General features: G+C 34.9%; 1 long non-coding RNA gene across 1 annotated transcript; it reads right to left on the bottom strand.

The window, feature by feature from the left end:
• Positions 1–37,790: 37,790 nt before the first annotated feature.
• On the bottom strand, positions 37,791–56,168 carry LOC124520163 (uncharacterized). Its single transcript, XR_006964265.1, has 3 exons — positions 56,107–56,168; positions 54,243–54,306; positions 37,791–37,817 (listed from the first exon to the last, which is right to left on the bottom strand). It is a non-coding gene; the product is annotated as an uncharacterized LOC124520163 (long non-coding RNA).
• Between the last annotated feature and the right edge of the window lie 15,921 nt (positions 56,169–72,089).

The following is a 72,089-nucleotide window of genomic DNA, read 5'->3' as shown; positions in this document are numbered from 1 at the left end:
ATCAACAGCGGATAAAATACTGAAGACGTGTGAAAACTACGTATAGACAAAATCTTTTGAAATATTAAGCTTCCCAATGTACAAAAAAAGCTGATAAACCCGCTCAACTTAAAAAATAAATAAATAAATAAATGTAAGGCCAAAATGTCGTAAGAGGTAATTAGTCATTTGTTCTTAATGTGTGCTAGCGTATATAGGTTAAAGCCACAGTTATTTGAAGAAATTTCATAACACGTATTATCTGTGGATTTCCTCTAAGGTCACAATCTATGTTCGGATCTTGCCATTCCAAGAAATAAAGAGCCTATGTGAAAAGAAAAAGCAAGTGAAAGAGCATGAAAGAGAAAACAAGTCAGAGAGGATGGTCCTCCAGTGCTCACTTTCCTCCCACCGCATTTTTAGAGCCCTAACTTTTCTCAGCACTTAGCCAAACACATTCTGGAAGTTTGCAGATTATCAAAAATCATGAAGTAACTAAATTGCTTTATTCAAGGTAAACTAAAACACATACCCTGGTAATGTGCAAAGATACACTATTTCCTATTATAAAATTTATTTCTGTAACATAAAAAAGATATAGAGTATCTTTGTGTTTGTTTACAATGTAAATGGAATTTTTGTTGCTTAAAAACTGAACAAAGGATTTGGCTGCTTAATTTTCATTCTCTTATTTGTTTCCTTTGAGGTTTTTCCCTTTGAAGATTTAAAATAAACTTTCCCCCCTGTATTTTATCTTATAGATTGGAATTCTATTATATATTCATATTTTTTCAATTTTTCTTGTCAATACGAGGGTCCAATGAAATAAGTCTTCTTCACCATCATTTTATGCTTGTTCCTTCACTTTACTTTCTAGGAGAAGGATTGCTCCTTACATCTCAAGTTCAAGAACATAGGTTAGGGTCCAGAACCTACAGGATAATAGTACCTGTTTGTCCAGACTCTGAGATCTGGAGACATAACAGAGGACTATTACTACTTAATGAAAGCACAAGCATCTTCCTGAATTCGTGGTACTATTCCCTCCCTCTGCTCATTTTCCCTCCCATGTACTGGGACAGCCAGTTGGAATGCTGGACCGCACTTCTGCTCAGCAGATGCCTAGGAAAGAATCTTTGGGCAAGAACTCTGAACATGGAGAGGCTCTATCATGTTTCCTGGGTCTCTTGTGCTTTGTTTGACTTTTCTTGGTAATTTTTTAGGGTTTTTGTTTCCTACTAGAGCCACATGACCCATACTGTTTTAGCTTGTAAACATAGAGAAATAGCTAACATAAATCAAACCATTCAGGCTGATTTTGTTCTAGGTTATACCTCATTTCTCACTTAGATTAAAAGAGTTCTCCATGTGGTCCAATGACCTCACTATATAGCTGTGCAGTGTTTGTTGGCCTGGCATACTGTACTTCCTGAAAATATCTTTCAGACCCCCAGAAATAAGTGCTTTCTAAAGGACAGGATTGTAGGCTCCTGATTTCTCTCTCCTCCACTTCTCTTTCTATCCCCCTTTATAAATATATATGACATGTTTATATATATATATATATACATATACATATATAATATATTTTTATAAATATATATGTGTATATTTAATGGGTATCTATTATGTATACATAAATATAAATATAGGATACAGACATATAAATTTTTTTATGTTTATATATATATACATATACATATATAATATATTTTTATAAATATATATGTGTATATTTAATGGGTATCTATTATGTATACATAAATATAAATATAGGATACAGACATATAAATTAGAAACATAGTCCTTTAAACAAAATCTTGTAAAAATTCTCAAGAAATCTAGAAGCTTGAGTAATAATAGGGAAGATTCACATTTGTAAGCATCACAATATTAAAACCTCCATGATCTATGGGTAAAATGTTATGTCTGTTTTAATAAATGAAAAAGTGAACTAAAAGGCAATTTTAAAATGATAATTGTTCTTGTACACCAGCCAGACAAAAATAGACCGAGGAGAAGATCATGATCATCAAGAAGAGGACTCCGGACGCTGAGGATTAGTAAACCTCCTGCAGAAACTGCTGGTGAAGGACGCTCTACGAGCCTGACAATTGTGCCTTTACATCTGGACTGGACTTGGGTGCCTCACCATAAACCTTGTCCTGACACTCTGTCAGAAGAAATTGAAACTCTCTTGACTTTCTTCTTGAACCATACCATAACTATTTATGGTTTCCATTTAGCGTTGATCTTAGTAAACTCTTAGAATCAAGGCATCTGTAATTCTCATTCCTTCCTCAGAAATAGTGTACAGATATCCACATAGTTATTGCTTAATAAATGATTTTCTTTAGAAGATTATTTACATAATTTATTATTTACACTTGTATGAATGAACAGATTCATCTGTTTAATAGTACTCACTGAGTGCTTTCTACTGTTCTAAGCATTTGGGATAAATGACTGAATTAAATGTGCAAGGGTTCCTGCTTTCATGGAGTTTAAACTTCACTGGGAGAGATAAAAAGTAAATAATAATCATAAAGAGTAAGTCAAATTAGGTTCAAGTGTGGCAAATTAAATGAAGAAAACAAAATCCAGGACAATTCAAGGGGCATTGGGAACAGTGAGAAAAAGGAGAGATCTCTCATGTACTGTTAATCAATGTGCTAACCTACAATGGGCAAGGAGGAAGTTCTGCCAGGTGTTAATTGTTCTCCAAATGTGGCATATATAAAAATTCAGAGATTTTGGTTACCTTAGAATCCACAGAAATGATAGTTGAAGCAATAGCTTCAAACTAATGTGAATAATTTTAAATTAAAAAACTAAGGCATGCTTCCAGAATATAAAGGGTTTTTTTCCTGTAAGAAAATTGTAGCAAGTGACTATTCTAAACTGTCCCCAAAATAGGAACCCAAGAACAGACTGCTGTGCTATTTCTCTACGAAAGCTGACTACTATTATATCCACCAAATTCACATGCCAGCTGAGAAAATTTGTTAGTAGAAAAAAATATTTGTTAGTGAATTTAATGCTTAGCAAGCACCCATGGCAAAACCCTTTTTTTTATCTTCTTTAAAAATCTTTTAACTAAATGAGAAGGCAAAATGCAATAAATAGAGGAAACCTTAGAATTAAATTTAAGGTTATTACTCAAGACATCTTTTGAAGATGTCATTTAGCACAGGCTTAACCAATTGCTTTTTACTGAAAGCCCTTTGATGCAATTGAATGACTTTCCTCTCCAATGCAACCATCAACTGCTTAAATCAATACTGGCGAAATCATTCTGTACAATACCACCTGGGTCACAGAGAATAATTTTCCAATTGTAGAACCATACGTATTAGACACCATACAGACAGTATATGCTGAGTGCCAAGCGAATGTCAAGAAAATCTGTCCCTGATGGGAGGACTAAATAGAGCAAGCAATGAACTTTAATTACATAGCACATTCTTTTTTTTCAATAATTTTTTTTAATGTTTATTTTTATTTTTGAGAGAGAGAGAGAGAGTACGCATGGGGGAGGGGCAGAGAGAGAGAGGGAGACACAGAATCGGAAACAGGCTCCAGGTCCTGAGCTGTCAGCACAGAGCCCGATGTGGGGCCTGAACTCAGGAATGGCGAGATCATGACCTAGGCCGAGGTCGGACGTCTAACCCACTGAGGTACCCAGGAGTCCCTCTGTATCACATTCTGAAAAGACTCCTCAAAACACAGCAAATGGCAAACCATTAAAAACAAATTGGTAGTGGTGGAGGGGGATGGCATCTTTGTAGCTCTAATGAGCAATAAAAAATGAACAAATATTGAGCTAATGATGAGGTTATAATTGTTGCATGATTTTGTGTGTAAATATGCCAAAAGATCGCTCAGCTTCCAGAAAGCTGAATGTCACCATGATAAAAGTATGTTAAAAGTTCATCATATATGCAATTTCATAGAAAAGAGTTCTGGACAAAAGCCAAAATATGCGAGATGACCCTATCAGTAAACTTCTATCAACAAATAATACAGTCTTAGATTGTACCTATCTTTGATAAGGAAACTCTTAACTTCTATTAGATGATCTCTAGGATGTCTTTGTCTTGTGAAATCTGTGAGTGTATAATATAACTTGTATTTATGCATCTGTAGAACAAAGTACATGTGGTACATACAGTCATTCTAGGTGATCAGCATAAAAGACTTGTTAAGATGTGGATAGATTCTATTTTTAAAAGAGCTCAAAGTCAAGTAAAGAAATTCATATCTTTCCTATTGTCATAATGGGGTGCATTTTAAACATTGATTCTAAGATAAAAGGTGGATGATAATACTTCTATTTGAAGTGTGCTCTGAGGAGCCTTGCATTACTAGGGGATCAGGAAGAAGGAAAAAGACAGACGGCTGAATTCTAGAATTTTAAATTTTCTTTTTTAAAAAAAAATTTTTAACGTTTATTTATTTTTGAGACAGAGAGAGACAGAGCATGAACAGGGAGGGACAGAGAGAGAGGGAGACACAGAATTTGAACCAGGCTCCAGGCTCTGAGCAGTCAGCACAGAGCCCGACGCGGGGCTCGAACTCACAGACCATGAGATCATGACCTGAGCCGAAGTCGGACGCTTAACCGACTGAGCCACCCAGGTGCCCCTAGAATTTTAAATTTTCTATTTGCTTAAAATTTCAAATATATAAACAGTTCTTAAATTGATGAATAAATTCCAATTAATTATACCAGATCCATTTTTAAGCTTGTTGTATTTTTTTATAACTTAACAGATGATACGCTATGCTATCTATACTACTATAAGAACTGTCCAAGCATTTGAATGCTTGCTAATAATATTTATGCTTTGCTGATCATAACACTGATTACGATACATAATGTTTTTTTAAGTGGGTAAAATTGATTATTATATTTGCAGTGAATGAAAGAAAATGATTGTGACAAAATAAGATCTTGTTTTTGTTTTTGTTTTTGTTTTTGTTTTTGTTTTTGTAAATAGTTTAGCAAAGAAAAGTAGAACAGATATAAAGTCTACCTTTATTTCATGCCACAAAAGCATTAGGCAAATCTCCAGGGATCCAGAGGAATAGAAAATTAGAGTATCTTTGCACTAGTGTTTCAAAGCTTTGGTTTTATTTTCATGTGTGTAAGGTTAAGTAGGTAAAAGTGATTTTACATGTAGATATAATTACACCTCTAGAAAGAATAAATAAGAATAAAATGCAGTTTATGAATTTTTATTGAAGTTGGTTTAAGCCAAATTATTTTTGGAAAGTTATGTGACATTCCTAAAACCATTCATTGGTGCAATAAAAGAAAATGAGAATTAGAAATTAAGATGGGGGGCACCAGAATGGCTCAGACAGTTAAGTGTCAGACTTTGGCTCAGGTCATGATCTCCTGGTATGTGAGTTCAAGCTCCACATTGGGCTCACTGCTGTCATAGCAGAGCCTGGTTCAGATCATTCATCCCCATCTCTCTGCCCCCCCCCACTGCCCCTGCTGTCTCTCTCTCAAAAATAAATAAACATTAAAAAAATTAAAAAAAAATTAAGTTGGCAGTGCATTACACTTAATTATTTTCTTTATTACTAAATGTTCTCCACATTCATATGTATATTTAAAATATTTATATTAATATTTACTTTTAACATAAGTAATGTAAGAATTTCAAATATGCTAATGCAAAAATTCAAAAGGACTACTTTTAAATATGTATATATGGACTCTCAGAATCACAATCCAACATATGCTCTAATAATAATATACAATATTCAAAATATGAGTTATTTTTTTAAAAAAGAGAAAAACAGATTAACTAAAAAAATTATCTTGCTAGTACAATCACTCATGTTCATGGACCTGAGAATGATATATCATCACTGAATTTTGCAGACTCATTACAAAGATTTAATTTATGTTCTGCAAAATACTGCCATTCTCAAAGTTCAGTGGAAGTGTTATTTACTGTATTTGGAGCATTAAAAATCAACCAAGTACTGAAATTCACTAATAACTGACCTTTCATTTAACCTTTTTAGCTAAAATAGCATATAGAGTTTATTTCCTTGACTTGATCATACCAGGTGAAGCTAATCTTTACTTGATTCAACAACCCAGAGATGAAAATGTGACATATCAGATCTTTCATTAATGAAAATATTGGTTTATTCTTTGGGGAATATGAGGCTTGAACTCTTTCAAATGGTGTCCGACAATCAACTAAATATTACTAAAAATAACTAAAAAATAATAACACGGTCTTTTATTTAGCAAAAAAAAGGTTCTTATAAATTATTCTTAGTTCTGAGAAAAATTAAAGTTTTAAAAAATATTCAGCTTTATCATTAGCGTCCCATTGCGATTATCTGTAAAAGAAAGAATTCCATTACTAAGACTATATTCAGAACATGACTAAAATTAATGTTTTTATATTAATCATGAGATTTGAAATTAGGTACATTTTCTTTCAGATGATTTTACTTTGTCAAAGGAATAAAGGATTCAAGATTCTTTTTTTTTCTCACGTACTTACTTTCTGCATTTGGGGGGTGCTTGCTAAACCCAAATATCATGACCGGCAAGAGTATCTTGAGTGAAAACCACAAAAAGGGAGAGGTTAATCAATCTGAGCACCTTTTGGCTGCAGCAGAAAATCTCTGGGCACACAATCTCCAATGTCCTTGGCATAGTACTGATGCCCATGGCAGACTAAGGACAGTGTTTGGCAGGGCAGATATGACAGAGGGGGAAGAGGCCTGCATATCTCCTGCTTTGAGGGGAACACGCTTGGCATGGCAATAGGCATCACCAGAGGTCCAGAGTAGAGGAGAAAGGGCAACTGCTGTACAATAACCAAGTTCAGATCAATGGGCAAAATGCCAGATTGCCTCAGAATTTACAGAATGACTTGGAGGACTTTGTGGAGTGCTAGAATTCCAATGAAGCGAATATGGATGAATGTAGGCGAAGATTCCTGTTAGTGATTTTGAAAGGCAGTTAGTTCGTCATTCACTAGCTGTGTAATCTTGGAAAATGTCACTCTCTTGGCTTCAGTTTATTCATCTCTAAAATATGAGTTATAATTACAACTATCTGGCAGGATTGTTGAGGTTATTAAATCATACATATGTACATATGTATATGTGTATGTATGTGTGTATATATACATATGTAAATCATAAACACTATATAAATGTTAGTTGTTGTTATTAGTAACATGTTATCTAATTTTACCCCCAGAATGCTGTGTCCTGGGAAGTATGAGTTATATTATCAATAAAAAAATTTTGTATCATGGCAGGTGGGGAAACCCAGAGCAGAGAAAGCTAAAATAGTAGAAAGGGGACAAAAAAGTTGAGAAGACTAGTAATGGATGTTCATATTTAAATTCCAAGCAAATAATCAAAATGGACAAGTAAGTGCACTGACTGACTGCTTATTTAAGAAATACTTTAAAGCCAGTTCAGGTAGGCAGGTTTTGGAATGTGATAAATGAATTAAACTGTGTCGGTTTCAAACTGTCACCATTAGAATCTAATACAAATTTAAATAGCAATTTAAACAGTATAAAAGATTGCCCTCATCGGTCCTCCATAATCTTAACCTTTGGAGCTTTCCACAGAATAGATAGTAAATTGAATTAATTATTAGCCTTTCACCTTGGGGACCTCGGTAGAATTCGGCAGCTCAGAAGACAGCTAATGAGATTGGTAGCTCCATTTCAGTCCCCAGTGTACTCTAATCCTCAACACATATCCACCTGTCGTATTTTCCCACTGCTTCTTTTTAGTGAATAAAATTCTAAGAAGTCAGAGTTGGCTGACATTTAAAATCTTCTTGCAAAGTGACATAATTGTGTATACCAGTAAGGTTGAAACAATGTCATGTGTAGGAGATTACGGGGAAAAAAAAGAAAGAAAGAAAGAAATTAAAAGTAATATCCAACAATAGCATTGATTCTAATAGGTTCCCATCATTCCTGGAGTACATTTCTAATACTTCCCATAATATTAAGCGTCTCATTATATATTCATTCATTAATTTATTCATTCTTTCATTCATTTATATATTCAATAAACACTTATGAATGAATACCATATGCCAGTCTGTGTGGGTCCTGGGTTTCTATCATCACAGAATTTTTTGCCTGGTGAAACATTAAAAACAAGTTTAATAGGCAATTTATATTGTGTGATAAGAGATGTTAAAGGTGAAGTATACAGTTGCATAATGTGAATTGGGAAGTATCAAATAGGTTTTGGAAGGGAAGAACGTCTAAGTTGAGTTTTGAAATAAAAGTAGACATTAATCAGCCTTGCAATAGGAAAGAAGGTCTAGGTGGTATATACCAAGAAGAAAAAAATGGGATGTGCATCGTTCTGGAATGTTAAGTACCTCGCAGAGCTGCAACATTGACTGTGAGAGGAGATGTTCAGAGAAAACTTTGAAAAGAAAAATAAACTCAGTACATTGCAAGACATTTAAAACAATACGGATTGTTTCTAGAAGGCAAAGGCAGCTTCCAAGTGTTTTTTGCAAGAGAGTGACCTCATCAAGTTTGCATCTTAGAAAGATCATACTGGCTGCATTAGTGCTGAACAGGACTTGGATCCGGCAAATCTATCAAAGTGACTCTTGCAAGAGACCAAATTACTGATCATGGTGAACTAAATTCGAATAATAACAACAAAAATAGACAAAAGTAAACAGCATTGTAAAATATGTGATATATAGAGTAAACAGGACTGACGAGTTAGGTGAGTGAGGAGAAAAATATGTGGAAGTCAAATTAAAGCCCCTACTTTCTTGTTTGATCCAACAAGTAGAGAGAGTTTTGGCATTAGAAAAAATAATAAAATCCAGATATATATGTCTACCACACTATTGGAAGCTAACTGTCCATGGGGCTTTCATATTTCTGCATGTCTTCCATTCCAGACTCCCTTTGCATGGATGTTTGTATAGGAACAAGGGTTCAGAACACATAGTGCTGGCCACCTGGGCAGAGTACAAACTTTTCAATAAAGGCAGTCTTCCTCCAGGCAAACATTGGGTGAGTTTGCTAGTAGTCATATTTAAAAGAATAAGGCTTCCTTAGCCTGGGGTTTCTCAGCTATGACACAACCCCACTGTGAATACAATGTCGAACTGGATTGTCCTATGGAATTCGTAAGGCAAAAGGAACTGATGTGAACGTACAGTTCCTGCTTTCTGCTGTGTGGTGAATAAAAATGTCCAAAGTCTGACCCACTGGTCTCTTGTCTTCTGATCACCTTGAAACTACAGCAGACTAGGTTGTTGTCATGTAAGTCTCATAATTTCACAATTCTTAAACACCACTATCCTCAACAACCTCTTCATTATCTACAGGTTAAAAACCATTTAAGTTTGTGGGTTTGGACCTTCTGTGGGGATGTTATAATATTATGTTGAAAGTAGAAATTTAAATTTGGAAAATTTGTGTTAAAGGAGTTTTAAAATTTTTCAGATTTTTATATTCCTATAAATACCTTAGTTTCTATGTTTTGTATCTCTGCTTGTTTTTATGCATTTAATTTTTAATAGGTTGGTACTAGCATTTGTATCAAAAAAAGAAAGAAAATTACGTAATTAGCTTTTGTAGAGCTTCATTTTTCATATTCTGGACACAATTTTTTTTAAATGTGCATAAAGGAAATTTAGATTTTAACATTAGTGAATGGAAACAGGTAAATTTGTAGGAATTTTTGTTGGTTCAATTAGTTTCTTGCAATTGCTACTGGATTGCAACCAACAATTTAACAAATAAGGACATTCTGACTTTTAAATTGTGAAGGCATGGTGCATTTAGTAGCTGAAATAAAAATGCTATCAATAAACATTTCTTAGTATATTGTAGAGGCTAGAGATATGGCAATGAATAAGAAATCATCCCTGTCCTGAAAAAATGAATACTGTAAATAGAATACTGGTACAGAAATATTCTGAGTTAAAAATAGTTTATTTATTCTTCTTAAGTACATATTTTAAAATTGAACCCCACACTCTGCCATTGACTCTTTATTATTTAAACAATGCTTTGGTTAAAATTTGATCCCCTTGATTGTGTTAACAACACACTAGCTTTGGAATAAGCCACACAGTCATCGTTGTTGTCATGGGTATGTTCTTTATATAATGAGGAAATTTATGGGGAAGGATTTTTGATTAACACTGAAACAAAATCCATTCCCTTTGTGAGTGAAATTTGAAATACTAATCTTGTTTCCCCGATTAAAGAAATTTGAGGAACGTAGACATCTTATCTTTTCTTCCAAATTCTCAAACTTTTTGTACTGAGTGTAATAGTTCAAAAGATTGTTTTACTTATGACCAATTAATAATAATTGATAACAGCTCTCCTAATTCTCTCCTTTCTGATGTCAATACCTTGACTCTCAAAGATTTGCCATGAAGGAAAGCTGGTTCTCTGACACGTGTCTACTTATTTCTATTAAAAAGTCAAAAAGATAATGTGAGCTGAAAATACAGTCTTACAGTCAGCTATAAGGACCAGTAAAACCTATATCTACTTACTAAATTTTGTCATGTAAATGTTCTTCTAACATGAGGGTATGCTCAGTTCTGCTCATCTACCATAGTGTCAAGTATGCATAAACCATAAATAAGCACACAAGATCTTTCCAGAAAATAAATTATCCTTGACAATTTGGAAAACAAACGTGTTGAATTGTGACACTCTTAAAAGTGCTAAAGCAAAATCCATAGTTTACTGTTTTTCCTTTGCCATCCCATTCTCATGGTTTTGTACAACAATAAATTTTGTATTAGAAAATATGACAGTATTAGTTTGCTTACATCTGAAAGACCATGTTTTTGCCAAGAGAAAATTTTATGTTAATATCACAGGTCTTCAGCAAGGTCTAGCACTAATCAACCGGTGAGGGCGAGCTGGAATGTAGCATTCCCTAGTGAGTCCAAAGCACCTGCACAACCATTAGTTTTCTTAAAATTTAGTTTGGCACCTTATGAATTAAAATTCCTCTGGTAATTGCACCTGATCAAATGGTTTATGTTGTTTTGTTTCATTCCTCTCTATGTACTCCTAACTTATTCATTAATGTATTCTGGAAAACTGTTTCAGGAATTTTGCTTAGTAAGTATTGCTATCAGTGGATTTGGGCTATTCTGAAAATTTTTGTTAAACTCAGGATTCTTGACTTTATCTCTTATTTTATTACTACCATAGCTCTTCATTTCATAGTTTTGCACATGGACCCAAAATTTGTCTTCACGTTGTGGACTGATTCTACAGTTCAGCTCTCCAGAGCAAATAAAAATCAACTGGTATTTTCTTCTACAGAATTCTGATGGTATCTTGAAAATGTTAGTAATTGTTAGTCTGACAAATCTGGTATTAAGTTCTGATCTTGCCATTTATTAATACATGTGAAATCATCTGAGTATCATTTTTATCAGCTTTTTAAAATTCCTTTTCTCATTCAGTTGATCATTCTCGGGGTATGTGGATGGCTCAGTTGTTTAAGTGTCCGGCTTTAGCTCAGGTCATGACGTCACAGTTCATGAGTTTGAGCCCCACATCGGGCTCTGTTTTGACAGCTCAGAGCCTGGAGCCTGCTTTGGATTCTGTTTCCCCCTCTCTCTCTGCTCCTCCCAGCTGGTGCTCTGTCTCTGTCTCTCAAAAATAAATAAACATTTTAAAAAAATGATCATTCTGAACATTGAGAGAGGTAAAGTAAAAACAGTTGTTTTTTGTCTCAGAGAAAAATAGATGCAGAAAACCTTTTTATTAATATAATTTTGTTTTTAGAGCCTCACCATCTTTGCCATGGTAATTTGAAACACTTTGAAATTTATCAGTGACCCTCTTAAAATGTTGAACACAGCAATGAAAAGCATATATCAACTATTTTCTGTGATCTGTATAGATATTTATAAGTTACATTACATTTAAGGTCAACTAAAGGAAGAAAGATATATGAAATACGTATTTTAATCTTCAAAAGAAGCCTTTCATAATTGAATTGAATACCTCAGCCTGTATTAAAGCAATCTGTTAATCCATCATATTTTAGTTTTCTTAGTTGTATTAGCAATGAGACTCCTAGCTGCAGTGACATTACTTTGTGTTTATGGTATGTTTTAAGGAAGGCAAACTTGTTTTAATAAATGTGGAAATACTTTCCTGAGTCTGCAGTGGAAGTTAGAGACAGATTGTAGAAGAGAGAGAGGAGGCAGTGCTAGAGGAAAGGAGAAACACAAGTGAAGAATTGAACACTTGTCTGCATCAGTCACTTCAGAGCCAGTGTAATAATAAGGAGAAATTGAAACAAACTGCCTTATACTTCCCATAATTCCCTGGAGGAGTCTATAGTCAACACACATTTGTTTGTACTGCAGGGCTTGAGTAAAATTTATATGAGTCTCTTTAATGTTTGGGGGCATTAGTGACTTATAGGAAAGTGGAAGCATTTCATAATTCATGTAAATCTTTTTTCAGGAGGAGATATCTGGGTAAGTAGAAGAATTTCACTTAGTTAAAGGATATCAAGGCATAAAAATAAAATGTGAAAAACTCTGCAAATTGACTAGAAATTGGAGCCAAGCATACGTGGAAACATCTGAATGACCGACTAATAAAATAACAAATCATCTTCTGAGGGAGAAAAGTTATGAAGAGTTAGCATTATCATGATGTCGTCACTGGGTGGATTATTGAAAAAATAATAATGTTCACCATCTGTTCAAGACTCTTTTAGGTAAGATGTAGCTTCTATTTAAGGCTTAAACTCAGACATGTATGTAAAAATGAAGATTCCATGTTCGGGAATCTGTATGCACCAACCGTTTGGATGAAACAGAACCATTTTATCTGCGCTAAAGTAATTGTCCAAATACGAAGAATGACCTACTCATGTACCTAATTTCATGAGTGACACTGTAATCTTGGCACAAACATGGAGGCATTAGATAAGCAATTAACTTCTGTGTGGTTTTAGAGTGCACAAATGAAGGCATACTTCTAAAAAACAGGCTGCCAGCCTCAGTGTAGGGTGGCTATCTTGGCATGAACAGGCCCATTAACTGAATAATTAAAAGAGCACTTGGCCCTGGTATCCTGAACAAATTCCAGCTTGGTTAATTATATGCACTTATTGCCATTTCAATCCTCTCTGCAATTTCAACTGGACTCAAAGTTTTCCTAAATCTTCTGTCCTAAAATAGGATTCTGCTGAATATAGGGTGTTTTTCTCCTACTTCTGTTTGTGCCCAATTGTTTGGCATTATTCCCATGAAGTTCAATTTGTGGTTTCTAGTAAGAATATAAACACAGAACCTAATCTGAGGAAAATTTGTTGGCAAAATGTGTTCAGTTTCCGTAAGTCCCAAAGACTTCTGGGACAATTTAAAAAAATAATAATATCGTAAACTACAGTTAACAGCGTACATTAACTATGAACATGGATGTTCATATGAACATTTGAAAATATGTTGGATGTCTGTATCATTTAATAAGTAAGTTGCTGGACAAAAGAAGTGCTAACGTAGAATTACTTTCACAGGCAATATCATATCATTTATTACTTTTTCCTGATTGCTTTTCTTTCTAGGTAGGAATGCTTGCACTCCATAATTGTTTTTATTTTTTTTTCTCAATTCTCATAGAGTGAAATAGCAAAAAACCAGATATACGTGTGTGTGCATAAAACATTAAATGGATGCCTATTTCAAATATAGTATTTCCATATCACCATTTTTGCATTTTTATAGTTTGTACAGCTGGCCATCTGCTAAAAAAAAAAGCATTATTAATTTTTCAGGTCTCCTTTAAAAAGTGAAAACACAAAAGCTAACTGAAATTCTATCAGTGAGCTAGCCTATAGTTGTTGTATTTTGACCTTGAGTAACTATACTCTACCTTATCAATAACCACCTGATAGACAATGCACTTTACAGTAAGGATCTATATTAAAGAATCAGACAAACCTTATGTTTTTTCCAACATTGGCATTGAATCTTGAATACAATTTATATGATAATTCTTTTTTTAGGAATATTATTGAAGATATAGATAAAGATAGATACAGATATAAACAAACATATAAATGTTGAGTAAGTACACTTAAAATATTAAAGTTTTAATGCTAATATTCTATATATTATGTAATGCCACATAATGTCAGAGTATGAAATAAAATATCAAATGTACAGAGATCTTATTAAAATTTGATATCTTAGGGGTGCTTGGGTGGCTCAGTTGGTTAGGTGACCAACTTCGGCTCAGGTCATGATCTCACAGTTCATGAGTTCGAGCCCCGTGTCGAGCTCTGTGCTGACAACTTAGAGCCTGGAGCCCACTTCAGATTCTGTGTCTCCCCCCTCTCTCTACCCCTCCCATGATCACTCTCTGTGTCTCTCTGTCTCTCAATAATAAATAAACATTAAAAAAATTAAAATTTGATATCTTAAAAGTCTGGAGAAGTATTAGGATAAATATATTGGTTCATAATAAAAGAAGATTTACAACTGAATTAAGTTTCTGGATGCTTATTACTATATTTACTATATCATATGAAAACTATATCACATTTGAAGAGCATGTTTAAAATAATCAGTCAAAAATAGGCCAACTAAAATATATGAAATTCACTTGGTATCTAGGGATGAAGCAAAGTTCAAAGAGCAAACTATATATAGCTTGATTTACATGAAATTTCTGCTACCACCCACAGGCATAACATTATGATGAACGCTCAGGATGGACGCAAAAGGAAGTTGTATATTTAATTATGGGTAATTACTTTCCCAAGAACACATAGGAACCCATTAATTTTCATATCAAATAAGAACCTATGATTTTGGCAAGATTTTAGAACATTTTGATGACGCTTACCAATTGTGAGCCAGTACACTGTGGGCGGGATTGATTTTGGCTTGCAGTGTGCATTGTAGGTACTCAGTACATATTGGATAATTGAGCACAGCTATTATTAAATAATACCCAAGGATGCACTACTAACCCAGGAATTAATATTGTTGGGGCTTCAAATGGTACTTTTAAAATATGCTTCTTTTAGATCCTCATTTGATGGCACTGTCTGAAAGAACCAAGGGATTAGAAATCTGAATTGAGAACCTAAATGTTTTTCTTAAAATGACTTTTGACCACAAGCATATAAATGTGTTTAGTTAAGATGAAATAAAATGTTCACATTTGGCATTGTATTCCAGCTAGAATGCTAAATTCTGTTTGAATTTGCTTCCATAATCATACCCAATTTATTTAATATGTTTTCTGCAATTACTACTTTTTAAAATTTCCACTATTTGCTGAATGGTGATAAAACTAAAGTTCAAGAACGAAATTCCTATATTAACCTTTTTTTATTTTATTTATTTTATTTTATTTTATTTTATTTTATTTTATCTTATTTATTTATTTTTAAATATTTATTTATTTTTGAGACAGAGAGAGAGAGTGCAAAAGTGGGGAAGGATACAAAGAGAGGGAGACACAGAATATGAAGTAGGTTTCAGGCTCCACAGTGTCATTGCAGAGCTGGATATGGGGTTCGAACTTATGAGTCAAGCCCTGAGATCCTGACCTGAGCTGAAGTCGGACTGAGACACCCAGGCATCCCTTAAGCTTATTTTAAAGTACAATTTTTTTTATTTTTATATGTCAAAAATTTGAATACCTATAATAGTAAAATTAATTATTAGAAATCACCCTGGGGGCATCTGGGTGGCTCAGTTGGTTAAGTGTCTGGCTCTTGATTTTAGCTCAGGTCATGACCTCACAGATCATGAAATCAAGCCCCACATCAGGCTCTGCCTTGACAGCAAGGAGGCTGTTTGGGATTCTCTCCCTCTCTCTGACCCTCCCCTGCTTGCCCTCTCTCTCTCTCAAAAGAAAATACATAAATAAACTTAAAACAAACAAACAAACCAACAAAAGAAATGGGGGCACCTGGGTGACACAATTAAGCGTCTGACTTTGGCTCAGGTCATGATCTCAGGGTTCTTGAGTTGGAGCCCCCCATCAGGCTCTCTGCTGACAGCTCAGAGCCTGGAGCCTGATTCAGATTCTTTGTCTCCCTCTCTCTCTGCCCCACCCCCTGCTCATGCTCTCTCTCTCTCTCTCTCTCTCAAAAATAAATAAACAGTTAAAAAAATTAAAGAAAGAAATCACCTTGAATGCATTATATAAAAAAAAACATGAAGGCAATTTTTAAAAATATAGTATAAATTCTGGAAACATTGACCCTATTTTTAAAAACTTAAATGTCAAGCATTATAAGCATAGATATATTAGGTACATTGAAGATAAATTTTAAACTATGTATTTGTATGTATGTGCATGTGTATTTTTTTATTTAATATATTTAAATAAGGGATTATAATGATATTTTATATTTTTGTTTTCTCTGGTGTAACTTTTTTTTCTTCTATTTATGACCAAGGCTCAGTTTTAAAAAAAAAATAGAATTCCTGGGAATAAGAGTCTACAACTATAGAATACCAATAAATTGCAAATCAAGCATAAATTTATTATGCTTGTTACATTTTCTTTTAAGGTTTTAAACTGAATAGACAAAGTGAAAAAAATCAGTGTTACATAAATTATTTTTCAATATTTTAACAAATGGCAGGAAAACCGGTAATCACTATAAAATAACTTTGCTATATAAATAGTTTACTATCAGTAAAGCAATGGCAATAATTAATAAAGGTAGTTGTTCTTTTCGTGCCATATTTTCTGTTCCTGATTTTGGTCAATTTCTCACATAAAATCGGTATATTTCTAGAGAAAACTTGTTCTATGTTGTTCTAAGTAATGCAGAAAAAAATGGAAATGTTCCATGCAGGGATGAAGCCTTGTCTTACACATCTTACAGTTGAGGTGGAAAGCCCCAAGGTGGTGTCTACAGGAGGTTAAAGCAACCAGTAAAGGCAATAAGCTGGCATATTTATTTGTGTGTGAGGGTAAAAGCAAATTGTTTTTCAGTTAATCTCCCTAGCAAGTTACTTTTGTTTTGTTTTGTTTTGTTTTGTTTCGTTTTCTTTAATATGTAAGTTTAATACCCTGGGTGGGTGTATCTTGCATTTGAGTTCCCTTTCTTCTTAGGTTAATCCATTAAAGATGTCATGAAAAGTCTTTCAGATTGTATTAAACTTCCATCACTCCAAATCTCTATTAAATTATTGTCAAAGTTATGAAGCTCAGTCTCAGAGGAATTTGCAGAGGACTGTGGTCTACATCAGGGATGAAATAGGAAAAGGAAAGGCCAGGACAGGAACTTCAGGGCCAGTCCCCCTCAAGAAAAGGTAATTAATGTCCAGAAGTCCAAAGTCAGAGAGAAAAAAAAAAAAAAAAAGACAGAAATCAACATGCAGGAAAGATTTGGGACAAGGAAATATGCCCCAAAGATTCCAGAAATACCTTTTTTTTTGACAAATGTTTATTCTCAAAATTTCAAAAATGACTGGTTCGTTTTATGGCCACTATCATATTGTTACCTTTTTTTTGTTTTCCATTGAAGGTAACAAAAAGCTTGAATTTCCCATGAAGATATATATGATAGATCTTTACTATTATCAGTAGATATAAAATACTTTTAGTCATTAATTACTGTTCAGAGTGTTACATATTTATTTGATATAATTAAAGAAAGTTATTTCATGGCAAAGACTTGGTGATCTTTTAAACCTACCTTTCAATTGGTTTCATTTTGCAAGAATTATGAGTATGTGGTCACAAAGGAATATCTATTTACAGGAAGCTTGTCTCTGGAGTTACCTGCACATATAAAACCTAGAGAAAACATCTGTGAAAGGCAAAACTCATTTGGTTCCTAATAAAAGTTACCCTTGGGAAGGTCATTCAGTCTATGAGATCTTTCACTGCCACTGCACACTTCAGAAGGAAGAAAATAAGAACATCAAAGTCTTACTATTTTATAAATAACTTTGTCAGTTACCAGTTTAAGACCTTTTTAAAAATGCACAGTCAGCAATATAGTTGTAAAAGGCAAAAGGAACTGAAAGTCAACGCCCCCACTGTGCATTCTACCTTCACGCTAACTGGGGGCTGTGAGTTGTTTAAAGAGAAATATTGGAAACTAAGAGCAGAGACTGAAAGGAGCACATACCTCATAGATGGTTTTCACTTGTTCTCAGTTGCAATCATTGAATCAAGTGGGAGGCACAGTGCTTCCGGAAGAGTTTAGTTGTCATTTGACAACAGAAATATACCAAGTGCATACACTCCTACCAGTGCACTTAAAGCAACCTGGTTCAGAAGTGATTTCAAACTTGGCAAAATTTTAATATTTATTTGTTTTCTTTTGTGTTTGAAGAAATTAATGTGTATTTACATAGGACCATCTTAACAAATAGAACAATTTTCAGTGAAACACAGTGTTCCTAAGTACATCCCTTAATTACAGAAAAATCTTTTTCTTTAATACAGCTTCTTTTCAGGGGGGCCTTGGTTGCTCAGTCAGACTTTGGCTCAGGTCACGATCTCATGGTCAATGAGTTCGAGCCCTGTGTGGGGCTCTGTGCTGACAGCTCGGAGCCTGGTGCCTGCTTTGGATCTGTGTCTCCTTCTCTCTCTACTCTCCCCCCCCCTTCTCTCTCTCTCTCTCTCAAAAATAAACATTAAAAAATTAATTAAAAAATAAAGTTTCTTTTCAGATAACACAGCTTCCAGGGAGACATGCATGCATTTCTGAGAAAAATAAATATCTTCAATAGTCACACAGACCAATTGACTCCAACCTGGCAGTCAGTGTGGTGACACATGTCACACAGCTAGAACATGCTCACACCCAGAGCCCACATCTGCAGGCTTACAATGGAAGATGATTTCTCTAAATATAGGCAATATTATATTAATTGATAATCTGATTTGCTTGCATTGTCACATATAAGAATTAATAAATGTTTAGAAAACAGAAAAAAAGGCATCAAAAAACAAAATTTAGAATAACAGAGGATCTTTTTAATCTTAATACAAGAAAAAAATCCATTTAAGTTTTCGTGGCAAACTAAGAATTAATTCCAAAATCTCCCATTAAGGATTTATATTAAAGCAATTAGTTACACAACTTTCAAATTTGCTTTTCCTGCTCTCCAAGAACTGACATTCTGTTGCTCCATTACTTTCTATTCTCCAACAACTTTTGAACAAAGTAGTTGAAGAGGCAGTCTAGTTATTTTGAGTTTCTCAATTCAGTCCAACAAATATTTATCAAATATCTGCTATATGGCAGATACTGTGTCAGGCACTATAATAATGGAATGAAGGACAAACGATTCCAACTCTACTCTACTAGCTTAATTCTAGGGAAGGCAAGGGAAGAGAAATAGACATAAGCAGGCTCCACGCTGTCCACGCAGAGCCGGGAGTGTCAAGATCTCATGATCTGTGAGAACATGACCTGAGCTGAAATCAAGAGCTGGTCAATGCTTAACTGACTGAGCCATCCAGATGCCCCAACAACAGACTGCTAATGTCGTCTGTACGACAGACATGTGTACACACACACAGTACAAGCATTCGCAGCCCCATACAACTAACAGAATGCTGAAAACATCTGTTTGCAAGATTCCTGCAGAATTTAAAAATTACAGTTTAAAGCACTGACTTTTGGGTGCATTTGAGTCTGAAAAGTCAATAGCTTCAGTAGTCCTCTACTTTGTGTGAGTACCATGATCATGTTGTGAGTGTCTGGGCCTATTTGGCCACACACCCATTCCTGGCCAGCTCCTGCTCTATCCTGTAGTGCGGGGTGGATGACTGCTCATTGGTTTTCCCAGGTTCTGAGATGAGTGGGGACTGAATGGTGGAAGAAGGGACAAGCTAGGGTGCCTCTCTCTCTCCTACTATATGCCCATTTCTCCTGAACAGGCTGCTTCTCTGGGCAGCTCCTCAGTTCCAGCACCACTGAGTCTCCTTTTGTCTTTCCCATCAAGCAGTGATGAGGTTGGGACCATTGGGTGGCTCAGTTGGCTAAGCATCCTACTCTTGATCTCAGCTCAGGTCTTGATCTCAGGGTCTTGAGTTCAAGCCCCGTGTTGGGCATGGAGTCTACTTAAACAAACAAAGAAATAAACAAACAAACAAACAAAAAAAAAACAAAACGAAGGGATGGGGCTTTCTGTTGTGGCTGACTTTTTTCTGGGTTGCCTGGATGTCTTTTTTTCTGTTTAGCATCTAAACTATTATGTAACCATGGAAACTAACCTTTGCATACAATATGCTATGTTTTAAATACTCAGAGTAGTTTCTGTGTTGTGGATTCAACCCTGACTGCCATGCTTCCTGGTTACTATACCACTCTAAAGAGTTGAATTGAAGTGTGTTCAGAGGTGTGTTGAGTCATTTTCATTTACCCTGAATCATCCCAGTCAGTTTTGCTATAACAGTGATAAATGCTTAACATTAATTGTGCTTTTATTAACTTCTATGCATTTGACACGTATTATTTTATTTAATCCTTTCAAGAACTCTAGAAGGTCAGTGCAATCATTTTTCAAGTTCACAAATAAAGAAACCGAGACCTAGAAAGTTACTGTGACTTGTCCAAGGCTACCTTGTTAACAGCAGAACCAGGATTATATCTGGCTTTTAAATTCCACTGATACTGTTTAATGTAGTTACCTCATAGGGGCACCTGGGTGGTTCAGTGGGTTAAGTATCCAACTCTTGACTTCCTCTCAGGTCATAATCTCACAGTTCACGGCTTTGAGCCCTGTGTGGCGCTCTACATTAACAGTGCAGAACCTGCTTGGGATTCTTTCTCTCTCTCTCTCTTCTCTTTCTGCCTCTTCCCTGCTCACTCTCTCTCAAAATAAATAAATAAACTTAAAAAAACAAAAACAAGATACCTCCCCAGAGCCAGGCATCATTTCAGCCTAATGCCATTTTCCTCCCCTCTTTACTGTAGTCTACATTTGTTATTTGCTACTTTAAATATTATGCACTCTGGGAAATAAAAAAATTAACCTGTTAGTATTAAATCTATAATATGGACAAATACAGTCCATGTAAGAAGCTAGATATACTCTTATGAATACAGCATTCTAGCTTTAATTTATGAACATGAGGATTATTTTCATTGTTTACTTTCTGATTGTCTGCAGTGCTCTGATGTGTAAAGTTTGTTTGATACCTGAGCTTTTAGTGTCTAAATTACTTCTACACACATAGGAGCTCTGTTAAATTGTGGTCTCTTTGAAGGAAAAAATTATATTTTATTAATCTCTGCACTCTCAGTCTGCAGTTCCAGATCTGAGTCTTTGGAGACACTTGATAAATGTGATTTGTAGCAGCAATTGGATGAGTATATGTGTAAGTGAATATGTATAAGGAGATATATGTGTGTAAGCCTCTAAAATAAATATATAAGTACCTCTAAAATAAATACCCCCAGATTATGCAGAATAATTCTTCCATAACTTAAGAATTATTCCATATTACATACACAATCCTGCAGTATGCAATTTAAATGTAATTTATTAATACATTCTTTGAATAGAAGGAATAAACTCAGTTGTAGCAATACTATGGTCACATTTTACTTGGGCATTGCTCAACAATTTTGACTTCTGGTCTTGCATGGCAGCCTGAATACACAAGTATTTTCCAGAATCTTCTGAAACCCTATTAAAATGGTAGCAAAGAGGTTAAAAACCTCGTGGAAACCCAAGGAAAAAGAGAACAAGATAGAATACTATAACAGATAAGAGCTGCCAACTGATTTTGTAAGCTAATAAGTTGATGAATAATTAGACTAGTTACATGAGAAGAACTGAAACCATAGCTTGTGGTGGGCTAGAGCAACCAAAGCAGGGTGACTCATCTTGTGGAGTGATGCAAAGAGGCAGCTTTTGGAGATATTAGACACCCCACAAGGTAGGAAGTTTGTATGAAACTGGTTATATGAGAGATGGTTGGAAAGCTTATATGACAAGCAATTACAGTCTCAAATGCTCCCCCTCCCAGTATGAGTAAACAAGCAATAATCTCTTTCCACTTTGGTAAAAAATTGCAGGTTTACTTCCTGGAGATACTGAACCACACAGCTTATAATCTTAGAGAGGTTCAGCATCATCAAGGGTGGTGGAAAATGATTTCATCCAGAAAAATATTAGAATTTATATGCTGAATTGTGGACCCTCCACCCCACCAAAATGATAAAAGATAGACCTATAATCCTAGCAGAAGTTTGAAGAATTCCCATCCTGATACAACTCATCTGCTCAGAAGAAAAAGCCCATGAAAAACTAATAAAGCTGAGTATATGTGTATATACTGTATATGAGTATATGGTATTTTTCTAATAAGAAACCAAGATACCACTCTGATCACCTTTGCAAGGAGATCTGCCAGTTAACAAACACCATCTATTCGTACAGAACTTCCAATAACCATATTAAGCCTTCAATAGCAAATATGAATAAATTATAAGAAATGTGCTGACCTTGAAGGAAGCCACTTACAGTAATCATAGAGTCAAAACAAACTAACAAGAACATAAAAAGTGTAAAGGATAATGTAAAGGGCAAGAATAAAACTTCAGAAATTCTATATTTGATATTTTTAAATGCAAAGAGAAGACAGTGTACCAGTAGAATAAAACCAGGATGCTATATAAAAGGAACATTCAGAAAACAAACAAAACACTCTTGAATTAAACCTATTATAGAATTAAAATACACACACACTCACACACACACACACACACACACACACACACACACACAAACTTCCTACGGAAGAACTGAATGAAAACCTTCCCCCATAAAAGGCATAAAACATGGAGATGAAAGTATAAGGAAAAAAGCTGACATCACTGAATCAGTTCAAGGAGTTCATTTTCTAAATAATAGGAGTCCCAAAAGGAGGAGAAAAAAGAATATGGCAAGGTAGAATTATCACAGAAATAATACAAATAAATGTTCCAAAGCTTAAGAACATGAATTTCCAAGTTAAAAAGGCCAACTCAAATCCTAATATAATGAATAAAAAAACTCATTCCAAGGCTCATCACTGTGAAATGTCAGAATACTAGGGATACAGAGGAAATTCTAAAAAACATCAGAGAGCAAAATCAAGTCATTTATAATTGATCAAGAGTCAGAATGGTATCAGAATTCTTAAAACATCATTAAAAGCTGGCATAATGCCTTCTAAGTAAAAAATGTATGTTGGTTTGAACTGGGCAGAGGGAGAGAGTAGAATTCTTTATCCTGCCAAATTAGTAATCATAGTATATTTTAATGATTTTCTATATATTTTTGACTCCCAAGTACCATTCTTAAGAAGTTACTATAGAACAATAGAGAATTTGGCCTTGCTCAGAGAAATGTTCTGGGTTTTGTCCTTGGAATTTTAAGCCTAAGAGGAATGTCTGTGTTCACCTGGTGGCCTTGGGTCATGCCAGACAGTCTAACAGTGTGAATTAGGGTGAAGGCTAGCCATACCAGAAAGACAAATAATGACATGGAGGGTGAGGATTTGGGGCCATATATCAATCAACCTGGAGACTGCGATCAACCATGTGTACAATCAATCCATCAACCAGGCCAATGTAATAGCATTCCAATACAAACAGAACGCCAAAGCTCAGAGCAGCTTTCCTGGTTGGCAATACTTCATGTGTATTGTCACACATGGATGCCTGGAAACTAATGCATCCTGACTTCATAGGGAGAGGACAAGGAAGTTCTGGTACTTCCCCAGACTCCCCTCTGTGTTTCTTCCCTTGACTAATTTCTGTGTCTTTCCTTGTAATAAATCATAGCTGTGAGTAAAATAGTTACAAGCAAAATAGCTTTCAGTGATTTTGTGAGTCTGTCTAGGAAATTATCAAAACTGAGGTGGCTTTGTAAAACCTCCACACTTATAATTGGGGTGGGACATGAGGGTGGTAGGTAGACTATGCTCCCTCTAAACTTTCTAGTTGGTTCTCCAACTATTGCAAATATGCACCACCAAATGAAGAAATAAATTGGGAAAGAGTATATGTTGGGATCCTAGAAATGAGACATGTAACAAAGGTGAGTGAAATTCTCAGGATTACAAAGAAAAGACATCCCATGATGGCAGCTGTACAAAGAAAGACTTTGTAAGCAGCCATATTGGAACAGGTGGGCAAAGAGATCTATAAAATCATTAAGGAAAAGAAAGATGTAGGGAAGAGACTGGAGGGGAGGGCAGCTTCTAAATGGAAACCCTAATGCAAGATGGCAACAGGTTAGGATTATGTAGGAACATGAGCCACTATTGCTCAATTTTTCAATTTCTCAAGCTGGAAATACAGATTTGTAAACGAGAATTTTGTTTATATGAAAATGCTCAATTTTTTAATGTTGACGAATTCAAACATTTTGTTGTGTAAACATGACATATCTGTGGGCTGAATTCCACCAACACGCCCCAGTTTACAGTTTTGCTCCACAGCACTTGTTTTTTATTTTTTATTTTTAGTTTGCTTATTTTTTGAGAAAGAGAAAGCAGGAGAAGGCCAGAGAGAGAGGGAGAGAGAGAATCCCAAGCAGTCTCTGCACTGTCAGTGGAGAGGCTGCTGTGGGGCTTGAATTCACGAAGCGTGAGATCACAACCTGAGCCGAAACCAAGAGTCGGACACTCAAACAACTGAGCCACCCAGGCACCCCAACTCTACAGCACTTTTTGTTCCCCAGATCAGGAAATGCCAAAAGAAAGGCTCTGATGATGCTCTATATTTATTGCTAATTCATTTATTTTATTTTATTAATTCTATTCGAATCCATTACTCATGATCACAGAATTTTTATTATTTATTTATTTGTGTCTTATTTACTTATTTATTTATTTTACTTACTTGTTATTTGTGTATTATATTATTATTTATTTTATTTGACTATGTACTTATTATTTATTTCCACTAGTGACTTGGAATTCTGGATCTGCTGGTTCATACAATGCTAAATGTTCATTTATTAGCTCAATCCATAGACAGGTGAGAGTACATACTTCTAAAATATTCTTATGTGAGAAGTCAACTGCCAGGTTTGAGCTGAAGAGCTTCATATACATATTAAATGTAAGATGTAAGATGTTGGCATCATTAGGAAAAGACCAAAGCCTCTCTCATCTTGCGACTCTCCATGGTGAGGATATTTTCCCAGGAGCCAATTCTGTCAGGAACCTCCTGCAAAATGGTGCTCCAGTTTCAAAATATAGCCAGAGTTCTTGAGAAGTCAGAACTCCTTCAAATAATATCTAGAATGGAACCATTCTCACTGCTTCCATCACTCCCCAGCGCCCTCCACTCCAGTATACATCTGTCACCCAGATACTTACAATAGAACTTCAAACTGGTCACCTGCTTCCATTCTTGACCTCCTCAATCTGTTCTCACCACAGGACCAGAGTGTTCCTTTAAAACAAGAAGTCAGATGATGTTGGTTATGTGCTCCAAGTTGTCCAGTGTCTTCATTTCACTCAGAGTAAAAGCCAGTGTAATCACGTCATTTACAGCCTCTGCTCCCAGCCCACTTTCCCCCTGATCTCTCCTCACTTGCTTGGCTTTTAGCACAATTGACCTCCGTGGTAGGCTGAAAAATGTCCCCCTCCCAAAAGTTATGCATCTCAAATCATCAGAACTTGTAAATTTTACTTTATAGGACAAAGGAGGTGATTAGTAATGAGGAAGGGATCATGGGAAGGGTCATGGGAAGATCTGCTTCTTCCAGACTATCTGGGAGGGCCATAAATGCAATCATCTGTATCCTTATTGGAGAAACAGAGGGAGCTTTGAGAAAGACACACCAAAGTAAAGGCTATGTGAAGACAGGGAGATTGGAGAGATCTGGCCACAAACCAAGGAACACCTGTGGCTACCAGAATCTGGAAAAGGCAGCAAATAGAATCTCCTCTGGAGTCTCCAGAGAGTATGGTCTAACACCTTGATTTCAGAATCCCATTCTCCAAAACTGTGAGAGAATGAATTTCTATTATTTTAAGCCACTATATTTATGGTCATTTGTTATGGAGGAGAGTAATACTGCTGCTTTAGCCATATGGCCTCTTTGCTTTCTTTGAAGGACTTCAGACACATGCCAGGCCCAGGAAAGGTAATCTCCAGTTCTTTCTGATTGAAATATTCTTCTCCCAGATATCCAAACGGCCTCTCTAGTTCTTTCCTGAAGTACCACTTGCCTGATCACTGTCCAGCATGGTAACCACCAGCACTCTAGTCCTCCACCTCACTTCTCCCCACAGCGCTTACTTAAAACACTTCATTTCACTTACAAATGTGTCTATTACCTGTCTCCCTCCATAACAAGGAGAACATAAACTCAATGTGGGGAGGTTCCTGCATCTTCTTGGTTTACCCTGGATCTCCAGGGCTTGCATCAGTGCCGAAGGCTTAGAAAGCACTCGAGATGTGTTTAAGGGGGGCACCTGGGTGGCTCAGTCAGTTAAGCATCTGACTTCGGCTCAGGTTATGATCTCACTGTTCCTAAGTTCCTGAGTTCGTGAGTTAGAGTCCAACACAGAGTTGTCTGCTGTCCGTGCAGAGCCCACTTTGGATCCTCTCTCCCCCTCTCTAAGGAGCACGTGCGTGCATGAGAGAATGAAGGAACCAAGCAGAGACCCAGAATCCAGACCACAGTGCAATCTTTTTTTGCTTTTGAATTAGGTCAGCGTGTTAGGATGTACACTTCCTTTTAATACTTACTAAACTATTTTTTTTCTTTTAACACAGTTTTCATTTTCTTAACAGTCTTTTGCAAGTGTGTGTGATCTAATTCAAATAAAATGTTAACACTTTTAGTATGAATTGCCTTATTTTGTTAAACTTGTTTTAAAGTTTTGTTAAACTTATTTTCTTAAACTTGTTTTGCATTTTCTCTATTACTTTGAACATTTTATTTTTAGTCTACTTTTTATTGGTCAATGCATCCTTCTTTAGTCTTTTACCTCCAACTCTCTTTCATCTATTACTAATTTTAGTTTACTTCTTCATTTACATTTTATCCAAATTGATCTTGATACAGCGGTTAAGAGTTTAGCCTCTGGAATCATTGTATCCAAGTTTGAATCCCTCTTTGATACACAGTAGATAGGAGGCTTTGGGAAAGTTACCTAATTTTCCTGTCTAATGATAATAATAATAATCCCTCACATAGAAGGATTCAATTTATACAAATTAAAGATTGAGTATAGTTTAAGTTCATCTAACAGTGTCTGGCTTAGAGTATCCCTCAAAAAAGGATTTTTAGGTTCCAAAGTTTTTCATCACATGATTTTTATGTCTGACTTTTCCTTATTTATTTTATTATGACAAGCAGACAGCATAGGCATAAATTAAACATTAGAATCATCAAATTTTTAAAAGGCCAATTTATTTTGGGTATTTTTAAATGTAAATTACTCATCAACCGTGCATCTCCATATCTACCTGCATTCCTGCAATACAATCCATAAGCTCAGATCTGTGTACTAATACCAGCACATGGATAGGGAGGTATCATTAACATTAGGTCATCAAAACAGCAACATCTGTATTGTGTGTTCCATAATAAATAAAGGAGGGGGGAGAGCATTTTAAAACATGAAGTAAACTGCCCTAAAGGCTAAAATTGGTGCCAACTTAATAAGCCCACTACGGTTTATGAAATATTTGTGCTCTGTCTGACAGCCTACAGTAAAAACCTGTGGTAGGTTTTCAATTGGATAAAAGGAAAAACAGAGTATATTGGAATGAGGCCACATTTATCTAAATCAGCAGAGACATTTCCTATTGCAGTGACCTTCACTGTGTTTTGAGGACTACAACAGCACTGAGAAACATTTTTTTTTTCTTAACTACATAAAATACTCTGAAAGAATTTCTCTTTAGGTTTTTTCCCCCTATGATCAAGTATTCAAGACCTCATTACAAGGATTTCATATGTTTGATGTTATTACACATTTCTCTCCACCACTATGAGCAAATCTTACATTTTATAGAAATGCTAAAATTCTCCTAGAAATGTCGTATTCCTTCCCCTGATGATCATCACTCAGAACAACAGCTTTTTAAAAACCCATTGTGCTGACATCTATGGAGAGGAATAATCTTAAGATGACTGGAATCAATCAACATAATGGAAAATCTAATGTTTAACATCTGTATAAATACTTAGATATGGGACAAAGTAAAGAGTCTGGGTAAACTAAATTCTTTTCTTTTCTTTATTTTTGAAAGAGATGTTGGACTGAATTTTTAATCTCTTCACTTATTATAGATTATCAGACAGCAGATAAGATCCAGTCTGATTGTCTAAGTCATTCTACAGGTCCTGACAATTGTAATACAAATCATAATTTGTTCAAGTTGCCAAAATTTAAAAGATACTAATTTAAAACACAAGTGATTAAATTAGAAGTAATGACATTTTGTTTTTGAATTAGAAATCGAAATATGGAGTTAATTTCATCTTAGCTTTCTCTATCTTTCCATTTGGAAAAATTAGCTTTTCTGAACTTTGTCAAATTGTTGTCACTTGGTAATTAAAGTAGAGTATACATACCCTTTTTTTTTCTATAACTTAATACACATGTGCACACATGTGCAGATACATGTATATGTAATATGCTTTTGAGTATAATATAAAATAGATTCCATACAAGGGTGCATTCCCCTGGCATTCCCATACTAATATGAATATGTCCACTGGCTTATGTAAACTGATTCCTTAAAAAGTAATCCAAAATGTCAAGTATATTCCTATAATTTAAGGGAAAAAAAACCTTATCCATGATGTTTGCTTATTCATAGCTCTTTTTATGTATAATTTGCTTATGAGTTATGGCTAGAAATATGACCTGAAAGGTCTTTTTTCTTCATACTGTGACCCATCTGGCCCTGTATCACTGACTAAAATTGCTGCATGAGACATCCTTTGAGTTAGACAATGAGAGCATCTGTGAAAATTAAACATGATCTATTACAGGTGATACATTATGCCTTATAAGCCATTGTCTGTGATTGGTTTATCAAATTATTCTGCAATGTAGTATGGCTTTCAAGGAAAGGACTAAAGAATTGCCAGAATTTAATCTGATAGATGGGTACAGAAGAGAAGCTGGCAGGCAAAATGGAAGGAAATGTAAAAGACAAGGTCAGAGACATGATGGGCAGAGCGTGTAGGACTTTGCCAATCATTGTAAGGATGCCAGCTCTTACTCTTAAGGAAATAAGAAGCTATTGCAGGGTTCCATCTAAGAAGTAGCATGATCTGAGTTACATTTTCACAGGATCACTATGGCTATTGTTTTGAGAATAGTCTTCAGTTAGATAACAGTAGGAACCAAGAGAATGGTAGTGCTACAATTTCACTAATACTAATGCAGGTGAGAGATAATGTTGCCTGGGGCCCACAAGGATGGTAGCAGAAGTGATGAAAATGATCACAATCACTTTCAAATATATCCCAATATTATTCCCTGGTGGGTTAGATGTGAGAATGAGAAAAATAAAGGAGCCAAAAATGACTTCATGACATTTGTAGATAGTTGTGACTGTTAACGAGTTGTACTGAGCTGGAGAGAGCTGAGCTGCCAAGGGTAGAGCAATCTGTTCAGATACAATGTCAAAATGAAAGTAACCACCAAGCCTTTAATCACCACAAGACCATAATCAAGAGGCTATCAGGCAGTAGATGCTGTTCCTCAACATTTCCTTTTTTCCCCGGGGAATGACTCCTGGTGAGGGTTAAGTGGATCCACACAGACTTGGGTTTCATTATGTTGCTAATGGAGACCCCAACAACAGGCTTTTGTCATGTTTTGGACCCCAGCTCCTGGGAAGGAGAAGGAGTAGAACCAGGGGTGGACAATTCAGAGTCAGAGTGGGGAAAAATATCTCTATGGTTTTCTCCTCTTCTCCCAATAAGGAGGTCTTGGCAGGGGCACTGGGGAAGGCATCACTGAGGACCCTCTGGTTGGAGCCTCCTTATCTAGGCATATGTGTAAGAGCATGGGCCATGGGGGGGGGAGGGGGGATGAATCCTTGACTGCAACTCCATTCAGATACTGCAATGCACTGGCAGTGTCCCATGTCTGGGATGCATAGGGCAGTTTTCTACCTTTAGTCTTGCCAGATCAAGCCTCCGTAAACTGTCTAACCATGAGGCCTCAAAGATCACACGTAGATCAAAAACATAGGTTTTTGGTCACAAAGCAGACTCCACATTAACATTAACATTAACTGAAATAAAGCAGACTATACATATACAAGATTTTTCAAAGAAGATAGAGGAGTTCAGTTCTGTGCATATTCTATCTCATTTCCTGAATCAGTCAGCTTAAGCTAAAATATAATGTAATAAGAAGCAACCTTAAAATCTCAGTAGTTTGCAAAGATAAAAATTTATTTTTTTCTAACACTACCTACATATCCATTGCAGATTACTTAAATCCCTGAGTCTCTGCCTTATGCTCTTTGGTTAGTTGGTTGACTCTTGATTTTATTTTGCAACATTGTTGAACTTGAGAGAGAAAGAAAAGAGAGATGAGCACCACTTACTGCTGGTCCTTAAAACTTCTGCCTGAAGCTGGGTCACTTAAGGTTTCTCCAGAGAAGCAGAGTCAATAGGAGACAGACAGAGAGAGAGATTCATCTCACTAGTTAGGCAAGTCTGAAATCTGTAGGGGAAGAGAGGGGTCTGTCAAGAAGAGCAGGTTGGACAACCTGGAATTTCTTTCAAGAGCTGGCACTACAGTCTAGAAGCAAAATTTCTTCTTTTTTAGTGAAACCTCAGTTCTGTTTTTAAGGCCTTTTAACTGATTGGCTCAAGCCATTAGGATTATGCAGGATAATCTCCTTTACAGAAAGTCAACTGATTGTAGGTGCTAATCATATCTACAAAATCTCTTCACAGGAATACCAAATTTATGTTTGAGTTCTTGGGTACTGTAGCCTAACCAAGTTGTCCATAAACTTTACCATCACATTGACAGTGTTTCCCTGGTCAGATGAGGTCACATGACCACAACTAAGCTTTGCAGAGCAAGGGTGTATAATCTTTTTGCAGAGAGGAGCTATAGGGAAATGGTACCTTGAAGAGGGAAAGAGAATAGTTTGAACTCTGATGAAATCTGTTACACTTTTTGAACTTATTATTTGTCTTTTGTTGCTTACTTTCCTATTGCTTTCCTCATATTCTGTGTTTTTATTCCAGAAGATCCAAAACCACACTTTGTACACCATTAAGGAGAGACATGAATGTCTTTCCCATCTAGTGAAGGTACTGGCAATAAATAAACTAAATCTTGGTCCCCAGATGCTGTGGCAAGACTCCCCAGGTAGCCATCATTCCACACTCTGGAAGCATCTTAGGTAACTGAGGGATACAACCTTTTATGGATTCAAGAACAATAAACTGAAAGCCAGTAGAAAAGACTCTGGCCCCTACAGTAACCTCCACAACTTAATTGTGGGCCAATTTAATACCTTGATAAGATTTATAATGTTTGATATCTTTAACCAACTAAGATTCTTGCGATGAGAAGTAATAAAAAACCAAACTAGAACTGTATTGAGTAAAAAAAAAAAAAAAAAAGAATTAATTTTCTTCTCTAATTAAAAAGTTCAGATATAAGATCGGCTTCAGGGACAGCAGGATCAGAAGTTCCTCATGGAGCAGTGGCTGGACAAATGATAACTAGTAGTTACAACTCCGTGTTATCTTCTTAAACTCAATCTCCTTTGCATAATTGAAAGATGACCACAAGAATTCAGATCCCAGATCTGCATATTTTCAAGCTCAGTGGAAAAAGAAGACGGCTTTTCCCCTCAACAGTCAGTTGGACAGCAGTCCTGAGGCTGGCTTATGCTGTCACAAATCATGCTTCTGCCTGGTAAAATCACTCTGGCCAGCAAGATGGCTTAAGCCAATTAGTTCCCTTTTCTGGAGGTGAGGAGAGGTAGATTTTGGCTACCAAAAACACAGGAATTGATAATAGGAGGCAATTTCCCCCAAGGAAATCTAGAATTCTCTTTTAATGAAAGGAGTGAATATAGAACTTGGGAGGGTAAAGTTATTTAGTAAACAAAATTACCAGATATTCTTTATCTGTAACATAAAGGATATATATTAGATGATTTCAAATGTCTCTTCAAGATCAGTGTTTTCTGCATGTCCCTATGTCATTTCATGTTGTGAACCTCTGGGTCCCCTTTAATGCTGAGATTCATGGGCGTCCAAGGATCCTGCTGAAATCGGTAACATTATATGAACACAAGCTTAAAACATCCTAGTGTAGTTAAAACAATCATTCTGAGGGGTTCTCGTTTGTTTGTTTTGTTTGTTCTGTTTCCATTTAGAAGCTAAGCTGTAGTTTTTTAATTATGCGGTGGATAAATTAGTCTTGACTTTTATGGATATACCATTAATCTAGTAACCATAGCTGCTAGTTGATTTCTACTCTTTCTGAACATGGAAGTTTTGGTATATGCAACTTGTGAAAAATGGGTATCAAAAAGATACTATTAAATGTGTGAATAATACACAATGCTGTTTCATAATAAAATTATGTCTCAGTTGGTTTTTTTTTGTTTTTTATATTTTGATTTTACCAATTGTAATTCCTGACCTAAAATGGACAGTTAATATTTATAGTCCTTCAATGAACATTTTAATATGTTACCATAAAGTTTTCTTACTTATATAGAGAATTATCTATTACTTTTTCAAGTCATTATACTTATTTTTCAAGGGCTGACACTAACTCATTCCATTTTGCTTTGGCAATAGATAACAGAGAAGAATAATTACCACTTTCAAAATAAGGGTACAAATTCTTGACCTATGTATTATGATTATGACTTGAAGTGTTTGTATTTAATGAACCTTGAAAGAATAGAATGCTTAAATTTTCAAATAATGTGGTCCATTATGATGACATTTAAACTTTAAAGTGGTAATTAAAATGGTTAATAGCAGATATAGCTACTCTGTTGGGACAAAATGAACATGTTGATAGGAAATAAAAAGCCTATGGGTTTATGGTGATTTTGAACTTTTAAATTTAAGAACTTAACTATTTCTAATGAATTGAATTCAGTTAATAAATGTGACAATGGACCTTAACTGTGAGATGGGATATTTGCTATTAACCACTTCAAGTTTCCTTTACTTATATCGAGGGTGGCTAGTGTTTTGGACTTTTTGTTTGTTTTAGCCAAACCAGTTGACTCGTGCTTTTTAAGGCGATATGAGTAAGTCATTGTGATTTCATTCTCCATTCTCCCTTCATCATCACCTGGCTGAGCTGGAAGCACTGTCCGCATGGACCACCCACATTTATTCTGTCCCTGTCCAGGTATTGCCCATCTCTTAAACACGTACCTGTTATCCACTTTTCTCATCAACAAACATTCAGTGCTATCTCTAGCTCCAGCTACCTATTCGGAGAAGGGTCAGCTCATTATCTCGTGATGAGTGGTGACAGACAAGGTAAGGAATTAGAGTGTCATTCAGTAAGATAAGATACTGTGACAGAGAATGGGCAGGTAAATTAAATCGTTTTTTAGTGTTCCTGAGAGGAGGAATCCTTCAATCCTTTGAAAAGAGAGGAGATACATGTGGATTCATGAAAGTTCAATTATAAGCATATCTCCTATGAAATAGTTTGACTATATATCCATTTTATACATTAAGGAAATATTAAAACACCTCATATACACAGGAGAGAAAAACTTTTATGTTAGGACAATCCATTAATATAAAAATGATATTTGGAGGCTATGCCTTTCAGTATTCAACTATTATAAACAAATCAAGCATTTCCAGTTGAAAAATGTTAATTTTTATGAGTAAATATTTAAGTTTTACCAGGAAATAACCCAGGCTTAGGTGAAATTTTTGCTTTTAATCACTATTTAATATGACAGATGCATACAAATTTATGAGAACAATCATAGTACGGAAATGAAATGAAGAAGTAACATAGGTATTCTTGTGTATGCCTGTACTATCCAATATGTGTTTGAAGTGTGGCTAGTCTAAATTAAAATGTGCTGTAGGTATAAAATATACACCAGAGTTACAAGTATAGAAAAAAAATGTAAAATATCTCAATAATTTTTATATTGATCGCATGTTAAAGACATATAACATTTTGGGTATTTGGGGTTAAATAAAATATGTTGTTATAACTAATTTCACCTGTTTCTCTTTATTCTTTTATATGTGGATATTAGAAAATTTTACATTGCACGTAGGACTTACATTAAATTTCTATTGGACTGCTCCGTTCCAAGCACTACAGCATAGCATTAGCATACTGAAAATTACTTTTTTCCAGTTAGTTCTCATGCATGGTTCATATAATTCATGGCCTTTGTATTAAAAATGCTTTCATATAGCTAGAGCCATTAAAATGTGTTATCATAAAGGAATAGAAAAATGAATTTTTCTTTATCGTACAATTCCATAACTGACGCTGAAGGCTTTTTCATGTGTAACTCTACCATGCATTAGGAATGTCTGGTGCAAAGCATAAATCTGCACAGTTGTACATTTCATTATGACTCGTTGTGACATTCCCAATTACATTTAGAAACCTTACCTACAGTGTCCCCAGCAATCTTTTTAACCACCTAAATACATTTTGTTAAACTCAACTAAGGTATTGAACATGATTTATTTATTTAGCTGTTAACTCTAGTTTCTTTGGCATACCCCAAAGTTGAACTTGCATCAAAATCTATTTGCTATCTTATTATTAAATAATACAGAGCCATGAGGACCCCACTTTCAGAAACACTGGGATCTTGCCGTTCTTTCCTGTAGTAAAAAGAGTGTGTGAAATTATTAATTTCTGTTCAGTAAGTATTGGTGTGAAAACTGATCTTTTTATAAGCACTGGAGAAACGAAGAAAGTAACCTCTTGCTATTTCCATTATCAATCCCAGCTTTTTTGTCTAATACTAAAGCTTGCCCAAACCCTTGAGCAAAATGGGCTTTTTTTCTAAGCTCACTTGCCAAATGTTTTTAAAGCTAAACTTTTTTCTATGCATCACTTTTATCGAAATAAAGAACAACCAAATGTCAAACAATCTGTTTCTATTCTAAGAAGACTTCTATCTAGATGGTGTTTACAGTACTCAAATATAGAATAGCATTTTTGGAATATCAAGTAAGGTATTTAGGAGACCTAAAAATCCATTGCATAAAAATTTCAATCATAAATTGTTTTCTAATCTCAGCCACAATGAAAATAAAAAATAAAAATGAAAGACATTCATGATTAAAGAATATGGTTTGACAGAGTATAAAGGTACTATTGCCTAACTGCATAAAATGAACTCTTAGCCGCTTAATAGTGTAACTTCACTTAGAGTTGCTATACAAGTTCCTAAGAAGATGGGAAAAAAATGAGTTTTAGGAAGATATTCCAGATAAAACAAAGTTAAAATCTTTTTATTTTGTAACTCACATTCTCAAAAATCACATTTTTGTATAATGTTCATTCTATTCCCAGAAGATTACGCATAACAGCAGATATAGACTGTGACTACTCTAATATTTCTATTTGAAATATTTGTCTGATTTAGAGCTAAACCAATTAGAGCTAAACCAATCTTGTTCACAAAACTAGTTCTATGGAGATTATTTTTCAGTGTGCAGATGAACTCTCCAAAACAACACTTTTTTTTTTAAATCATGAAGTTTAATGTAATGCTCAATTTTAAGACGAGTATGTTTATAACGATAATAAAAGACACATTCATCCATTCTTTGTTATTAAAAATAACAATTACGAAAATTATGTGTGCATAATGGAGGTAGTGCATATCCTGGTATAAATAAGTGTAAAAGCACCCTGGGAGAGATGTGTGTTTTTTAATTCTCTTAATATGAATGAAATAGGACAGTGCTTATTCCCTTTTGTTAAACCAGCTTGGCCACTCTTACACGAGTAGCCAATAAAAGATCTCCAAGACGGGAACAAGGAGCTGCAGTCTTCCACCTGGCTCTCTAGCCCCTATGTAGCAATTCTACAGCTTTGTGGCGCAAGTCAGTTCAGCTCCAGGCAGTTAGGAAGTTAGCTTTTACTGAGTATTTACAGCACACTGAGTAATACTCTCACACCCTCCTGGAAAAACTGGGACTGCCTACAGAGCAGAGCAGAAAGCACCTGGGGCCGGAGAGGAAGCAAACAGAAACCAATTAGCTTAATAAGGCAAGGTTTTCTGGAGGACATTGCAGCTTGAGCCCCACTGTTCTGGCTCTTCCTGAACTATTTTGCCCTGTTTTTTGTTTGTTTGTTTGTGTTTGTTTTTATTCTCCCCATGAGAGAAGCAAAGCTAATTCCATTTGTAAAAAGCATTTTCTACTTTTATTTCCTATTCTTTTAGCATTTTGTCTCAAGTTTCAGTGTATCCTTGCATACGTTATTAAAGTGTACTTTTAAAGAAAACTGGAGCTGGACAATAGTGATAAAAACAGACTTTATTCAGAAACTATTGCAATAGGGAAAAAGAGACCTCATTATAGAACTGGGCTCCATTCCTAATGCGGCAAGGATAAATGGAGATTTATAGCCAAGGAGCAGGGAGGGGGTTAGTAGACGGAAAGTTACTAAAAGGAGACATCAATGGTAGGGGGATTCCTGTTAAAGTCATTTAACAGGATTTTTGCTAAAACTGGGCTATGCAGCCACAGCAAGAATCTGAGCCAAGGTGGAGTCCTCATCAAAAAGAGGGCTCAGAGGAGCCTGAATGAAGTTTGGTCAAGAAGAAAGTCTGTCAGTATTTATGTTGTTCTTCTTAAATAACTGTATCTACTGAGCAAGGTAATGATTATTTTCCACATTTCAAACACAAGTTTTATGTATAGTTTTATGATTATTTCATGCAGTCTTATTGATTTTTCTCTTCTGTCTCTAAATGTATAGTTAATTCTGGCATCCATTCATTTGATTTGATGTGGGTAAGGATTTACTATTAGAAGTGCTTCAGAAAGTCCAAAAATAATAATTTTACTTAAAACATATAAGAGACAGAAATAGAGAAATAGACAATAATGACATAGGGCTTATAAGAAATAAATGCTGCTACAGAGGAACAGAGCAGTGATGAGCACAATATTTGGAATAAACCACTCTTGTCTAAAAACACTTTTCTAGAGACATCTTCTAAAATGTTTTGTGTTCTCTGTAAAAGAAAAAGTGATATAATATAACAACTTAAATCAAGGAATGACTCCATTAAAATGAAAACCAAAGAAAACAAAAATTAAATCATAGTATTGATGATAAGTAGCAAACTATAAATGGTAGAAAATCCCAATAGTAAGAAGCCGAAGAGTAAGAAAACAGGGAAAACATAAAACAACTAAAATACTAACATAAATTTTATTTACTAATGTTAAAAACAGATTGACCATAGATTAAAAAATAAAAAAAATAAACTGTAGAGAAGAATAATACTATTATTGCAAAATAATAGGGTTTATAATCTAAAAAGTAAATCTATGTGTGAAAACCAAGAGTGTTTAACATGTATTTGGAAAACTATAAGAAGATATCTATACTGGATATATCCTGGTAAAAATTTTATATTATGATTTTGAGGTCAAATATTATAAGCATCCATATTGCTGGGGCACCTGTGTGGCTCAGTGAGTTGAGCTTCCAACTTTGGCTCTGGTCATGATCTCACGGTCCGTGAGTTTGAGCCCCACGTTGGGCTCTTTGCTGACAGTTCGGAGCCTGGAGCCTGCTTTGGATTCTGTGTCTTCCTCTCTCTCTGACCCTCCCCCGTTCATGCTCTGTCTTTCTCTGTCTCAAAAATAAATAAACATTAAAAAAAATTTATAAGCATCCATATTGAAAAGAATAACACATTCCCAACACATGAACAAAAATCTATAAATTCAAAACTTTTCCACTATATCGAATGCCAAAAAACATTAGAGCAACCTTCAAAAGGCATTGAGAAATAAAAGATTTTGTGTCCAACTAACTTAAATTCCTTATTTGATGTGTAATAGCAAGACTTTTCTAAAACAATTATTCAAAAACCTACTATCCTTTCAAACTGCTGGGACTTCCTCATGTCCTTTTTCTTTTTTTTTTTTTTTGTCTTAATTTACCCATGTTTACTTCTTTTATTAAGTAATACTATGGCTATGATCTTCTCAAAGCAAATTCTGATCCCATCCTATTATTGGTGAAGATATCTCGGTGACTTCACATTTTTCTCTGGGAAAGACTATGAGCTGTGCCTACAAGATACGGCGTACTCTGGTCCCCACCTGTCTAGGCACATTCACTGCACTCAAGCCACTGGTTGGCCCTGCTCCTTTTTCTCTAAGCATTGTTCATATTCACCAAGTTAACTCCTACTCTTCTTTTTCCCCCAGAGAATATATGCCCCTTTTTTGCAGTTCCAAGCTGTTTTCATCACTTTTAATACTTGTGTAGTATATTTATGTTCAGATAAAATTAAGAATCATTTTATTGATGCCTGGATGGTTCAGTTGGTTGAGCATCCGACTTCAGTTCAGGTCATGATTTCATGGTTCACAAGTTTGAGCCCCGTGTCTCTTACCAAAAATCCACTGTCAGTTCAAAGCCTGCTTGGGATTTTCTCTCTCTCCCTCCTTTCTCTCTGACTGTCCCTTACTTGTGCCTTCTCTCTCTCTTTCAAAATAAATAAATAAATTTTAAAAAATAATTTTATTGAAATCAAAGCACCACAATTTTTTTTGGTGATTTGATATTAATACAACCAGTAATTTAGATAGCATTATTTTTCTTTAAATAATGAATCTTCTTATGATAAAGAAAGTACAGCTTTTCATTTTTTTTTACATCTTTCCTTCTGTTCTTTCTCATTTCCTACAGAGTATATCCTAAGTGATTATTCTTTATTTAGGACAAGTTATTGAATTGAATACACTAATTTATAATCAATAAACTATTAAATATTCTCATTATATCATTTTTTAAAAACATAATTCTTTTGTGTTATTCAGATTTACCATGATGTCATCTGTAAAGATAACTAATTTACCTTCCCTTTCCAATGTTGGTATCTATTAAACTCGTCAGATATTCTTGCCCTTTGAGTTAATAATATGGTTGACTTATGTTTATAGAGTTTATAACATTGAACCATCCATGTATGGTTGTTATAATCTACTTTATCATGGTAGATTATTCAGATACTGTGGAATTCTAATTATAAACTTTTATTAAGTAATTATTTAATGATATTCATAAATAATAGTAGTCTACTTAGGTAGATAGCTATTTTGTTGTGTTTCCTTGGGCATATTTTTCTCTCAAGACTGTGATAGCTTTATAAAAAGGGAAGCTGAGGGGCATCTGGGTGGCTTAGTCAGTTAAACATCTGATTCTTGATTCAACTCAGGTCATGATCTCATGGCTCATGAGTTCAAGTCCCATGTCAGGCTCTGCACTGAGCATGGAGCCTGCTTGGGATTCTCTCTCTCCTTCTCTCTCTGCCCCAATGGTCCCTCAAATAGTTAAAAATACCATTCATAATTCTGATTATTTTAAGCACCTACATACACACACACATAATATGGCATAACTATACCATATTTAAATAGATAATAACTGAAGAGACTACTAATAGAGATACTGCAACCTCTTTTGGTGTTTATACCCATACCAGATACATCTAATTTCCAGTTTTCATAAACACGGGAACCCTGACACTATAGGGCAGAGCAAAGGAACAACCACCTAGTGCTTTCACTTTTCCCTCTTCTCTTACCAAAATTCCAGAGCCTGGCCACTTTCTACTTGGTCCTAATAAGGAAATGCTGTGAACTGCTGATGATGGGACCATCCTCACTCTGCATTCTCTCATCATCCAACATAAGCCAAATGCACCCACCAACCACTATCTGGAGAAAGAAGCATTTTCATCCGTTGACCATATCATTTTGATGGGGTTTTGAAGTGATGGTGTGGGTTTGGAGCTGATGGCCAAGAAAGAATTCTTGAAGGTGTCATTGGTGATTTTATTAAAGCATGGAGACAGGATCCATGGACAGAAAGAGCTGCACTGGGGTTAGGAAGACTGATTTATTATATACTTTCACATTGGCACAGCGTAAGTATCTAAGGAACTTTGGAAGCAAGGTTTCCAGGACCTTGAGAGGCTAGCTGTGATTAAAAACGTCATTTATGGGGTGCCTGAGTGGCTCAGTCAGTTAAGTGTCCAACTTTGGCTCAGGTCATGTTCTCATGATTCACGAGTTGGAGCTCCACATTGGGCTCTGTGCTGACAGTTCAGAGCCTGGAGCCTGCTTTAGATTCTGTGTCTCTTTCTCTCTTGTTGCTCCTCCCCCACTCATGGTCTCTTTCTCTCTCTCAAAAATAGATAAACATTAAAAAAATTAAAAAAAAAGAAAATGTCATTTATTACTGTTAATAAAACCTCATCATGAGACCTTTCAGATGTGTGTCAGGGGCCATATGCTTAGAGTAAAATTGCCAACATATATTTGGGGGTCAAAGATAAAGGAGGTATGCAAAGGAACTTTAGTGTTTAAGGAGACTCTCAGGATCCTGGGGGGGCGGGGCAGGAAAATGTTAAGCCAAGCTTCCCTTTTGTCCTGAGCAAAGTGTCATCATCGAGGCAGCTGAGCTCCTAGAAGAAGGACACAAGGAATGTCTGAAAACAGCACAGTACATGTACCCCACGTGGAGTCACACAACATGGGTCACACTGGGGATAATGGGAACCATGTTGTTGCTTAGTTGTGTTGGTTAATCCTAATGATGAGGGAACATAAGGCAAGCTGAGGGAAAAGCACAGGTGGGATATGTGTGATATTCTTCAGGCACTCCTGGATACCCAGGAACAAAGAAAAAGGGAAAACAAATGGTAAACTGATAGAGATCACAGTCATGCAAGACATGAGTCTCCATCAGTTTTCAGACATTCCTTGTCAACAGTAGGATGCAAATTACCAGGACTAGAGTGATCTGTCAAAAGACATGTAGTTGACACTGCTGAGGATGAAAACTTCTCAGATAAGGAAGGGGCACAGCAACAGTGTGGAGGTAAAAGTCAGAGATCATTTGTGGGCAGAAGGATCTGATTAATAATTACGAGGGACCATAAGGCAAGCTGAGGGCCAAGGACAAGCTAGCATTACTGCCGCCCTCCCCCAGGTGGGATATGTGTGGCATTCCTCAGGCACTCCTGGCTGCCCAAGGATGAAGGAAAAGACAGAAAACAAATGGTTAAACTGATAGAGTCTCCATCAGTTTACAAATATCTCCATTTCCTGGATGCCTTAAAATCCTCCTCCTCTCCATAGTGATATGTGGAGCAAAGGCAAAAAGGAAATGACTGGAAAACTAAATTTCCTTATAACCTACAGCCCATTGACAAACACTTGAGGCAAATACAGAGTACAACATTTCTCCAGGAACCCCCTACTGTCCTAATGTTAATGCCTTACTAGGAGAAAAACAACTTTAGCTTGACAATAGCAAGGCCTCAAGTATCTTGGGAGTCCTATTTAGCATATCAAAGTCCTTCTGGAAGCCTCCTTTTGGACTTTACCTCTCCTAACTCTATATTATGTAACCATTCACTCTTTATAACCTTAGTGCAGCTCTTTCTGCTCACAGGTCCTGTCCCTGTGCTGTAATAAAATCACCCTTTTTCCATCAAAGACATCTCAAGAATTCTTTCTTGACCATCAGCTCTGAACCCCCACCACTCCAAAACCCATCATTAACATAATCACATACATCAGCACTGAGGACAGTACTCTTCCTTGTATGTCTACCACTACTCGCATTAGCTGTTCCCATAAATCACCATGTGTTATTTTTAAATGCCTTTTAAACTGTTTGGGCTAACTTTTACTTCAAATCATATATAAGCCACTACTATTAATTAGTGCCATCAAATAAATAGAGAAATGGGCCACTACCTAATGAGTATCATTAAAAGAGTGTCCAAAGATAGTATGCACCTAGTATTACAACCAGGATGTTCATGATTGGTGCAATCAAATTAAAAACTCTGTAATCCAGTGTCAATACTTACAAACCCTATAGGATTATAGAGATAAAATTATAGTTTTTCCTCATCCCTGGGATGATTATAAATGCAAACTCTGCCAACAATATATACCCTTACAAGTATTGATCTCTTTTCCTCTTAATTATAATGATCTTTCTTCCCCTCCGGTATAAGCCTCATTTATTTGTATGCAAAGACATTACATTAACCAAGTGTCCAAGGACATCTTACCAAGGACCTCTTCCCTGGCCACTTATCAATACATACAAGGAAGGCTATATATACAACATAGTATTACCTGCCCCAAGGCATGTCTAAAAAAAAAAAAAAAACAAACAAAAAACAAAAAACAAAACAAGGACTATGACCGTCATAGGAATTCTTCACTAGCTGAACCTTCTCACAATACCAATTGCAAGTTATACATAATCCTCTATGGGATCGGGCTTTACAACAATTGTAATACTGCCTGCCTAGAGTAAACAGTCATTGCTCTTGGATGTTATAGCAAAGACAATTCTTATGAAAAATATATCTGATCATCCAGGGAAATTTAACTGCTTTTTTATGGGGGTTTCTCTGCTCAAACTGACAACTAATTGTTTATCTATTGCAAAATTTTCTGGGCCTACCAAGACCACCATTAATAATAATTTAGGAAAATAAGAGAAATTGCCACCCAATGTTACTTTTCAGGGGGATTCTTAAAACATGCACACACTACTTATAGGAGACAGAAACAATAATGAAAAGCCTGGAGGCAAAGCTAACCTGGGAGGAAAAGTATTGGTGTAATCCTATTTCCACTCCAAGGAGCCACCCTGAGGCTATGATAGCTATAGACTGGCTGTCCAGAAAGGTTTTCCTTAGAACAGAAATGATGGGACAAATCATCCCCCTACTGGAACACAGCGATGTCATGATGAATAGGTACAGAAATGGGCCAAATGTATAATACAATTCATGTCTGTTTTTTGAAAAAAAATTGGTCCACCTTTAGGATCACATAAGTAAAGGCCCCATGGTTTGGGATCTAAATTGGTATGTGACAAAATTAACAAAAAACAAACAAACAAACAAAAAAACCAGAAGGCAAGTATTAGTGACTTATTTCTCTCAATATAGTAATTTTCCTTGGTTATAATTTTCTGTTGGTGGGAGAGAGAGGCCTTGGCTTAGAACAGGTTTCTAAACTTTGGCATTATTGATATTTGGGGCCAGATAATTCTGTGTTGGGAAGGATTATTCTGTGTGTTGTAGGATATTTAACAGCATCCCTGGTCTCTTCCAACTAAATGAAACTAATGTCCCCACTCCTAGTTGTGACACTCAAAATCATCTCCAGAATTGCCAAACAGCTCCAGATTAGCTATGGAGCAAATCCCACACCTCCACTGGGTTAGAGAAACATGCTGTATCATTTTATCTGGTTTCCCTACCCCACCTCTAGCCCTTTTTTCTAATTACTGGAATCTTGTCCACTCACTACATTATCTTTAAAGTGACGAGTAAGAGGTCTGTCCTTAATTGTCAAAATTTCTGTTCCCAAACTATACCATTAACATTAAATCTATTCTCTTTTTTATATGTGAGGGTTATATGTTTCATTTTTTTCTATGTTCACTTATTTTTTTTAATTTTTATATTTTTAATTTTTTTAACGTTTATTTATTATTGAGAGACAGAGAGAGACAGAGCATGAGCAAGGGAGGGGCAGAGAGGGAGGGAGACAGAGAATCTGAAGCAGACTTCAGGCTCTGAGCTTTCAGCACAGAGCCCAACGCGGGACTCAAACTCACAAACCGTGAGATCATGACCTGAGCTGAAGTCAGACGCTTAACCAACTGAGCCACCCAGGTGCCCCTCACTTATTTTTATTTTAAAGAGTAAAATAACTTTGCACTTCTGTGACTTCCATACCACATTTTCCCACATTTTATCTTTAAAAAAAAAAGTAGGAACTATTTCATAAATTCAGTAAAATTCCTGATTCAATCCACCTTATAGGTAAAGAAAATATTTTTTCAAAGTACCATCTTAACTGGAAGGTTTAAAATAACGTCATTGATGAAATTCATTTTGTGAGTTAAGAAATTATTGCTTCAGAATATGAGTGTAACCTGAAAGATTAAAATACTGTCATTCAGTTTTTATAGATGTCATCAATCATTAACTTTCTTCCTTTGCTCTCACTGTCTTAAGAAAAGTGAGGTTTAAAATACATTTTACACAAAATGCATTTTTTCCCTAACAATTGTCCAGAAAGAGTTGCTACAGAACACTGATGCTGGATTACAACAGGGGGATTCAGTGGGCAAGTGCCTTCTTAGGGTATTCTGCTGTGAGTGTGTGAATCAGTGCCTTGGGGTCAGAGAAGTGACTGGTTTCCTGGCCCTGGTAAATGTAAGCATGAAAAGAAGGGAGAGTATAAAAGGAGTGATAAGTTAGGAGACCTTTGAAGAGAAGATTAATGTACTTACAATGTTTCCCATAGTAAAACATAAGTGGAATTATCTGCTACCCTATACACCTATTCTGAACCTCAACTTTGCTCTTCTTGCCTTTTCTTTCTGAGAAATATTTTCCAAATTCTGTAAAGGGGTAGAATGTATCTATTGCCCATTTAGAAAACTTAACTTTCTAAGTTTTTCAGTTTTTGCTTAAAGTCCATTTAAATCATCAAATATTATTTCATTTTATGCAATAATGTAAATTTGGCCTCTATTTTATTTTATTTTATTTTATTTTATTTTATTTTATTTTATTTTATTTTTAATTTGAGTACAGATGGCACAGGATCTTACATTAGTTTCAGGTGTATAACACAGTGATTCAAGTTTATACATGACACTATGTTCGCTTCAAGTGAAGCTACCATCAGTCCTGATACTATCACAGTATAATTGACTGCATTCCTTATCCTGTGTCTTTTATCACCATCATGTATTTATTCCATACCTGGAAGCCTGCATCTCCTTATCCCCTTCACCTACTTTGCCAACCCCGTACCTCCTACCCACTGACAACCACCAGTTTGTTCTCTGTATTTTGTTTGATTCTGATTCTGCTTTTTGTTTGTTTATTTGTTGCTGTTGTTATTGTTTAGATTCCATTACATCAAAATAAAAAAAAATTTGAATAGCAAAGAAAACCATCAACAAAACAAAAAGACAACCTACTGAATGGGAGAATATATTTGCAAGTGATACATTTAGCCTCTACTTTGAAAGTAATGACACAGAGTCTGTAGAAAGCTGTCTAAATCTATGCTTAGTGTGAATCTCTTATAACAACTGTTGATGCTGAGACACTTTATTGAAAAGTGTGTCCCATGCTTCATGTGTGAAAAGAGAGGCTAGAATAAAACTCAACTAATTGAGATGGATGAGTGGTACAAGAGATAGGGATTTTTTTGTATACAGATCTCAACAAAAGTAGTGTCAAACATTATGAAGAGCAGGCGTTAATGGAAACTTGGAAAGTCCAAAGAACTATATTTCTAGAACAAATTAATTAATATTAAGGAAGAGTCAATATAGTATCTCTCCAAAGTTTCCAGTGAGAAAAAAAAAAAAAAAAGTCTGTTGCTTTGTTTATTCTAATAAGGGATTTTTTTTCCTGATGTTTTACATGCACTTTCATCCTATGTCTTATGTTGGGTTTACTAGGGAACAGCTCAAGAGAGGGGTTCAGAAGCATGCAATTAACTGCAGGGCGCTCATCTGCAGTAACCTGTAAGGAAGTGAAGTCAGGTAGGGAAGAAGAAGGGAACAAACAAGGATGTATTCTCAACTATGGTCCATCTTTTGCCTGATTCTCTGGGGAATAGCTCTGGAACATAAACCACATTGCAGAGTTATCTCCAGTGAGGCGATGGGAACAGACTTGGGCCCCAAGTCTTGGACTCAGCCATTGGTGGTGAAGTGTCACCTGAAGGCAATTCACTGTAGTATAGGAGCAGCAATGTTTATGTCAATGAGTCCCAATGGAGATTCATCCTATGTCTAGAGATAGAAAGACATGTCTGAGAGCCCCAGCTGTTTGAGCCTTCTTAGTGCAGGTACTAGGGCTAAAAGTGATTGAGCCTTCCATTGATTCCAGCTGCCCCAGATGACTCTGACCTAGCCTTCAAGCTGACCCATGTGATACCAGACATCATGTAGCTCAGAGGCAAGCTTTATCTGCCAAGACATTCCCAAGCTGCAGACTGATGAGCAAAATAAATGTGACCATTTTTTTAAAGCTACTAAAGTTTTGGGGTGCTTTCTAATGCAGCCACAGCACTGAAATGTGTGGGTTCTAAAATGAGTTGAAATTTCACTTCACACATAATAGGTGTGCAATAACTTTGAATGAGTAACAGAGTTTTCTGTGTTTTAGTAGAATCAGTACTTACCTCCTATGGTTCCAGATATAGTACACAGCAAGACTTTAACAAGTATTTGTATCTGTATTGATTAACAAATTCCTCAGTCTATTTGAAGGTACTCCAAATTAACAAAGGCATCCTTTTATGCATTTCTTTGGTTTTTCACCTAACGATCTAAATATAGTTTCCTTCACTTAAATGTTACTTAAAAAAAATAAAATAAAAGTAACTTCAATGTGGTTTTTGTATAATCTCAATGGAAAATATCAAACTTTTCTCAAAAAAAAAAGGTAGAATTAACCAGTAGCAAAGTTTATATTTTTCATGGAATTTTATCCATAACTATATTCATAGGTATTTACACAATTGCTTGAGAATAAAAAATAATAGTTCACTGTCAATTTATATCAGGTTCATATTTTGTAAGCTTCTCTGCTAAAAATTTACATTCATTATTGAATCTGATCTCACAAAATATCTGTAACGAAGGATGAGAAATTCCATTTCACAGACAAGGGAATCAAGGCTGCAGTTAAATCGCCTAAGCGAGAGCACAATGTGAATGTCTAATGGAGTGGCAGTCTAAATAGGATCTGTTTACTAAGATAACCCAATCATTTTAAAGTTTAGTGACTTCCTACTGAGTTTAAACTTAGAATTCCAAACTAGATGTTTACTGAGTCAGGTATTAGCTCTCAAATAACTTCAAGTTTCAATTTTTTCCTCATACTCACCTTTATTGGAAGAACCAATAGATATCAAACTTGAAAAAGAGCAATTACAAAATGGCGGTAGGGGACAATCAAACTATTTTGTGCTACTCCTGGGGTAAGGCAGGATGAAGAATACAATTTCAACTGAACAAAAAGAATTTTCCAACAATCATTGCTGCACAGGATTGCAAGGACCTGATTTTAAAAGAAGCAACTTCAGAAAATATATTTAGTCAAAGTTTGATGAGACTCTCACTGAATATATTACCTTTTTTTAAAATTAAAGTATAATTGACACAAACTTGTATTAGTTTCAGGTGTACAACATAGTGATTAAACCTTTGTATATGTTGTGAAATGATCACCATAATAAGTCTAGTTACCATCTGTCACTATACACAGTTACAAAAAAATTGTTCCCGTGTGATGGGAACTTTTAAGATTTACTTTCTTAACACCTTTCAAATTTGCAATACAATGTTATTAACTGTAGTCACCATGCTGTACATTACACCATATCTTATTTGTTTCATAACTGGAAGTTTCTACCTTTTTAATCCCTTTCCTCTATTTTACCTAACCCCACACGACTCTTCCCTCTGACAGCCACCAATCTGTTTACTATATCTATGAGTTTTGTTTTGTTTGTTCATTTGTTTTGTTTTTTAGTTCCCACATATAAGCAAAATCATAAGTATTTGCCTTTCTCTGTCTGACCTTAATTCACATAGCCTTAGAGGGCCATTCATGTTATCACAAATGGAAAGATCTCATTCTTTTTTTATGACTGAGTGGTATTCCATCATGTAAGTATATATACTACATAGGTATAGATACCACATTTTCATTATCCATTCATCTATCAATGTACACTTAGTTCCCGTATCTTGGCTATTGTAAATATTGCTGCAATAAACATAAAAGTGCATATATCTTTATAAATCTGTTTTTTTCCTTCAGTTTTTAAAGTTATTTCTTTTCTTTTTGTGGCTGTTTGGGTGAGTTCTACTGCCCTGTGAGAGATCACTGATCCTTTCTTCTGCTTCATCCAGTCTGCTATTGAACCCCTCAGTTTTTGGTACTTTCTTAATTTTTTATCTCTTTGTTGAAGTATATGCTATGTTCATTCATTCTTCTCCTAAGTTCAGTGAACCTCTTTATGACAATTACTCTTTCTCAGGTAAATTACATTTTCTCCATTTCATTAATTATTTTTTCCTGGAGTTTTATTTTTTTCCTTCTTTGGGAACATATTTCCCTGTCTCCTCATTTTGTTTGACTTGCTGTGCTTGTGTCTATGTTTTAGGTGAAACACCTACCTCTCCCAGTCTTGAAGGAATAGTCTTGTGTAGGAAATAAAACTTATCATTTGATCTTTTCCCAGCTCTTGGTTGTCACTTGAACCTATGTGATTGTCTAAGTGGCCTAATTTATTATTAATAGGGACCATTTTTTGAGGGGATGTCAGTCTTATGAATGTTCCAGGGAGAGGGATTTTAGTCACCTGCTAGTTTCAGGCTGATTGGAATCTAGACTCTCAGGCAGCAGCATTTAAGGTATTCAAATATATACAGTCCTGGGGGACTTCAGTTGTAAATCTAGGCCAGCTGATCTAGAGGTGTCCCCTTGGTGACAGCTGTAAAACTCAAGGCTCCAGACAAGTGTATATGCTCCTTTCTGGGAGATACCAATGAGCTAAAAGGAAGCCAAAGAAGAGCACAAAGATGGTGTCCCTGGCCTACATTCCTTGAGATCACTGTTGTACCCTCTGGATGTATGATAATCCATGGCTAAAATCCCAGGATAAGTAAATAGGCCTCTTTCACAATACTGAGGGTGCATTTCAATCTATTGTATGTTCAGTGCTCTGGGAATGGTAGTCTGACAAAACTGTTTCTCCAATTATTTTAATCCCATGGGTCCCATAAATGCAATCCTCCCTGGCCACCAGAGCCAGGCATTCAAAAGGTGTCCCCTGTGTGAGTTCCATATGCCCACTGTCATTGGTGGAGCCATAGATGTGGCTTAGGGATGGGGCACTCAGCTTCCTGGCTCTGACAGGGGCAGCACAGGGGTGGGTGCACCTACTGGCATTAACAGGTTAGAGGGAGAGAGATAATGGAGCCCACCAGCAATGGTGCTAGCAAAGTAGAGGAAGTGATGCCCACCAATGCCTTCATTCTCAGAGAGAGTCCCAACAGATTCCTTCCCCTCCAGCAAATGCTTTAAGATTAGCAAATAAATCTTCTTCACATATGGTCTAGGCACTTTTCAAACTGCTCCTTTTGGTGTTGGGCCCTGGGCAAGTGAGTCTGCACACCAACCCTCTGAGAATGGACTCTCCCTTTCCTACAACTGTATGGATCTCCTGGAAATAAGCCCTATTGGTTTTCTAAACCAGAGGCTTTGGTGGCTTGTCCTTCTGGTACAGGTCCCAAGGACTGAGGTGCCTGATGTGGGGCACAAACTCCGTGCTCATTAGGGAGAAACTCTGTATTTGTGAAATCTCTCCTAATTGTGGGTCATTGTGCAGGGTCTTTTTGGTGAGAAATGTCTCTGCCTCTCTTACCCATCTCAATGTGGCCTTTTGATTCTTTGTCATGGAGTTGCTATTCAGTTAGTTTTCAGGTCATTTTTACAGGATTTATTTCAGATGTAGTTGTAGATTTGTTGTGTTCATGGGAGGAAATGAGTTCAAGATCTTACAATGCCATCTTGAACCGTCCCCTGTTTATATTCTTTCAGTCTCAGGATATTTATGTCCTCAATTTTAGGTTAACAGAAGGTTTATGTCAGAGACATACCAAAAAGTGTATCATTGGTTCTTGGAATCATTTTACTATTATTTTAATTTAGATCTATTAATATTAAATACATAATATACATATATACAAACCCGCCAGTATACCAATGACATTAAAGAATTATAAAAATATGTGATTTATTATTCTCCAATACCCTTAGATGTGTGCATTTATCGTTATTTTGTAATAAACTAGAAGGCTGTGTTACTTTTTACTTTAAATCTCAGAATTTCATCAGCAAACTAGATCTACACACTTAAAACTTCTAAGACCTACCAACTATGTGCAATAGACCCTTTTACCGTTAAAGGGATCAGGTTGATATTTTCAGAGGCAGCCAATAAATGTCTCTTCCAGTCTGACACCAGTAATAACTCTCCAGGTTTTAGTTTAGAGACAAGTTTATCAGGTTGGCTTGCCATCCTTGAAAATAGGTTGTTAAAGTGAAAAATCTGAAGGACCTTTATAGCTCCACTCCCTCAACTGCCTTTATACTAATAGTAATCCTGTTTTAATTCAATACCATTTAAAGCTTCCCTTGTATATGATTTGTTCACAAAACTGCAATACTTTCTAGTCTGCCATGACAGCCACAACCCAGAGGCCAGACCCAAGCAATTGAGGCCATTTTGTGTCAAAATAAAATCTGGAAAAAATCCAGCTAGTGGATATCCCATGAGACATATATATTTCAGAAGTGTAATAGTTATCTACTACTTTATGGACTTCTGCACAGTACTGCTAGACATAATAAATTCAGATAAAAGGCAGCCAGACATAACATTCCTAGAGAACTACCTACAGAACTCCTTTAATCTATAGTGCATCAGCTGAGCATACAAGTAGGCTATTAGGCATGATCTCTACAACTTTGAGTTAAGTGCCTACAGAACCTTAGATTAATGGATGGTGGATTTAGCACTTGGATGCATTTTACGGGGTGCTGCAGTATTAGAGGCTTAATGATGAGCCTTTAAAATTTTTCTGATGTTTTTTTCTTATGCTACCCAACACACACACACACACACACACACACACACACACAAAATCATAATAATTCAATGGAGAGCCAGATATGCTGACTCTGTCCACAATGTCCATTCATTGTGGTTAACTGACAGGTATTTGAGTTAGGTGCCTTTGGATTTTTCACCATTGTTTGCTAGGAAAGGGGACATTTGGAAACTGGTGTTCTAATTATGTATCTAACAGTGCTTTAAAACCATGTACCAATCATTTAATGACTTTGAGGTTCACTTATTTATGTATCAAATTTGAAGGATATTCAAGATGATCGTTATTGTGCTTTCCATTTCTAGTAACCATGGATGTATGTGTGTATTCATATACAAACACACATACATACACAGTACCCTATAATTAACCTATAAAATATTTCAAAAAGGAAATTAAAGAAGTATGTTTTGGGCACCGGGGTGGCTCAGTCGGTTAAGTGTCCGACTTCAGTTCAGGTCATGATCTCGCGGTCCGTGAGTTCGAGCCCCTCGTCCGGCTCTGTGCTGACAGCTCAAAACCTGGAGCCTGTTTCAGATTCTGTGTCTCCCTCTCTCTGACCCTCCCCCGTTCATGCTCTGTCTCTCTCTGTCTCAAAAATAAATAAACGTTAAAAAAAATTTTAAAAAGTATGTTTTGATTAAATATATTTTCATCTTAAAAAGTATAACAAAAGTTAAACTAGGATTGAATCATGAAAAATATGATCTAAAAGGTTGGGCAAAGCTAACATGGAAAATAATGAAAATTTATTGGTTGTCCTACATTGATCTCTTTTTTAAAACAATAAGATAAAAGAAACTGAAATATTTAAAATGTATGTCTTACAGATTGTCAATGTTCCTTAAGAATCTAGGTTATGAACGATTACCTAGAATATATAATTTTTCAGGGAAAAGAATGAATCTGGCATTTGGTGACTTATTCTTATTTTAGATTGTATTTCTTTAAATTAAAAATCAAAGGAAGAAGCAGACACAAAAGGCTTGTTATACTTCACCCCAGCTCTCCTATTATGCATGGTGATGGATCAGAAATGTAATATCTCATTTACTTTGTCACCCATTTTCATATTACATATTAAAGTGCTTTTTGCATTGATCATCATGACACAAAAGTTAAATGCTTGTACATAAATTATTTTACTAACTACATTGGATTAATATTAACACTAAATGATTAGTAGTTTATGTAGTAGGACATACATGTAAAGGAAGGAAAAAAATAGAAAGAAAACAAATTAGACACTTTTCTTTCCTTAAATCCCATTATAGTAATCTCAAATATAAGTATGATGAAGTAATAATGATGAATTAATAAAGAAAATGTATTTATAAAATTTTTATTTTATATATAAATAATGAAAAAGGTTGCATATACACACATAATATGCTATTGAATATAAATGCAGATTCACAAAGTGTACTATGTAATCATGCTCTCAACAACAACGCGAGCTTTTTATGTACTATTTCTATCATTCGGCATGGATGCTGAAATGTTCATCCTCACACACTTGAGTTGCAAGGCTCTTGACTGACTGAGGGACTGCTGAAAAGCCACCCAGTGCTTTCCTGCTACTTACCCATTCCCTGGTATCAGTCAGCAAGCTGGAGTAACTGACTTGGGCCTTAATGGGGACAAGTCTAGATATTCAGATTTGGGACATAAAAAGTGAATTGAATGAAGAGAATATTAGAAATGCTATGAGTATTTTCTTTCCTCTAGATCCCGGCCCTTCTTAAATAAAACAAATAAATAGCCAACCAAACTTAAAAAGAAATAGAGAAGTAAGCTTAAATGTACCTGATAAAATATTTTCTACTTGATAAAATATTGCCTATTTATGAACAAATGCTTTAAATTCAGTCTTTGGAGGTCATGAAAAAAGACCAGACTTTCCAGATTCCAGCTCCAGTCACAAAATAGAATGTATATCTATGTGCCTAAAATAAATATATATGTATGCATGACTTTTGCAAAGAAAACTATGAAACCTTCCTGCTAGGGAGACTGCCAATATATATGTGCTGAAAAAGGCTAACTTGAATATTCTAAGTCACTAACATCACATGTGGTCATGTTGGCTTAGTAGAAGACAAATTTCATCATTTAGGGAACTTTATGATCTTAAAATTAAAGAAAAAATAATAGAGAAGATTTTTATTCTTGAACTCATGTGTTACATCAAATAACAAACATTTTTAATTATGAGATTATAGTATTGCATAAAAAGTTCTGTTGGCTACATAAGCCACTTGTTTTTATTATAACAACCTTTGGTGGAATTATAGTCCCCCTAATTTAAAATAGCTTGTTAAGTAGTCAGTATTAATCATCATTCACAATCATTTCAGTTGTCAGTGTTATCTAGATGGAAGGATGGGAAAGAAGTGATGAAATTTAGAATTAAAACCATATGAAAAGTTTAGGATCACAATAAATTTTCCAGAGGAACAACAGAGGAGTAGAGACTTTTTTTCCTAATTTCTCTTTTTTTCTTTTACTTTGAGAGACGGGTGGAGTGGGGTGTGGAGAATCCCAGGCAGGCTCCACAACCCTGGGATCATGACCAGAGCTGAAATCAAGAGTCGGAAGCTCAACTGAGTGAGTCACCCAGGCGCCCCACAGAGCAGAGACATTTTTCAGCGTTACATCTGATATGGATTCCCTACAATGTATCCTTTGTTTGTGGGCTTTACCCTGTACAAATCAGAGCCATCTTGGATATAGTCATATCACTCTGAGACTCGGTTTAATCTCTGTAAAATGAATAGATTCACCTGTACAATATCTAAGATCTATTCTGGGCATGACATTCTGGTCTAGAATCCAGATACACAATCCAAAAAGCAAATAAGATTTCTATGCTTGTGAGAACATATGACCTCCATTTCTTTGCATGTAAAAATACCTGTTATGTCCGAAAAAAAAAAAAAAAAGACACTGAGATTCCTCTTCACAGCTCTATCTCCAAAAGGAAAGGGAAAAAGCATGAATCACCAAACACACCATCTTTCCCCAAATCCCAAACCTAATTCTCAAAAGTAATTTCTTTACCTGTACAGTCCTTTCTGAAGAGAGTTATTTAACCGGATGGATATTTCTTGTTCTACTTTTGCCACAAAAGTTACAGATTTCTAACTCCTTAGCCAAAATTTTAGTATCTGCATGGAAAACATTGTGCATTTTCTTGGCAAACATGGTACATGGAAAATATTCCCGTGTCTGCTAAAATGAAAACATGAAGCATCAATAATCAAAACAGCAAATCTGTACACTCACCTCAATTTTAAAATTTCAATTTGTTTCAGGTACAGACCAAAGATCTTTCAGATAAAAGAAACTCCTAAATGAATAAATAAATAAATAAATAAATAAATAAATATCCTACGAGTACAAAAAGTATATTTAGAAATTGTAACACTAATTTATATTTGACAGTTTTTATCACAGAAAACTTCTGGTAGTATTTTAATTAAAGTAAGCATTAAAAAATACCATGAAGTACAAATAGAAACTCTTTAGAGTGTTCATAATGTAGAATTCATGGATAGTAAAGTATTTAAAAATTAATAACTAAGTCAATCCATGTTTATTGATCCTCCCTTTATTTTATTTGAATCCATTTATTTTGGTAATTTTTTTTCTATTAGTTTGAATTTTTTCTTTTTTTAAATTAAAAAAATTGATTTTTATTTATTTTTGAGAGAGAGTGAAAGAGCACGAGTGGGGAAGGGGCAAAGGAAGGGAAACACAGAATCTGAAGCAGGCTCCAGGCTCAGAGCTGACAGCACAGGGTCTGATGTAGGGATCGAACTCATGGACTGCAAGGTCATGACTTGAGCCAAAGTCGAATGCTTAACTGACTGAGCCACCCAGGCACCCCTAATTTTTTTTCTTTTTTAAGTCAAATAAATGAACCAAGGAACTTTTGCACTATGTATTATCTGAGTGCAGAATTTTCACATTCTTTTGTGTGTGTGTGAACATGAAGCACATTTGTTTGAACATTTTCAGTTTGGACATATAATATGTTTTATCTTTTATGAATTTAGTTTGAATTCATTCGTTCACTTCTAAAGTCTCACTTTCATTAAGGTGCAAGCCTGAACAGGGTTTGGGTTAGTAGAATATTAGGAAGATGTTTTAACACAAGCTTTAGAGCTTCAACTCAGGATAAATTCTGTTCTGTGAGGTGGCCAGTTTCCCTTGAAAATTTAAGACTAGTTTTAACTGAATACTTTATGCATAAAGTTTTATTTGCACACTGTTCTGTCAGATATTCATTTCATTAAGTTATTTAAGTGGTTGTTCTTCCAGGGTTGATTCATTGCAAACAATCTTTTTAATAAAAGTACATATCAAACTTTATCATGATTATAAGACAAGATTCAGCAAACAGATATTCAGGAAATATATATCAAACTCTCTATGGAATAGGTAAATCTGTTGCATAAAATAAAATGTAGCTATTTATTTACTGAAGCATTTTCTTTTATTGTGGATATATTGACTAATCTACTTTTGTTTCCTTCTGGATCCCCATAGCCCCTTATGCATGTCCCCAAATTGTTAAATGCACATTGGCAGACAGCCACTGGCTCATTCTGGCCTTCCTGAAATGGCTCTGGGAGGCTACACCTAGGCTCTGTGCAGAAACTAATTCTACCTTTTGAAGTAAGGATGATGCTGTAAACGTAGAATACCACTTTGATATCTGTATAAGATATAAATCATTTTCAATCGAAACAAATGTGACTTTTTCAATGTACTCACCCTGCCTGGGCCATTACTAGTTTTTTCTTCCACTTTCTTCTGTTATCAAGGACACTTAAAAATGGTATTAGTGAATGAACACCATTATTTATTAAGGAACATAATAGTGTTCATTATTTTTAATTTATTGGTGAAAAGAGAATTAAAAAGGAATGTTTGGGGTAATATTTGTGAATTAGTTTGTCTTTTTCCTGGTTCCACTAGAGTCCTTCTCTATCAATACCTAACTATGGAAACTTTCCATAGAACTCTGGTCTCCTTTGACACTTTTATTCATTGAAAATATCTAATGCATTAGATTAGCTAATAATAATAATTTAAGGTACTACTTCTCTGGGGAAATTTGTACATTAGTGAACTAAGGACATACCTTTGGCCTTGTGTTGAGTTGGCAAGAGATATCTTTTGTTGTGAAATGTTCCCAGTAACCACACATATGAGGTATATCTCTTGATTGGCCAAATTTAGGGCTGAAAAAAACCACAACAAAATTTTGCGAATAAAATGTGTTCACAAGCTTAAAAACACTATCATTTTGTTACCTCTCCTTATATTAAGCCCCTTATTATTTTTTTTTTATTTGAGAGACAGAGAGAGAAAGAGAGCACACAAGCAGGAGAGATAGGCAGAGGGAGAGAGAGAAAGAATCTTAAGCAGGCTCCAAACTCAGCACGGAGCCCGACATGGGGCACGATCCTACAACCCTGGGATCATGACCTGAACTGAAATCAAGAGCTAGAAGCTCAACTAACCGAGCCACCCAGATGCCCCAAAACCTTTGTTTTTAATGAATATTTTGAATAGGAAAACAGATGAATTGTCTATTTCTGATGGTACACACACACACACACACACACACATACACATTGTATCAGAAATAGATATGTGTATGTGCATATATACACATATACATATATTTTATGTGCACACATATATTTAATGTATTTATATATGTATGTGTGTATATATATACAAAATTTGGAAATATTTATACATGATATACACATACACAAAATATATGTTATATATACGTGAACAAAATTTTAAAATAGACATAATATTACATATACAAATATCAGAAATATAAATCTTTATTTCTGAATTTTTGGTCTTATTTCCTTTAAATGTATAAAGGTAGCATGTAAAGAGTGATCTGTCCACTGATCCATCTATTGACATTAACAACTTGGTGCAAATCATATTTTTTTTCTATTTCCCAAGTATCCCATCTGACCTTAGTGACAACTCATTTTAAAAAATGATGAGCATTATGCTGTGTTTCTTAATAGAAGTATGGATGCAAGAAGCATATTACAAAGGATGAAAAATGTAACTACACGTTGCAATCTATTTCTTATGTAGGTCATTCTCTTTGATCCTCACTTGAAAGCATTACCATTTCCAGGAGATGTTACAAAAAAATAAAAAGCAATTACCACCACATCTCAGTTAGAGAAGCTTATAGTATTAAGGGTTCATCACATTTTTCACTCTTACTCTTTTCCCATCTGCAAAACACTGTTGCATGGTTTCAGGCCAAGAAGTTGAGACTTTACTTTTCCATTAGGATTTTTTCTTTAGCCTTAAAGAAATTCAACTTGTGAGTAGTGCTTTTTAAGAGTGTTAAAAAATAAAGGAAAAATGGTTATTCTTTTACTGAACAAGAAACTGTAGTTATGCGATGCTGTCTTTTAATACCATCACTGAATATGAAAACGACATTACTGCTTCAGTGAAATACTTTACATTATCCAGAAGAGGTTTTCAATAAAAAAAATTTCATGAAATTTGAAATTCAGCAGGTTTATTAACACCCAAACTTTACCTTTTATAATCTCAACTTTCATAAGAATTTATTCTATATTTTACTAATTTATTCTCTTGGTGAGAGAGGACATTATTATTAACATTTTGTCAATAGAGAAGTGGGGACAGCAGTGATAAAAATGTTCAAAGTCACCAAATTACAGTTGGTGGAAGAATTGAAATTAAAGTTTTGTCTCTTGGACCATAAGTCTCTAAGTAAACTATTTAAGGCCAAGAAAATTTAATCGCTCACCTAGAATAGCCATCATTTTCTCAGACTACTAATTACAATGGACTTGTATTTAATAATGTATTTTACAATTTCCAAGGCCTAGTTAGTTCCTAAGACTTGAGACTTCTTTGAAAAATCTGATAAATTTATTAAAATCGTACTGACTTAATTCCTTTAAAATAAATCACAAGAAGGAAAAAAAGAAGATATTTAAGAGATTATGCCTTTCCCCAAAAACATCTTTTATTTCTAATATCCAATTATTTGATTCTAATGGTAGTGAACTGACAACAAATACATTTATATAGAACAAATCATAACTAATTCCTATTTTAAGCTGGGTTATGTTAATTTTTGATGTGTACAACTTGAAATGTTACACTGGGAGGAATTCCAGCTATACTGTTCATTTATGTGTCCAATTTTGGATGCATTCATTAGCTTCTATGGTTTCTTGTTACCTCATTTCATACCAGGTAAAATATCATATAGCAGTCCTTAATAATTAAATTAGTTGAGATATCATATATGAAACTACATATGGTAAATGCTCAATAATATTTTTCCCTCTTTCACAAGGGCAGATTGACAATTTCCTTAGTAACTGATAATGATGGTAGACCGTGCTTTACTATTACATTGAATGGGGTTTTAATCTTAAGTGATTATCTTCACTGTTGACTTCATTCATGAAACACTGACTGTGGATGTTAGTGCCTGCAGCCTTTTCTGTCACATAGACAATGCTCAATTATCTGTAGACCTCAGCTGATAATATGAACCTAAAGATGTCAGCACATTTATTTGCCTTTTATTTTTCCTTTTTTAAAAAACTGCTACAATTATTCCCAACATCAGCATTAAAGTGCCATGAATGCAGAATCAAAATAGCATACTGACCTAATCATAATAAACTTTACTATGTTTTTGCCTTCAGATATGCCATGCATTGGGTTTGAAGACTAAAAATATCATAGTGAATGAGGTGCCTGGGTAGCTCAGTTTGGTTAAGTGTCTGACTCTTGATTTCAGCTCAGGTCATGATCTCATGATTTGTGAGTTTGAGACCTACGTTGGGCTCTGCACTTACAGCATGGAGCCTGCTGGGGATTCTGTCTATCTCTCTCAAAATAAACACTGAAAAAAAAAAAGAAAAGAAAAAAAAAAGAAAAAGAAAACTCAATTCCTCAAATGTTTTAAAAAAATCATAGAAATAGAGGAAGTTTTATCCATGATAAAATCTACATTTTCATAAATCAGTAGTAATATATAATTTTTTTGATAATATGTAAAACAAACATATAATTATATAATAATTTGCATAGCTGTTATTTGCTAAATGCCTCCTATGACCCAGGTTAAGCATTTCATTTCCACTATGTCACATAAACCTCAAAACTACTCATTCATAAGTACTACTATCCCCATTTACAAATGACAAAACTGATGTTCACAAAATATAATATTTTGCTCCAAAATTACGTGAGTAGTTTCTGGCAAATATTGCATTTAAAGAAGTCTGTTTGGCATCAAATCCCTAGGTATTACTAATCACTAGGTTATATTATCTCCCCACTGACCTCATATAGGTAGAAATTCTATAACCCCAGATGAGAGAAGCCATTGCAACAAACCAGTGGTCAAACATCCCCATCACAGGTAGTGACAGACCTATAACCATTCAGAGTGCACCATTTCACTAGAAAGTGACTCAGAGAGGGCAGCCAAACATCTCTATAAAATTTTCTTAGGAGCCAAAGAAAGATGCTCTGCATTCACCACCCATTCAATTGGGATCCATCAATTTCCTCTAGATCAGTTAATGTGTATGTTTGAATATCTTCAGGAAGCAGACAGCAAAATCATATCAGCAGTGATTTGGTCATCAAAAGGGCTTTGATGGAAAAATTAGTGAAATCTCCAAGAGAAACACCATATATTCTTAACTGAACCCAAAGCTGCTCTTGCCCAAATCACTGGGGAAGAGGGTATATTGTGTTGAGATGTTTTCCTATTCAGAACTCTATGGTTCAATATTAGAAATAAGATCTAAGTCCATTATACACAGATACATGAAGCTTGGTGTGATGTTAAAAATATGAAGAGGGGGGCACCTGGCTGGCTCAGTTGGCTCAGTTGGCTGACTTTGGCTCAGGTCATGATCTTACAGCTCACGAGTTCGAGCCCTGCATTGGTCTCTGTGCGGACGGCTCAGAGCCTGGAGCCTGCTTCAAATTCTGTGATTCCCTCTGTCTGCCCATCCACCCCCACGCCCCCCTACAAACACTTTGTCTGTCTCAAAAATCAACATTTAAAAAATTAAATTTAAATTTAAAAAAAATACGGAGAGAAATATCTCATTTTATAGCCTTAGGGGAGATTAATTAAAATTGATTTAATATTTTATAACAGTTAAAGTTAGACTGACTGACGGTTAGTAGGAAAGACCGTCTTTAATACAAAAGCAGGGTCCACTGAAATTAAAATTTTTATGTGAATAAAACACAGGGAAAACTGTCATTTTTATAGGGTTTTGATCAAATCAAACGCTTTTATCTACGAAATATGAAGGAGGGAAATGTGGATTTTAGAATGCCTTTTGGTTTCATACAAATTTGAGTCTGACTCCATATTTTTATCAAAATGGAGAAAAATAATCTCACTCCTAAGGTTTAATGACTACAGTGACACTGTGACCAAAGTTAAAAGGGCACTCAAAGGTAGATAACATTTTTCTTCCCAAATGCTCTTTTCTTCATGATTGCATCAGAAACTTCACATTTCACAGATCAACTGGTATCCTTGTTTCGATACTGTATAAATGTATTTCATCTCTTCTAATTTCATTTTCCAGACAGTAAAAACTCCTAGCCTCTAACCAGAAACCATGATAGCATTTTATTTATTAGATGTAGATGAAAGATCCCACCAAACTGCATTAAACACTATGAACCGAAATGGCTGAGAATTCTTTTTTTTTTTTTTTTAATGTTTATTTATTTTGGGGACAGAGAGAGACAGAGCATGAATGGGGGAGGGGCAGAGAGAGAGGGAGACACAGAATCGGAAGCAGGCTCCAGGCTCTGAGCCATCAGCCCAGAGCCTGACGCGGGGCTCGAACTCACGGACCGCGAGATCGTGACCTGGCTGAAGTCGGACGCTTAACCGACTGCGCCACCCAGGCGCCCCGGCTGAGAATTCTTTTTAATCACAGAGTTAATACAGTTATTTTAAGCTTCATAATAGTTGAAATAATAATAAGTGCGTTTACTATTATATCATTGTAAAAACATAGAATTAGAATAAACACCTTAAGGTAAAAAGGACAGACAATATAAACATTTTATAGATTCCCACAGCTTCATATCCTTTTGAGCCATATATTGCCATTACACCCTATTTTTTTATCCCATTAGCTGAGATCTTGGGGGAAAAACGTGTACAGATTTATGGATTATAATCTCATCTAGAATGTCAATACGGCTCTGCAGTAACTCATGTTTTATCTCTTTGAGGTACTCAAGTGGGGACAAATCTTTATGCAATTCTTCCTTTGGATTCAACATCACCATTTTTTAATTTTTTTTATGGAATAAATTTTACAAGTAACATTGTATAAATGTAAGGTGTGTAGAGTATTATTTTGATACATATATAATGTAATATGATTACCAATGTGATGATATCTATCACATTACTTAACTATAGTACATTATTGTCTACATTCATTATACTGTGCATTAGATCTCTATGGCTTATTTACTACTTGCTATGAGTTTGTACCCTTAAATGCTATCACTCTTATCCCCCTCATCAACCCCACCACCTAGTAACCGCAATTTTACCATCTTTTACAGGCTTAATTTGTTTAGATTCCACATATAAGTGATATTATTATACAATGATAATTATAATAATAATTATTATTATATTATATTATTATATTATATAATAATTATTATTATGTAATTATATATTATGTAATATATACTATATACTATATAGTAGTATATTATATATATATACTATATATATAGTATATATATATAGTATATAGTATATTATATTATATTATATTATATTATATTATATATATAGTATATATATATTATATAGTATATAGTATATAGTATATATTACATAATATATATTATATAATATTATATAATTATATATAATATATTATATATAATTATATAAAATTATATAATATTTGATTATAGTATATAATATATTATATATAATAATAATATATAATAATTATATATTATTATATATAATAATTATATATTATTATTATACAATTATTATGTCTCTGACTGATGTATCTTGTTTAGTATAATGTGCTCAAGGTCCATATACTGTGACAAATGAAAGGATGTCTTCCTTTCTCATGGCTAATTACTAGTCCATTGTGTATATGCATCATATCATTTTTAACCATTCATCCATTGGTTGGACATTTAGGTTGTTTCCATGTCTTAGCTATTGTGAATAATACTGTGATAAACATGAAAGTACATATATCTTGTGGAAATCTTTTTTTCATTTCCTTTGGGTATATACCCAGAAGCAGAATCGCTGGGTCATATGGTAGATCTATTTTTAATTTTTGTAAGAAGCTCCATATTGTTTTCCCAAGTGGTTGTGCTAATTTATGTTCACACCAGCAATGTACAACACAAACTTGCCAGTACTTATTGCCTCTTGTATTCTTTTTTTTTTTTAAGGGTTATTTATTTACTTTGAGAGGGAGAGAGAGAGAAAGCAAGCAGGGGAGGGGCAGAGAGAAAGGAAGAGAGAGAATCCCAAGCAGGCTCCGCACTGTCTGCTAGAAGCCCGACCTGGGGCTCTATCTCACAAACTGTGAGATCATGACCTGAGCTGAAACTAAGAGTTGGATGCCTAACCGACTGAGTCACTCAGGTGTCCCTTGTCTCTTATATCCTTTTTTTCTGTTTAATTTTTTTAATCTTTATTTATTTTTGAGAGACAGAGAGAGAGAGAGCAAGTGGGGGTTGGGGGAGTGGGGTGGGTGGGGGGCAACGGAGAAAGAAGGAAACACAGGATCTGAAGCAGGCTCCAGGCTCTGAGCTGTCAGCACAGAGCCTGATGCGGGGCTCAAACTCACCACCTGCAAGTTCATGACCTGAGTCAAAGTTGGATGCTCAGCCGACCGAGCCACCCAGGCGTCCCTTCTTGTATTCTTGATGATAGTCATTCTAACAGGCAGTAGGTGATATCTCATTGTGATTTTGATTTGCATTTACCTGATTATGAGTGAGTGATGTTGAACATCTTTTATGTAAATGCTGACCACTTTAATGTCCTCTTTGGAAAAATATCTCTATAATTCTTTCCATTTTCAATCAGATGGTTTTTGATGTTGTTAAGTTGACTGAATTCTTTATATAGTCTGGGTATTAATCCCTTATTCAATATACGATTTTCAAAAAAATTTTTCCCATTCTGTGTTTGTCTTTTCATTTTGTTAATTGTTTCTTGTGCTCTACAGAAGCCTTTGAGTTTTATGTAGTCTCATTTGTTGATTTTGCTTTGGTTGTTTGTGCTTTTGGTATGTTTGAAGAATCATTGCCAAGACCAATATTGATCAGCTTCTTCCTCACGTTTTCTTCTAGGAGTTTTATGATATCAGGTCTTATGTTTAAGTCTCTGGTCCATTGTTCTGCATGTTTCCTTCAGTTTTCCAGCACCATTTATTAAGGATACTATCCTTTCCCATTGGGTATTCTTGGCTCCCTGGTCAAATATTAGTTAACTATGCATACTAGATTTAATTATGAGCTCCCTATTCTGTTCCATTGATCAACATGTCTATTATTGTGCCAGTATAACAGTTATTCCTACAATGGTTTATAGTGTACTTTGAAATTGGTACTCATGACACTTATGGCCTTTTTTTTCCCTCAAATCCAAGGATTTCTTTGGCTATTTAGGGTCTTCCTGGGGTTTCACACAATTTTAGGATTGTTTCTTCTATTTCTGTGAAGAATGCTTTTAGTATTTTGATGGGGATTGCACTGAAACTCTAGATAGCATTGGGTGGTATGGCCATTTTAACATTAATTCTAATACATAAATATGGAATGTCTTTCCATTTGTTTGTGTCTTCTTTAATTTCTTTCAGCAAAGTCTTGTGGTTTTCATTATACAGATCTTTCACTTCCTTGATTAAACTTATTCCTACGAATTTCATTGTTTTTGATGCTATTGTGGAATAGGATGATTTTCTTTATTTCTTTTTCAGATGCTTCGACATTAGTGCAAAATAATGCAATTGATTTCTGTATGTTGACATTGTATCCTGCCAGTTTACGGAAATCATTGATTAATTCCAACAGTTTTTTGATTGACTGTTTGGGGTTCTCTCTATATAAAGTCATATAATCAGCAAAAGTAATAATTTAATTCCTCCTTTCCAATTTGGATGCCTTTTATGTCCTTGTCTTGCCTAATTGCTCTAGCTAGGACTTCTAGAACTATACTGAATAGGATTGGTGAGAGTGGACACCCTTATTTTATTCCTGATCTTAAAAGAAACACTTTCCATTTTTCTCCATTGAGTATGATGTTAGCTGTGGGCTCATCATTTATGGCTTTTATTGCACTGAGGTATATTGTTTCTACACCCAATAAGTTAAGGGGTTTTATCATAAAAGGGTGTTGTATATGTCAAAGGCTTTTTCTGCATCTATTGAAATGATCATGCGATTTTTATCTTTCATTGATGTGACATATTACATTTATTGATTTGCATATGTTATACCCTTGTATCCCCGGGATAAATCCCACTTAGTCATGTTATATAATCCTTTTAATGTATTCTTTAATTGGTATGCTAATATTTATTGAGACTTTTTTTAAGTTTACTTATTTTCAGAAAGGGAGACAGAGAGAGAGAGAGAGAGACAGAGAGAAGGAGAGAGAGAGATAGCATGAGTGGGGGGAAGGGTAGAAGAGAGGGAGAGAGAAAATCCCAAGCAAGCTCTGTGCTGATGTGGGGCTCAATCTCATGAACCATGAGATCATGACCTGAGCTGAAATCATGAGTTGGACACTCAACCGACTGAACTACCCAAATGCCCTGAGAATTTTTATATCTATATTCATCAGGCATATTGGTCTATACTTTTATTTTTCTTTGGCATCCTCATCTGGTTTTGGTATCAAAGTAATGCTGACTTCTTAGAATGAGTTGGGAAGTGTTCTTCCTTCTCAATATTTTGGAAGACTTTGAAAAGGATAGGTGTTAATTCTTCAAATGTTTCATAGAATTCTCCTACATGCTCCTGGAGTTTTCTGTGTTGGGATTTTTTTTATTGGTGTTTCAATCTCTTTACTTATTATTTGTTCAGTTTTCTATTTCTGATTCAGTCTTGGTAGGTTGTGTATTTCTAGAGATGTATCCATTTCTTCTAGGTTATGCAATTTGTTGACATACACGTTTTCATAGTAATCTCTTACGATTCTATGTGTTTTTATAGTATCAGCTGTCTCCTCTTTCATTTCCAATGAGTCTTCTTTCTCTCTTTTTAGTTAATCTAGCTAAATGTCAATTTTGCTTGTTCCTCAAAGAACCAACTCTTAGTTCTATTGATCCTTTTAACTGCTTTTCTGGTCTCTATTTCATTTCTTTCCATTCTGATCTTTATTATTTCCTTCCTTCTGCTAATTTTGGACTTTTTCTAGTTCTTTGAGATGTAAAGTTGTTATTTGTAATCTTTCTAATTTCTTAATATATGCATTTATTGCTATAAACTTTCCACTCAGAACTGCTTTTTCTGTGCACAGCAATATTTGATATGTTGCATTTTTGCATGTTTTGCGATAATTTGTTATTTCTCTTTTAATTTCTTTTTTGACCCAATGGTTGTTTAGAAGTGTGTCATTTACTTCCCACATATTTGTAGATCTTCTCACTTCCCTCTTGTTGATTTCTAGTTTCATATCATTTCAGTCAGAGAAAACAGTTGATGTGATTTCAGTCTTCTCAAATTTGCAACAATTTGTTTTGCAGCCTATCATATGATCCATCTTAGAGAATGTTGTATGTGCACTATAGATGAATGTGTATTCTGCTGCTTTTGGATAGAATGTTCTATGTATGTCTATTAAGTACATTTTCTCTAAACTGTGATTCAATTCCAGTGATTTCTTGTTGATTTTCTGTCTGGATGATCATTGCTGATAGTGAGGTATTGAAGTCCCCTATAATTATTGTATTGTCCACTTCTCCCTTTAAGATTTGTTATTATTTGCTCAGTATATTTTGGTGCATACATTGGGAGCATATTTATTTATGATTGTTATATGTTCTTCATATGCTAACCCTTTTATTATTATAAATGACCTTCTTTGTCTTTTGTTACATTTTTGGGTTTGAAGTCTGTTTTGTCTGCTATAAGGATGTCTATGCCTGCCTTCTTTTGATTTTCCTTTGGTTGGAATACCATCTCCCATCTTTTCTTTTTGCGCATATGTGCAAAAATATGTGTCTTCTATAGACAAGATATAGGTGGGTATTGTTTTTCTATTCATCCAGCTACTGTGTGCCTTTTGATTGGCAAGTTCAATCAATTTTTATTTAGGGTGATATTTATTAGGTTATATATTAATAAATATATAAGGATTTGCTACTGCCATTTTATCATTTGTCTTCTGGTTATTTTGTCTCTCCATTGTTTCGTTTCCTTTGGTTTCTTTCTATCTCTGTAAATTGTTGGTTTTCCATGGTAGATAGCTCAGTATCCCCCTTTTTTATGTTTCATGTCTCTGCTCTTGATTTTGGCTTTGTGAGTTTCCATGAGGTTTACATAAAACATTTTGTAGATAAAGTAGTCCTCTTTCTGCTGATAGCAATATATCTTCATTTGCCTATAAAGTTTCCATCCTCTTACTCTTCCTCTTTCATGTTTTTGATGTCACAAATTATCTCTTTTTTGTGCTGTGATTTTGTTATCAAGTTGTAGTAGCTATAGTTATTTTTAATGCTCTTTTCCTTTAACCTTTATGATATAATTAAGAATTTATTATACTATTCCATAAAGAGTTGTGAGAGGTAAATGAGATGGTGCTGTAAGGCATTTAGATTAATGTTGAGCTTCAATAAAGTGTAGCTGTAAAATTTCTTCTAAATTTTGCCATAGGGCTGTAGCTAAATTGTAGTTTTTCTAATTGCCTAGCATTTAATTTTATTTTAGGATAGTGTAGGATAGACTTGACATCAGTGAAATTCTCAACCTAATATATTGAGAGCATGTGACATGAGAAAGAATTTGAGGTAATTATATGTCTCCCTGGATATTTGAATAGAAGAGATGAAGCAAGGTGGGATAAGGGTTGCCTTAGATAGAGACATGAATTCAAATTAACGTAGAGAAAAAAATAGCTACAGCAAGACAGAAGGTAGTCAGTCATCCTTGAAGGTTGCTTCATCACATCATGAAAATCATCTTAGGTTGGGTCTTAGCAACTTTTCTGAAGGAGCAAAGCATGTTCATGGTGTCACTAGTTTGTTCCCAATTTAATTAACAGTCTTAAGTTCTTGCAGCTTAAAGCTATCTACACCTTTTTGTGTTATTTCAATTAAATGGTCAACAGCTTTTCCCTTGGTCAAAGACTCTCATTGTAAGAAAGTTTACTTTCTGCTCTATAATCTCACTTTCTTCAATCCCTTACTCAAGTATTCTGATTTTCTAAGACTTTTCATACTCCTTTTCTATTATTTTCTGTTTAAAAAGGAGAATATTAGAGTGGTTTAAAAGCAAAGGATCTGGCATCCTAGTGACCAGGTTCAGATCCCCACTCTGCCGCCTAATAGTTGGGTGACTGTCAAGTTGCTTAACCTTTTGATGTTTCAATTTCATGGATTGAAGAATTAACATTGTTAAAATATCCATACTACCCAAAATCATCTATAGATTCAATGCAATTTCTATAAAAAGTCCAATGGCACTTTTCCCAGAAATAGAAAAAAAATGCTTAAAATTTGTATGGAACTGCAAAAGACTCCAAATAACCAAAGCAATTTTGACAAAGAAGAACAAAGCTGGAGGTACCATGCTTCTTGATTTAGAACTGTAATGCAAACTTATAGTAATCAAAGCAGTATGGTATTGACACAAAAACCAACACATAGGTAAATGGGACAGAATAGAGAGCCCAGGAATAAACCCACTCATATATGGTCAATTAATTTTCAACAAAGGAACCAAGAATGTACAACAAAGAAAGAATAATTTCCTCAATAAATGGCATTGGGAACACTGGAGAACTAAAACCAAAATAATAAAACTGGACGTCTATACATCATACATTGAAATCAACTCAAAATGGATTAAAGACCATATAATCTGAAATTGTAAAACTCTTGGAGGAAACATAGGGGTAAGCCCTTTCACATTGGTCTTGACAATGATTTTTTCTATTTGGCATTAAAGCAATAAACAACAAAAGCAAAAATAAACAAGTGACACTACATCAAACTTAAAAGCTTATTCACAGCAAAGCAAACTGCCACAAAATAAAAAGACAAAATAAAATGGGATGGGAGAAAATATTTGCAAATCACATATTGATAAAAGGTTATTATCTAAAGTATACAAGGAACTCACACAATTCAATAGTAAAAAACAAAAACAAAAACAAAAACCCATATAATCCAATTAAAAATGGGCAATGGACCTAAATAGACATTTTTCCTAAGAAGACATATAAATTACCAACAGGTACATGAAAAGGCGATCCACATCATTGATCATCAGAGAAATGAATATCAAAACCACAATGAGATATCACTTCACACCTGTTAGTATGTCTGTTTCATAAAATTGAGAGATAACAAATGCTGGCGAGGGTGTGGAGTAAAGGGAACCCTTGTACCCTACTGGTGGGATGTAAACTGGTGCAGCCACTATGGAAAACAGGAAATAAAGGAAATGAAATTATCACCAAGACATTTCTGTATTCTCATATTCATAGAAGGAGTATTCATAATATTCAAGGCATGGAAATAATCTAAGTGTCAACGGATGAATGGGTATATATTTTATGTATAAATATTATATATAGTATTTTCTTTACCCATTATCTTTATAATTTCTTTATCCATTTATTTATAATACAAACACACGTGTGAGGCGAACGTGATAATCACTACACTATGGAAACACACACACACACACACACACACACACACACACACACTGGCATATTTTTTAACCTTAAAAAAAGAAGGAAATCCTGTCATTTGCAACATACACAAAACTGGAAGGCATTGTGCTACGTGATTGAAGTCAGACAAAGAAAGACAAATTCTGAATGTTATCACTTATATGTGTTTTTTTTTTAATCAAACTCATAAAATCAGAAAGGAAAAAGTGGTTGCCAGTGTCTTGAGTGTGCATGAAATAGGGAGAGGCTGTTAAAAGGGTACAAACTTTCAGCTATAAGATGAATAAAGCCTGAGGACCTAATGTATAACATGGTGACTATAGTTAATAACACTGTATTGTACAACTGAAATTTGAAAAAAGTAAGCATGTGAGATGATGATTGTGTTAATTAACTCAGTGTGGGGAGGGAGAATCCTTTCACAATATATAAGTATATCAAATCATCATGTTATACACTTTAAATAATATAATTTTATTGTTAATTATGCATTACTAAAGCCTGAAAAAATTCTCACTTAAAAAAAAGACAAAACCTGAGGATGAAAAGTCCTATGTTATTTTCTAAGGTGTGTTTTACAATTCTCCACTGCAAAGAAAAAGGAAATTCAAAAGCAGTTGAAAAGTTCTACTCTTTAATAGCCTTAATTACAAATTAATCTCTTCTCAGAACCATTTTTACTAGTCTTAAAAGTATTTATATGTACTGAGGCATTTATAGGGACATTCTCTCTTAGAATTACTGTAATTGTATTTACTGTATTTTTCACTATCACTCAAAGTCTTTAAGTCAAACTAATGGACCAAAAGAGTTAATACATCCCTCTGAGCACTGGATGTACTACCGAGGAGAGACATTGATAAAAGAATGATTTTAATTTATTAAACAAAATTCTCCTTAATCTGTGATTTGTGAGATTACAGATTATCCATTCACACTATCATTTGTCAACATGCTGTTATAATAAAGAGACCTACCAGTTTCAAATTACGTCAGTGTTTTAAAACAAAACAAAAATGTTTGCTTTCCACCAACATTTATTATCTCTTTTTGTTCACGAATATTTTCTTCATGAATAATGATTGGAAGAAGCTATATAATCACACAGACTTACATTTTACTTGCATATAATAATTGATAAGGATAGAGTAATGTCTTAAATGAAGTATATAATAAACTGCGCTTACTCACTCACTAGTCATGCTAAACATTGCCAGGGGCTCTATTTCTAACACATCTATGTAGCTAATCAATAGCCTTCAGGCTCAAGCAGCTAGTACACAATATCTTCCCTACTGAAAAGTGGCAAACTCTCTTGTGTTAATGATTAAAAATGTTTTTTCACTTCTTCTTCCGTGAAGAAATTATCTGGATCTCTTGAAAGTTATTAGTCAATTCATTTGAATGAAATGAGTACCTAGACACTACTTTTTTGTTGTTGTTGTTTAAGTTGCTGTGTAAATACTTGCTAGGGAATAGTAATCCAAAACAACAACTACAAAATGCAAAAGATACAGTCCATGCATTTCTAATTTTGAAATACATATTAATACCTAACAGAGATTTCATACTGAAAAAAATTAATGAAATAAAATATTTTTCAAACACTAATTGCTTCAAGCTTTTAGCTCTGTTGGAAAGAATGGGGTATTAATGAGCTTTTGATCCCCATATGGATAAATTAAATTTACACAGAGAAATCTCTGATCCCTAGCCACAGATTACACCCTGTAATCTCAGCTGGTGATCCAGTAAATGCATTCAATTGATCACTAGGGGTCTTGGTGTGGGAGATTGAATGCTTATTGCAAATTCATTACTAATAATGTAAAAATAACTTGAAAAGTTTCCATACCCACAGTGAGTAAATTATATCATTTTAAGTGGAGCCATTGTGATTCAGGGACTGTCTATAATGATCCATGTTCTTTTGCCCATATAAAGGTTTACATCTCAACTGAATAGCTTCTTTAATTTACTCCATAAGAATATACTCACAAATTAAATTACACACAATGGAGAAAGCCAAGGCCACAATAAGCAAATATGGAGCTACAATTAGGTTCCTCAATTCTCAGAACTGGAAACATCTAAAAAGTTACATAGCTTGCCCCAAAATATTCAGAACGCTTATGTGAAGGTGAAATTCAATATAACGTCTTACTAAAACGCTCTCTTCCCAGGGTCCCTCTGGGCTTCTCACGTTTCCAATTGGGCATTCTTGGCCCTATATCTCTAGCAGCGTGGCAGTTATCAGCGTGGGTACTTTCTGAGATACAAAGATCTAAATAGGATCCCAGCTGCACCACTCATTGGCTTTCTGACTTTGAAGTTATTATTTCTTAAATTTCCTCATTAGTAGAATAGTAATAATGGCTTCCTCTGAGTTGGTGGAAAGATTAAAATTACACAGTGCCTGTAAAGTAGTTAGCACAATGGCTATCACATATTATGAATGCAATAATGCTAGCTGTAATATATGAGTTTTGGGAAAATCATTTTACCTCTCGCTACATTTTGATGTCCTCATTAATACACAAAATTAGCATAATGTTCTCTTCCATAAGTCTTTTCTTTTTGCTATAAAAATAATAACTGGCAATAATGTCACTATAATCAAGTAAATTCACATTTTGATAATTCTTTATGGAACTATATTCAGTACAAAACAATCTGTCTTATATCTTCAACTAGAGGATGGATTCTTATATTTCAACATGATCTTGGACCATGAAAAGAACATTGGGAAGAAACCAGCATGACTGTTCTTGTAAGTATTACATAACCTATTCTATGAGAGAAATAAATAGACCCTACCTAATATATAATTATTTCATTTGAAAATAATGTGCCGTTAATAGAGATAATGAGTCCCAGAGAGATAGAGCCCTATTTCTAACGTAGAAACTAATAATATATTTGATGGGGGGGAGATGCACAATACATAGAATATTATAACTACGATTCATCAATAGATTGGTGTATTAACCACTTGACATAGAAAGCCTCTGCCTTGCAATCCCTGCTTCAGCCACAAAAAACAAAGATGCTTTTCTAGAAGATGCTGAACAAGTTCTTACTAAGGCCTTTGCCCTTGCAGGTTTCTGACTATACATGTCTTA

The sequence above is a fragment of the Lynx rufus genome, unplaced genomic scaffold (assembly GCF_022079265.1).
Source record: "Lynx rufus isolate CCGP_SWC_20201006 ecotype Redwood Valley unplaced genomic scaffold, mLynRuf1.p SCAF_3, whole genome shotgun sequence".
NCBI classification, from domain to species: Eukaryota; Metazoa; Chordata; class Mammalia; order Carnivora; family Felidae; genus Lynx; species Lynx rufus.
The sequence above is the reverse complement of the archived record's forward strand: the minus strand, read 5'-3'. Positions and strand labels throughout refer to the sequence as shown.